Source organism: Eubalaena glacialis, chromosome 16, assembly GCF_028564815.1.
Source record: "Eubalaena glacialis isolate mEubGla1 chromosome 16, mEubGla1.1.hap2.+ XY, whole genome shotgun sequence".
Lineage (NCBI taxonomy): Eukaryota > Metazoa > Chordata > Mammalia > Artiodactyla > Balaenidae > Eubalaena > Eubalaena glacialis.
In genome coordinates, this window is record NC_083731.1 from 11,963,744 (window position 1) to 12,035,832 (window position 72,089).

At 43.5% G+C, this 72,089-nt stretch overlaps 1 protein-coding gene across 1 annotated transcript; it reads left to right on the forward strand.

Moving 5' to 3' along the window:
• The first annotated feature begins 16,053 nt into the window (after positions 1–16,053).
• SLC15A1 (solute carrier family 15 member 1) lies at positions 16,054–55,268 on the forward strand. The gene is made up of 26 exons (XM_061170906.1): positions 16,054–16,226; positions 19,098–19,174; positions 20,970–21,141; positions 21,739–21,920; positions 21,991–22,007; positions 23,257–23,338; positions 23,445–23,586; positions 24,526–24,645; positions 26,937–27,036; positions 27,246–27,336; positions 29,233–29,316; positions 31,821–31,903; positions 34,175–34,261; positions 34,803–34,892; positions 36,619–36,663; positions 36,818–36,850; positions 36,932–37,020; positions 37,543–37,624; positions 39,668–39,787; positions 40,843–40,989; positions 41,808–41,857; positions 51,774–51,881; positions 52,004–52,112; positions 52,663–52,806; positions 54,029–54,136; positions 55,077–55,268. The coding sequence occupies exons 1-26, from the start codon at positions 16,054–16,056 to the stop codon at positions 55,266–55,268; spliced, it is 2,727 nt and encodes a 908-aa protein (XP_061026889.1).
• The last annotated feature ends 16,821 nt before the right edge of the window (positions 55,269–72,089 follow it).

A 72,089-nucleotide genomic window follows, 5' to 3' on the forward strand; every position in this document is an offset into this window, starting at 1 on the left:
AAAGAAGGAGACCCCAAAGACAGTAAGTTAAGCAAAATGAGAAGACAGAGAAATACGCAGCAGATGAAGGAGCAAGGTAAAAACCCACCAGACCAAACAAATGAAGAGGTAATAGACGGTCTACCTGAAAAAGAATTCAGAGTAATGATAGTAAAGATGATCCAAAATCTTGGAAATAGAATGGAGAAAATACAAGAAACGTTTAACAAGGACCTAGAAGAACTAAAGAGCAAACAAACAATGATGAACAACACAATAAATGAAATCAAAAATTCTCTAGAAGGAATCAGTAGAATAACTGAGGAAGAAGAATGCATAAGTGACCTGGAAGATAAAATAGTGGAAATAACTACCGCAGAACAGAATGAAGAGAATTGAGGACAGTCTCAGAGACCTCTGGAACAACATTAAATGCACCAACATTTGAATTATAGGGGTCCCAGAAGAAGAAGAGGAAAAAAAAAAGGGACTGAGAAAGTATTTGAAGAGATTATAGTTGAAAACTTCCCTAACATGGAAAGGAAATAGTCAAGTCCAGGAAGCACAGAGAATCCCATACAGGATAAATCCAAGGAGAAACATGCCAAGACACATATTAATCAAACTATCAAAAATTAAGTACAAAGAAAAAATATTAAAAGCAGCAAGGGAAAAGCAACAAATAACATACAAGGGAATCCCCATAAGGTTAACAGCTGATCTTTCAGCAGAAACTCTGCAAGCCAGAAGGGAGTGGCAGGACCTATTTAAAGTGATGAAAGAGAAAAACCTACGACCAAGATTACTGTACCCAGCAAGGATCTCATTCAGATTCGACAGAGAAATTAAAAACTTTACAGACAAGCAAAAGCTAAGAGAATTCAGCACCACCAAACCAGCTTTACAACAAATGCTAAAGGAACTTCTCTAGGCAGGAAACACAAGAGAAGGAGAAGACCTACAATAAGAAACCCAAAACAATTAAGAAAATGGTAATAGGAACATACATATTGATAATTACCTTAAATGTAAATGGACTAAATGCTCCAACCAAAAGACATAGACTGGCTGAATGGATACAAAAACAAGACCCGTATATATGCTGTCTACAAGAGACCCACTTCAGACCTAGGGACACATACAGACTGAAAGTGAGGGGATAGAAAAAGATATTCCATGCAAATGGAAATCAAAAGAAAGCTGGAGTAGTAATTCTTATATCAGACAAAATAGACTTTAAAATAAAGACTGTTACAAGAGACAAAGAAGGACACTACATAATGATCAAGGGATCAATCCAAGAAGATAGAACAATTGTAAATATTTATGCACCCCAACATAGGAGCACCTCAATACATAAGGCAAATGCTAACAGCCATAAAAGGGGAAACTGACAGTAACACAGTAATCGTAGGGGACTTTAGCACCCCATTTTCACCGATGGACAGATCATCCAAACAGAAAATAAATAAGGAAACACAAGCTTTAAATGACACATTATACCAGATGGGCTTAATTGCTATTTATAGGACATTCCATCCAAAAACAACACAATACACTTTCTTCTCAAGTGCTCATGGAACATTCTCCAGGATAGATCATACCTTGGGTCACAAATCAAGCTTTGTTAAACTTAAGAAAATTGAAATCGTATCAAATATCTTTTCTGACCGCAACACTATGAGACTAGATATCAATTACAGGAAAAAAAAACTGTAAAAAATACAAACACATGGAGGCTAAACAATACACTACTAAATAACCAAGAGATCAATGAAGAAATCAAAGAGGAAATCAAAAAATACCTAGAAACAAATGACAGTGAAAACACGATGACCCAAAACCTATGGGATGCAGCAAAAGCAGTTCTAAGAGGGAAGTTTATAGCAATACAATCCTACCTCAAGAAACAAGAAACATCTCAAATAAACAACCTAACCTTACACCTAAAGCAATTAGAGAAAGAGAACAAAAAAACCCCCAAAGTTAGCAGAAGGAAAGAAATCATAAAGATCAGATCAGAAATAAATGAAAAAGAAATGAAGGAAACGATAGCAAAGATCAGTAAAACTAAAAGCTTGTTCTTTGAGAAGATAAACAAAATTGATAAACCATTAGCCAGACTCATCAAGAAAAAAAGGGAAAAGACTCAAATCAACAGAATTAGAAATGAAAAAGGAGAAGTAACAACTGACACTGCAGAAATACAAAGGATCATGAGAGATTACTACAAGCAACTATATGCCAATAAAATGGACAACCTGGAAGAAATGGGCAAATTCTTAGAAAAGCACAACCTTCCGAGACTGAACCAGAAAGAAATAGAAAATATAAACAGACCAATCACAAGCACTGAAATTGAAACTGTGATTAAAAATCTTCCAACAAACAAAAGTCCAGGACCAGATGGCTTCACAGGTGAATTCTATCAAACATTTAGAGAAGAGCTAACACCTATCCTTCTCAAACTCTTCCAAAATATAGCAGAGGGAGAAACACTCCCAAACTGATTCTACGAGGCCACCATCACCCTGATACCAAAACCAAACAAAGATGTCACAAAAAAAGAAAACTACAGGTCAATATCACTGATGAACATAGATGCAAAATCCTCAACAAAATACTAGCAAACAGAATCTAGCAGCACATTAAAAGGGTCATACACCATGATCAAGTGGGGTTTATCCCAGGAATGCAAGGATTCTTCAATATACACAAATCAATCAATGTGATACACCATATTAACAAATTGAAGGAGAAAAACCATATGATCATCTCAATAGATGCAGAAAAAGCTTTCAACAAAATTCAACACCCATTTATGATAAAAACCCTCCAGAAAGTAGGCATAGAGGGAACTTACCTCAACATAATAAAGGCCATATATGACAAACCCACAGCCAACATCGTTCTCAATGGTGAAAAACTGAAACCATTTCCTCTAAGATCAGGAACAAGACAAGGTTGCCCACTCTCACCACTATTATTCAACATAGTTTGGGAAGTTTTAGCCACAGCAATCAGAGAAGAAAAAGAAATAAAAGGAATCCAAATCGGAAAAGAAGTACAGCTGTCACTGTTTGCAGATGACATGATACTATACGTAGAGAATCCTAAAGAGGCTACCAGAAAACTACTAGAGGTAATCAATGAATTTGGTAAAGTAGCAGAATACAAAATTAATGCACAGAAATCTCTTGCATTCCTATACACTAATGATGAAAAATCTGAAAGAGAAATTAAGGAAACACTCCCATTTACCACTGCAACAAAAAGAATAAAATACCTAGGAATAAACCTACCTAAGGAGACAAAAGACCTGTATGCAGAAAACTATAAGACACTGGTAAAAGAAATTAAAGATGATACAAACAGATGGAGAGATATACCGTGTTTTTGGATTGGAAGAATCAACATTGTGAAAATGACTATACTACCCAAAGCAATCTACAGATTCAATGCAATGCCTATCAAATTACCAATGGTATTTTTCACAGAACTAGAACAAAAAATTTTACAATTTGTATGGAAACACAAAAGACCCCGAATAGTCAAAGCAATCTTGAGAAAGAAAAACAGAGCTGGAGGAATCAGGCTCCCTGACTGCAGACTATACTACAAAGCTACAGTAATCAAGACAGTATGGTACTGGCACAAAAACAGAAATATAGATCAATGGAACAGGATAGAAAGCCCAGAGATAAACCCATGCACAAATGGTCACCTTATTTTTGATAAAGGAGGCAAGAATATACAATGGAGAAAAGACAGCCTCTTCAATAAGTGGTGCTGGGAAAACTGGACAGCTACATGTAAAAGAATGAAATTAGAACACTTCCTAACACCATACACAAAAATAAACTCAGAATGGATTAAAGATCTAAATGTAAGACCAGACATTATAAAACTCATAGAAGAAAACATAGGCAGAACACTCTATGAAATAAATCACAGCAAGATCCTTTTTGACCCACCTCCTAGAGTAATGGAAATAAAAACAAAAATAAACAAATGGGACCTAATAAAACTTAAAAGCTTTTGCATAGCAAAGGAAACCATAAACAAGACAAAAAGACAACCCTCAGAATGGGAGAAAATATTTGCAAACAAAGCAACTGACAAAAGATTAATCTCCAAAATATACAAGCAGCTCTTGCAGCTCAATATCAAAAAGAACAACCCAATCCAAAAATGGGCAGAAGACCTAAATAGACATTTCTCCAAAGAAGATATACAGATTGCCAACAAACACATGAAAGGATGCTCAGCATCACTAATCATTAGAGAAATGCAAATCAAAACCACAGTGAGGTGTCACCTCACGCCGGTCAGAATGGCCATCATCAAAAAATCTACAAACAATAAATGCTGGAGAGGGTGTGGAGAAAAGGGAAACCTCTTGCACTGTTGGTGGGAATGTAAATTGATGCAGCCACTATGGAGAACAGAATGGAGGTTCCTTAAAAAACTAAAAATAGAACTACCATATGACCCAGCAATCCCACTACTGGGCATATACCCTGAGAAAACCGTAATTCAAAAAGAGTCATGTACCAAAATGTTCATTGCAGCTCTATTTACAATATCCTGGACATGGAAGCAACCTAAATGTCCATTGACAGATGAATGGATAAAGAAGATGTGGCACATACATACAATGGAATATTACTCAGCCATAAAAAGGAACGAAATTGAGTTATTTGTAGTGAGTTGGATGGACCTAGAGTCTGTCATACAGAGTGAAGTAAGTCAGAAAGAGAAAAACAAATACCATATGCTAACACATAACACATGGAATCTAAAAAAAAAAAAAAAGGTTCTGAAGAACCTAGGGGCAGGACAGGAATAAAGATGCAGACGTAGAGAATGGACTTGAGGACACAGGTTGGGGGGAAGGGGAAGCTGGGACAAAGCGAGAGAGTAGCACTGACATTTATACACTACCAAATGCAAAATAGATAGCTAGTGGGAAGCAGCTGCATAGCACAGGGAGATCAGCTCGGTGCTGTGTGACCACTTAGAGGGGTGGGACAGGGAGGGTGGGAGGGAGACGCAAGAAGGTGGGGTTATGGGGATATGTGTATACATATAGGTGATTCACTTTGTTATACAGCAGAAACTAACACAACAGTGTAAAGCAATTATACTTCAATAAAGATGTATAAAAACCCCCATAAACTCACCTCTAGACACGTTCTCATGAGAAGAGTGAAAAACTTAGAAGGAAACCTACAGTAAAAAAAATAAATAGACTCTCCAGCTACACTGATGCTGGAAGACAAGAGGCCATGTCTTCGTAATTCTGAGGGAAATTGAATTCCAATGAAGAATTTCATTCAGGTGTAAGAGCAAAATGAAGATGTTTTCAGGCACGTAGAAAATTTGTTTGCCAAGCACCCTTTCTGATGATGTTCTCCAAGGAAGGGAAGGAAGGGGAGAAGGAGGGAGGGAGGAAGTCAGTGAGTCATGGGATCCAACAGCAGAAATCCTAACGGGAAGAGCACTGGAGGGAAGTCCCAGCAGGATTGTGCCCCAAGCCCACAGGGCACTCAGCCCTGATGGGAACCAGATGTACGAGTGAACCCTCTAGAAGAAAGTGGTTTCCATGTAATAGCATGATTAGAGAGTTGGATAATCTTCAGAATAAAGTGAAAGCGTATGCTTATTCTAGCAGTAAGAAAAAAGCTAAATGCAATTATGAAAAAGAAGAAGAAAAGCTATACAACAGTTGTATAAAGCAAACTAAAACGTGCCTCAAATGGAACCAGTGGTGGGGCTTAGAAAAGAAATCCACTTGACACCGACATCTGGAACATTCTGCTTGGCACAGGAGTGAAACACTGGAACCACGGAGTAAATGTAATCAGAAAAGGTACCATGAAAATGTAATCAGATTCTATTGCCTGGCTCTGCAGTGAACATTTACAACTTCAATAGCATAATGGTATTTATTAGATTTAGATTTTGATTGATTTATTTTTTTTTTTAAAACAATTTTATTTATTTTTGGCTGCGTTGGGTCTTTGTTGCAGTGCGTGGGCTTTCTCTAGTTGCAGCGAGCGGGGGCTACTCTTCGTTGCGGTGCGCGGGCTTCTCATTGCGGTGGTTTCTCTTGTTGCGGAGCACGGGCTCTAGGTGCGTGGGCTCGGTAGTTGTGGCTCCCGAGCTCTAGGGCACAAGCTCAGTAGTTGTGGTGCACGAGCTTAGTTGCTCCGCGGCATGTGGGATCTTCCCGGACCAGGGATGGAACCCGTGTCCCCTGCATTGGCAGGCGGATTCTTAACCACTGGGGAAGTCCCCTGTTATTCTTAAAGAAAGGAAGTGCAGAATCCTCCATAAATGCTTTCCACACTCACACTCCACCTAAAGACACACGTCCGGGCACCGCGCACACATTAAACTGAGCAGCCTTCCATCCACTTTTGCTTCCCTGCGCGGACGTAGTGCTTTCCCAGGCAGTGCTTTCCAGAGTGCGGTCCCCTGACCAACAGCGTCAACCTCACCTTAGCGCTTGTTAGAAACGCAGATTCTCGGGCCCCACCCCTACCTACTGAGTCAGCAAATCCAGCTGAGGCCGGGGACCCTGCATTTCATGCTCCTTTCCCGTGGCTCAGATGCGCGCTCAAGCTGGGGCGTCCCCGGCCCAGGTCCCCCCTGTCACCCGCGCTATGCCTCTGGCCGGCCCCCGAGGGCCAGGGGGCTCGGAACAGCGGAGTCCAGGTGCCGGCCACGGACAGGTGTCCACCCGCTGGGGCTCCAGGGTCTCTGACCTCTGCCTCTGCTATTCCACCGCCTCCAAGGGTGGAGCCCTGCTGCCCCGCCCGCGCACCTCCAGCTACACAGGTGCTGGGCAGGGCCTGCACACCAAGTCGCAGGAAGCAACGCCTTAGCAAAAAGGTCCTCCGTCCTGGACTGCTCGCTCGCCAGTCGCAGGGAGCCCTCGGAGCCGCCACCATGGGTAGGCGCGCGGGGCCGGGGTCGCGGGGAGCCCGGCGCAGGGGCTGCGCAGTCGGGGCGCTGCGGAGGGGTCGCCGCGGGGCGGGGCCGGGCTGCCACGCCGGTCCCCGCGGTCGCCGGCGGCTGGCGGACCTGCCGGCGGAGCCGGCAACGCTGGCACCGCGGGAGGGCGGGCGCGCAGCAGGGACACCTCGCCGCGGCGGGAAGCGACCGAGGGTCAGCGGAGCCTGGGGTGGCGGTGGGGTTCGCAGGCTTGGGCGTGTTTGCGGGGCGCGCAGCCTCCACGCCCCGTCCCATCCCCGGGCGCGGAGGCAGAGGGCCCCAGGCGCCCTGTCACAGGTTGGAAGAACGAACGCAGTAACCTTCACCTGCCTACCTGTTGTGAATCCTCGGTCTCTGTGTTCCCACCCTGTGGGCTGACAGCTAGACTGCGTCGTGCTGGTGATGGCAGGGCCAGCAGAGCATCCGTCCAGGAGGCGGGGAGCGTGGCGCTCAGTGGCTGTTCAGGCGCTTCTCTTGCCTCTGGCTAGCCGGGTGACCCAGAGCTGCTGAGGGAGCCCTGGTCCAAGGGGAACTGGGGCTGGCCCGTTGGGGCCCTATTTAACGTTCTGCCGCTGTCTTTGAGCTTCAAAAGAAGGCATAGAGGAGAGTAGCCGGTCCTCCATAGGCAAGGAGTGTCGGCAGAACATCTAGAAAACAACTTAATCCTGCCTCCTTCCGAATAAACAGCTCTGGAATGAACGCAGAAGCAGAACGGAGCTGCAAGGGACCAGAGATCAGCCCAGCCCTCTTCTCCCCGCAAGCCTGTGCATGGATGGGTCCAGGCTGTCACAATGTGGCCACGTGGTTGAGAGAACCGGGTCTGACTTTGGCCAGCCTGCACTTGTATTCCTGCTCTGCCACTTGCTCCCTCTGCGATCTTGCATCAGTAAGCTAAGCTCTGTGGCCCTTGACTCCCTCAGCCATTAGGCAGAAGTGTCCATACCACCCTCAGTGGCAGCACTGAGCTGTGTAGGAGCTCAATGCCGGCTGTGCATGGGCACCTGGCTCTCAGACTCACTGTGCCATGCCGAGTCGTGGTCCTGGAGTAGCGGTATTGAGTGGGTCACCCTTGGGACTTCTAGCGGTGCTAAGTATGCTCGTTCCAGAAAGATGCTGCAGCCTCCTCTCCCGTGCAGGCTGTCAGGGGCCGGTACCCATCAGAGCTCAGCTTTGCAGGCAGCCCGACTCCTGGGCTGGAGCTCTGGGTCCTGCTTCAAACACCATTTGCTTGTCACTCTATGTAACTTTTCTGGGAGGTGCTCTGAAGTATTCATTTTGGTTTTCAGATCCCAAATACCTGAATAGTATCCATGCCGAATTAGAACTTTTCCTAACACAGTTCCAGTCGGGGTAGCTGTTGGCAGCCTGATTGTCAGTGAATGAACACAAGTTAGCTTTTGAAGTATAGTCCCCAGTGAACTGACTTTCTAGTTTACAGATTGGTGCTTAAGGGTTTTGGGGTGGGAGGTTGTTTGTTTTGCAACTGAGATTGGCATAGCAAGTGAGTAGCAACAAAAAGTTTATATTCAGACACCAGTTTTATGTTTACTCAAGTCCTAAATTTTCAATATCTGGGTCTAGTTAGTAAATGAAACAAATAATTAGGAAATGTCTTTTAATTTAAAAAAGTAGCAGTAACATCCCCTCTTAAGAGCAGATCTTTGTGACTTAGATGATGCCAAGATTGTTTCAGATCCCCTCGTGACTGAACGGGGAACACTTGGAAAGCTTGGTGAATCCAGCAGGAGGGAAGGAAGCAAGGAAAGTTCTTAGAGAAGCGTTTGCCTTGAAAAGGGCCAGATAGTAGATATTTTTGGCTCCGGGGGCCACACAGTGTCTGTGGCAACGACTCAAGTCCACCCTTGTAATTTGAAATATGAAACAAATGGGCGAATCTGTGTTTCAGTAAAACTTTATCAATGGGCACGGAAGTGTGAATTTTATATGCTTTGCAGGTGTCACAAAATAGTCTTTAAAAGCGTTTTTTGATTATTTTTAAATGTAGACACCATTTTAGCTTGCGAGCCATACAAAAATGGGCAGGGGGCCGGATTTGGTGCCGCGCCATAGCTGCTGACCTTTGCTTTAAAGGGTGTGTGTGATTATCAGAGTCGGGACCAGAGGAGGCAGGGACCAGCCTGCCTTGTGGAGTTAGGTCTCCGAAGGGCAGCGAACCTCAGTGACTGGAGTGCCGCCTCTGAGACCTTTGGAGGGCTGGGGACACTTTTGTGGAAGATTTGGAATATTCTGTCTCCGTCCTGTTACCCCCACCTGACTCCCTAGCCCAGAGCTTAGCAAAGATATATGCCAAAGTTGTTCTCACCAATTCCTTCCCTCACTTTGGTCCTGGAAAACCATAGATCCTGCCCTGTCGCATGCCACGTATATGACTCTGAAGATGGAGGCTGATGAGGCTTCGGGTTCTAGGAAGAGGCTTCCGGTTTTCCTGCCCCCCATGCCAGGGCCTCCAGGCCGACCTGAGAAGTTCATTCACTTAGTGATGACGCTTTATCACATTCCTCCCCTCCAGCTCTCAGTTTCCTTCTGGCCTTGTATGTAATTCTGAAGAGTTTTTCAAGTCAGTTTCCTGAGTATAAAAGGAGGGACTAGCCTTGAAGGTCCCTCAAACCTGGTCCTTTAAAAGTCCTTCCACATTCTCTCCTCTTTCTAGAAGCTCTTGGGTAGACCTGTGAACAGAGCCAAAGGACCAGGGAGGCTGGCATTCCTGCTGTAGGCTGTAAGTGTGCTGCTGGAAGCTGAGGGTACCCCACACCAAAGGGAGCCTTGGGCATCCCAACCTTGGGAGAACCTCTTCCTCCTGTACAGTAAAAAGAGAGAACTTCTGACATTGGGTCCTTTTAGGCTGACATTACTCTAAGTCAGTGGTTTTTAGGCTTTAGCATGTGTCGGGATCACTTGAGCAAAGGCTCGTTCTAACACGTGCCTGGGCCGCAGCCCTAGCGTCTCTGCTTCGGTGGGTCAGGGCAGGGCTCAAGGATTTGCATCTGCAAGTTCCCAGGTGATGCTCTGCTGCCGGTCCCAGGACCACACTTTGAGAACCACTGCCCTAAGTGACTCTACATGACAACTTTCTTTTTCTCGACCCTTGCCCATGTCCAGACGTTGCTACTGTGCCCCCCAAAATGAGGTCATGGCAAGAAGATCTAGAGTAGTCTGGCCCCTGGCTTGTCCACGTGACCAAATTTGGGGCAAATTAGTAGCTAGAATTTAAAAATTAGCTCACAAAGGCAGTCTTAGGAAAGGGAGCCTTGACTCAGTGTGGTCCAGCTAAGGCTGGCAGGGGGTTGACCTGAATCTCCTATTTATGCAGTTTTTGTTTGCTTGTTTGTTTGTTGTACCACATAAGGGAATAAAACTGTCCTGCCTTGAGGAGACTCATATCCTCAGGGGCAGGAGCACAAGCCCGTAAACAACATTTTCCCACGCTGAGTTACAGGTGAGGTGAGCAAAGTATTAGGAGACCAGTACAAAGTATTATGGAAGCAGCAGCTTACCACATCAAAGCTGGAGGATTTGCCATCTTTTAATAACTTTTTTTTTCCCCTAAATTAATGCTTTTATTTATTATTTATTTATTTTTGGCTGTGTTGGGTCCTCGTTTCTGTGCGAGGGCTTTCTCCAGTTGCGGCGAGCGGGGGCCACTCTTCATCGCGGTGCGCGGGCCTCTCACTGTCGCGGCCTCTCTTGTTGCGGAGCACAGGCTCCAGACGCACAGGCTCGGTAGTTGTGGCTCACGGGCCTAGTTGCTCCGCGGCATGTGGGATCTTCCCAGACCAGGGCTCGAACCCGTGTCCCCTGAATTGGCAGGCGGATTCTCAACCACTGCGCCACCAGGGAAGCCCTCCCGCTGCCCTTTGAGTTACTGAAGGACAGAGGCACATTGAGGGATCATGAGCTACCAGGCTGGTTCGCAGGGAGCCCTCTGTCCTCCAGGGTCGAGCCAGATGAATGGAACCATGGGGCAGGGACTACCAGCCAGCTCTGTTTTCCCACTTCTCTGGGCAGTGGCAGCTCTTGGACACAATTACATCCTGATTCCATCCTTGGCAGGAGAGAAAGTATGTGGGTGTCCCAGGTGAGCTGATAAGGAAATAAAAACAAGGGGGACTCTGAGGACATTCCATGTTCCTCCATGTTGATGGTGAAAGAATAAGGGCAGTATTGTCAGGAGATGAATGAGAACTGTGAACTCATAAAGTCCACGGGATTGCAACATAAAGAACCAGGGAATCGCTGTTTTGTAACTTTGTCCCCAGGTTTCAAAGGTCAGAAATATATCACTGAGGAAACAGCACAGTGGGGTCAACTCATGGGGTCGATGTGAACGGGCTGTCAGGCCTCTGCTTGCCACCCAGATTCAGTCCAGGTGCAGCTACCATGAGCAGGCAGTACAGGGTTACAGGACCATCTCAGCAGCTGGAAGGTGCCACAGCCAAGGGGAAGGGATAGGATCTTCCGCAGACTCTCCTGAAGAAGGAGGAAGGTCTAGTCCTTCCAAGACTGGAAACCAGCCAGGGCCTCCCACTGGGCTGCCGCCAGGAGCCTCTCATCGCACAGAGGGGTCAGAGCCCCTAGGTATGACGTAGAAATGTTGTGAAACTGAACATGTGCCCATCAGGAAAATTTGGTTCAAGGATCAGGCATAAGACCAGAAAACTCACAAAGTATACCACATAAGAAGACCCATTCAGAGTTCTCAAAGTCAGCATTTAAAACTTCTGCTATCTGCAGAGTTTTATCGTAAGCTCGATTAGGACATATCAGGAGGTACACCTGAAATGTTCTCGGAGGAACAAAAGTTTTTCTTATTTAGTCAAAACACAGACGCTCCCATAATGTATTCATTCCCTGTGGCTGCTATAACAAAAGTATCACAAACCAGTTTGTTTAAAACCACAGAAATGTATTCTCTCACATTGCTGGAGGCTGGAAGTCCAAAATCCAGGTGTCAGCAGCGCCACGCTCTCTCCGAAGGCTCTAGGGGAGACTCTGTCCCATGCCTTTCTCTTAGCTTCTGGTGTTGCCAGCATGCCTTGGCTTGTGGACATATCACTCCAGTCTCTGCGTTCATCATCACATGGCCATCATCTTCCCTCTGTGTATGGCTGTCGTCTTATCAGGACACTGGTCATATGGGATTCAGAACCCACCCTACTCCAGGGTGACCTCATCTTCCCTCTTCTCATCTGCAGCAAGCCCATTTCCAGATAAGGTCACCTTCTAGGATTATGGAAAGGACAGTAGTTTTGGGAGAACACTATTTAACCCAGTACACATGGTAATAGAAAATATTCTCTCTGAAATATGTGTGTTATTTGTCCATAACTTTAGTTAGGAAATATTCTTACTGTGCAAAGATGGTTCCATTGTGGCCTGCATCCTCAGCTTAGGTGCTACATTTAGTAACTAGTGTCTTCCCCCCAGCAAGACAGATGGACTTTCAAGTCATAGCTCTAATCAGTTCTGAACAGCAATCTATTAATAACAGAATTGGTCTGTAAACACCCCCCCATGTATAATAGTAGGTGAATCAGAAATGTTCACAGTGATGTCATAGACATGGGTAATTTACCTCAATTAGTTCTAAAAATAATGGTCCGACTCTGTTGATACTGTGTTACCGATCTGTGGATAAAGTTTCCAGGCAGTCTTTAACTATGAATAGTGTTTATTTTTTTTAATAGCTGTCTCTTCTGTGCATGTTCATTCTAAAATTATAAGACTGGAAAAAATAAGTCACCTAACACTTCCGTGGAGAGTTGTTAGGTAATATCTGACAGAATTTAAATACGCATAATATTTTACCAGCATTCTACTTCTAGAAATTTCTTATGGATATTCTCATGTATTCTCAGGATAAGAATAAGGCATGTACAACCTAAATATCAACGGAGGAAAAAATTTGCGTTCTGTACCTAGTTTTGCAGCCTAACTTCACACTTACCATGATCAGAAAGCTGTTTTTCTAGTCGCGATTTAACATCTAAGAGTAAAAAAACTTTGTGTCTAAAATTTTGGATCTCTAACTTAATTGCCTCCAAACAAACTCCCCCAAAGACCAGAAGATTGGTTTTTAGTTGTTGTTTTTTTTTTCAATTTAGTGACACTTGTGTGCCTTTGGCATTGTTTTCTCCTATGAAACACACGACATTATCAGGGCAGATGCTAATATGCTTGTTTCTCTTGCCTGCTTGGAGCGTGTCACTTGCCGTGGTGGGAAGGTGACGGACGTCCAGGAGGCTGAGAGCCGCTTCCCCTCACGTTCTCTCCTATTTCCTTTTAGAGCAGCTCTGAGGAAAGGTCTTTCTTTACCCTGAGAATATGTTTGTTTATTCACTCTCAGCAGTCATAGCATTTAGAGTCAGCCTCATTCTAAGTTCAGAATACAGGGTGTTCTTCTAGAAAACGAGAATGTCCAGGTGTAGATACAGGAAATCCCTGGAGAGCAAGGATTGCCTTCCTTAACCCTGAGTAACTGATCTGCCTACACCTGAGGCAGAACTTAGGCCTGTCCCTGGATCTTTCTGTTTTGCGTAGCAGCTTACTACGTACTAACTCTGTCGCACCCTCTGGCCTGGCTGCCGTTTCCCTGCAATAGAGGAATAAACAACTTCTGAGCATGTACCGAGGGGGTTGGGTCCTGGGGCCCCTAGAGGTGATTTCTTTCTGAAGAAGAACGGGAATGGCGATCAATGATTCACATCTGTGGTTATGGAAACAAGATGCTAAAAGTTGTAGGTGATTTATAAAACCATCAGAAGCGGTCATTACGGGCCTCTTAAGCCTGTGATTTTAGACAGTCATGTGTAGAAACCTTTTTAAAAGGTAGGAGGATATCTGTAACCTACAACAATAGGTCGAGTACTACAAATGCTCTCGACTGTTACGGGTTTAATTATGTCACCCCCGAATTCATATACTGAAGTCGTAACCCCCGGTACCTGAGAATGTGACTTTATGTAGAAATAGGGTCATCACAGATGGAATCAGTTCAGATGAGGTCATGCTGGAGGAGGTGGCCCGAATCCAGTGTGACTGGTGTCCTTGTAAGAGGGGCGATTTGGACCCAGACGCACCTAAGGGGAGAAGACCAAGTGAAGATGAAGGCAGAGATCGGGTGATGCTAATACAAGCCAAAGAACATCAAAGATGGCCAGCAACCCACTGGAAGCTGGGCAATAGGCAGCGAACAGATTCTCCCTCACAGCCTTAGGAGGAACAGCTCTGCCCACACCTGATCTCAGCCTTCCAGCCTCCAGAACTGCGAGACGCTGCATTTCCATCGTTTTAAGCCTCTCTGTTCATGGTACAGTGTTGTGGCAGCCCCAGGAAACGAAGGCACTGACCCAGGGCTGCCTTCCTCGGCCCTGACCAGGGGGCCCCTGGCCGAGAGAAGGAGGTAGTTTCAAGAAAGATGAAGGCCTGGCCGTCGGACACACACAGGACCAGTCCCGGCTGCTGGGCGGCTCAAGATGCCACGAGGCAGCTCACTGCACCCACAGGCAGCGAGGGAAGACTAGCCAAGACGGGCGACACCGAAACAACAGGGGCCGATGACGGCAGCACGGTGGTGAGGGACCCCGTGGCCGAGGAGCCAGTGCCAGGCTGCAGCCAGACGGTTTCACACCCCACATCTGCCTCCTCTGGGGCTGGACAGAGAGCCCCATGCCCCGGCATCTGGGCTCACACCTCGGGCTGTGTGGATACAAGGTCGCCAGCGCCCCAGGCTGAGCCCCTGCCATGGCCTTGTGCCAGGGTCGCGTCATAAAACCTACACTGTCCCATTAGCACTGGCTTCCCCATATTTCTAAAGCAGCTCCATGTTCTTCGGGTTTAGTTGAAATTCTTAGTTCTCAAAGGCCTGATAACTCATTTGCTTTTAGCAGCAGTGCCGGCAGGACAGCCAGGAGCTTGATTAAATGGCTTTAGGAAAACCATACATCAGTATGTTCTGTGTTTATATAGCTATTTGTCAATGTATCAAAGGAAAAATAGATTCTCTCTTAGTGGGGAAGGAGGTAGTTGTGGAAAAGAGGCTATTTCTATAAAAACAAGTGAAGGGTGGGCAGGGCCATTGCCCATCGGTGTGCAGGCTGCGCCCTGCCTGGGGGCCCCAGCAGGAGGGCCCGGGGCTAGAAGGCACCGCCCAGGCCACCAAGCCGCTCTCCACTCACAAGCCTTGCCTCCCGGGCAGGATCCTGCCGGAAAGATCACAATTTTCTAAAGCACACAAAACTGCCATGCGGAGGAGCAGGGACCCTGAGGTGGGAAATGTGGCCAGACATTCCAGGAAGGAAAAAAATCAAGTCAGGCAAGAAACAGCCTCAGGAAGAGCCACTCTGGAAACTAGGGCCTTGGGTGACAGGCGCAGAGCCTGTTCTGTAACTAGCCTGACTCCTGTGGGAAAAGCCCACTGAAGGAAAGAAAAGCCCTTTCACTTCTTGATCAAAGCTGATCAATTTTGGAAAAAACATCAAAACAGGGGTGCAACACCAGGCCCCCCGCCTCTCCCGCCACCAAGACTCAGCTCGGCTGCAGTTACGCCTGGTGCCTGTCCTGCTGGGCTCTTTTTGAAATGGCACACGCTTTATTTTCTGAAAAAAAAAAAAGAAGAAAAGGTGGGGGGGATCATATGATATGTGAGGCTCTGAAACACTTTCCAGAAGTCAGAACAGCTGGCTGTGTCTGGGGTGATTGTAAAGAGGCTAAAGGGATCTAAGCTGGGAGAGAGGAGTGGGGAGACCGAGGGGGGAGTGTGTGTGTGTGGGGCGGCGCTAACTGCCCTAATGCTGCCAGGAGCCATGAAGGAGCCTGGAGGGAGGGAGAAGTAGGAGGCCTGGCTGGACTGCTGGGGTGGAGGATGACAGAAGTCAGGTCCCCAGGGGAGGCCTGGCCTTGCAGGTAGCAGAACCAGCGAGGTTTGAGGGCAGTCCTGAGAGCCTCCACCTGGGACGCTCAGGTCAGTGGGGTGGGCAGGGGACAGGAAGGTGAGGCAAGGCGTCTTGTTTGTCACCGTCGTGCTGGTGAACGGAGGGCAGAGCTCAGAAAGAGGGAATGAAGAGCCGAGGCCAGAATCACATCATAGGAGCTGATCACCCAGACGTGAGCGATGCTCAGCGCCTGCCTGCGCCCCAGCCTCTCCTGTGTGGCTCCCTAGCTCTGCTCCGGGGCAGCGAGTGGCTCGCAAACTATACGCCCGGCACAGACAGCCGGCCCCACCCTCTGAGGTTTTGATTCCATGGGTCTGGGCTGGACCTGAGAGTTTGCATTTCCATGGAGTTCCCAGGAGCTGCTTCTGCTGGTGCAGGGACCACACGTGGAGAACCTGGAGAACCGCTGTGCTGGAGAAGTTTTGAATGTTCCTTTAACCCCTGCAGCCACTCACAGAGTCACGCACTATATGCTGCCGATTTGAAAACAGCTTGACTGAAAGTCAGTGCTTGCCACTGTGGCTTGTATTTGGGAAGTCTGACTTTTCTCTGTCCACAACTTCCTCATCCCATGACCTAATTTCCCCAGGTGACATCATAAGGACCTTCTGATTTTGGTCAATGAGAGCAACCCTGGAGGGGACGGCCTCTTTCTTCAAGGGCCACCTCTCACCCCTGCCAGGGCTCCCCATGGCAAATTCTTGTCCCTATTTTAAAGTCAGTCCATTCCAAACATCCATCCACACTACCCAGATGTCTTCATGGGATGCAGTAAGTGACAAACTTCATCTTATTAATGTAGCTTCGATCTTATTAACCAACCTGCAAAGAAGGTGTTAGCATTTCTAGATGAAGAAATGGAGGGCCAGTGGTTGAGTGTTTTGACCAGAGCCTCATGGCTGGGAAGAATGTCTCCAAGCTGATTCCAAAGTCCCATGTCCTTCCATCTACTAACTGCAGGGGTAATATTGTGAGAGGAGTTCTCACCTTAACTCAGAAACTACTTCTGCTAAGAGTGAGGCTAAGTATATTCTAGCAGGAGCATTGTGTCCCCTGGGGTCTCATGTGACCGACTTTGTGAGGCATATGCACAGCCTAAAAGAGCCATAATCAAGGAAACTCGTTTTACTCCTGGTTTATGAAACCATTTTCAGACCCCCTTATTCCTGGTGGCCACCCTGTAAGGCAGCATCCCCACTTTAGAGATGGGTAATGAAGAGTCAGAAACCAGAAGGCAGCTGAGCAAGTACAGATTCTGCCAAATCCCATCAAAAAGGCAGGTGCCTAGTATGGACTCCTAAGCCCTCAGATAGAAAATGTAGCTCAGGAAAACAAATGATAAAAGGACATGTTGCTGACAAACAAAACTTGCTAGGAGGTTTGAGTCTTATATCTATGTAAATAGTGATGAAACCTACATCTACAGAGCTTGAGGCAAACCCATGTGTATTAGTCTCCCATGGCTGCTGTAACAAATCACCACAAACTTAGTGGCTTAAAACAACACAAAATTATTATCTTAAAGCTCTAGAGGTCAGAAGTCTGACATGGGTTTCACTGGGGCAAAATCAAGGTGTTGGCAGGGCTGGTTCCTTCTGGAGGCTCAAGGGACAGAATCCATTTCCTTGTCCTTTCAGCTTCTAGAGGTCACCACATTCCTTGGCTCGTGGTGGCCTTCCAGCAATTGCTGTCACCCCAACTTCTGCTTCTGTCTTCATATCTCCTCCTTTGACTCTTTTAATGACACTTTTGATTGTGCTGAGGCCACCCAGATAATCCAGGATAAACGCCCCATCTCAAGGTCTTTGAATGAATCACACCTACAAAGTCCCTTTTGCCGTGGAGGGTAACATATCCACAAGCCCTGGGGATTGGGAGGAGGACATCTTCGGGTGACCACTGTTCTGCCACCCACACCATGCGACTTCAGAAATGTCATCCCCAACACATCATACAGTACTTACATCTTTCCCTCAATTTCCCTCCCGGCGATGATAGGGAATACTTTTCTCTCTGCATGCAGGTGCGAGCTTCTCTGTTAGATCCAGCAAAGATGCCTCTTCCTTCCCTTCCCAAGTCTAAATCCTAGAAAAGCACTCCTTATGCCCATCATGTTGCTGAGGGAGTTATCAGTTTCTAGGTAGGTAATAAAACATTAAAGTTAGGGTTTCCATCCCTAAATGGTTCAAAATACGGAATGTGCTTCGTTAAATAGTAGGAAATAGTCACCTTAATGGAGAGATTCTGTCAACTAGTGGGGAGCAATAGTGTGTCTTTCTTGGTTTTTCCTGCTGTCCTCACAAGTCAGTAATCATAGAGGTTTATAATGTACACTTATTTTACTAAATTCTTTAGCCAAAAGAGAGACAAAAGCACTGCTAGGCTTAGAATAACAGTAAGAGCCAGCATTGATTCCACGGTTACTATATGCCGGGACTGGCTAAGCTGTTTTACTCTGATCAGTAGTTAAAACCAAGTGACCCATGAAGGATGCTAGAAACATCGGACCACTCAAGTATTCCGATCAGATTTACTATCAGGATATCAACAATAGACCCAACTCTACCAAAGTAAACAGAATCTTGTGACAGTTGAAATTTGAGTTCAGACTTAAGGCTCAACGTAACCCCCCCTTCCGCACTTAGCTTCCTCAGACAGCAATCCTGAGAGGACACGGGTGTATTAAGAAATGCTGACTGCAGTATTACATCCAGTAAGTAGCTCTGAATTCTATAAAAGAAGAGCTTAGCAACCTCTGCCCCACGGCAATAAAAGTGTTTCTTTGGAACACACAGCTTTCAGAAAAGAAAAAAACTTCCTGAGCGATGAGTGGGTACTAAATCTCAGATTTTCACTTGAGTGAGTTCAGGAATTTCATTTTCCATCATGTAGTTCTGGGTGCCGACGGTTGTTGTAATAAGGTTTAAGATCTCTTTGCTGTAACCCTATTCATGTTTGAGCTAAACAAAACCTTTGCCATTATTATTTAGCAAATAATTGGTGCTAAGTAATATTTAGCCAAAAAATTACAGGTGCTAGCCTGGCCAGGTGAAGTCTTTCCCTGCAAACCAAAATTCTGAGAAACATGTGAAAGAGATGATTGCAGCAAAGCTCCAGGCTGCCTCTGTTGAGTCTGGATTTTCATACCCTCCTCCTGCTTTTCTCTAGAAGGCCCATTGCAAGAACCAACCTGAGCCGTTGTGTGGACGATACTCATTGCTTTGTCTGGTCTTTGGGAGACAGCGGTAAGGCTCCATTATCTGAAGTCTAAGTAGGCAGAGCGTCGTATGGTCCTGCTAGATCCTCAAGAAGACGGAGCAAAGAAACAGGCTTCCAATACTGACAACAGGCTCATCCTGTAGAACTTTGCAAAAGCGCCTTCCTGGCAGGTCCTTTTATTTCACAGCAGAGTGGCCGTCTCCCCACTCTGGTGATGAAACACGGCAACATGTAGGGTCTGGTGATGAAACGTGGCTTGTTTGTCCACGATGGTCCCATCAGGAAACCGATGGCATACTCAAAATAGGGGCGTTTATTCACAGAAAGACATTTAGACGGGTGGGGGGCAGGGCACCGTAAGTGATGGTGCAGGTACCCGGCGTATCGGCCTTACTGTTACCACCTGCAGGAAGTGGTACAAAACCGGGATGGAAACCCGGAAGGAGAGTCGTGTGGAGAGAGAGAGGGCCGACCTCGGAGGCGCAGTGGCTGACACTTGAGGGTTCAGCCATCTGAGGTGGCCTGGGAGCCAGGGCTTAGGGGGAGCAGGCTTCTGGCCCCCACGCCCAGGGAGAGGAACACCCTGACCCTCTGACCTTCTGCCACGGCTCCCCACTGGCCAAACTCTATGGGGATTGGGAAGACATGGGGACACTGATGAAACCCACCAGGTCAGCCTCACCGACAGAAGGAGGCTAGCGGGGCAGATGGAACTGCTAAGTGGCAGAGCCAGGATATGAACACGGTACTTGATGACTGATGTGGCTGGTTCTTTGGAATATGTATTCATTCAACAAACATTTAATTTGCACTCTGGAAAACACCGTGTGAGGGGCTGAGGATTCTGACGTGGTAGCATCTCCCACTGAAGGACCCATCGAGCCCTGGTCTGGGGCTTTCCGCGTGGAACTCTTACAGCCATCCTAGAAGGTGGGTGGCGTTATCTTCATCTGATAGGCAGGCTGTCCACAGGGGAGGTGGGCTTGCCCAGGGTCACGGGGGGTCAGGACTGAGATCCCATTACCCATCTGACCCCATGCCCACATTCTTCACATGTTGCCCCTGAGAGCAGCCCCTTCCCACAAGGAAGTCTAACTGGGGAGAAAACCAGTCTATTAGTGGTGAAGAACCTCCTTCCAGAATTTTAATATTTCCCACCTTAGGACAAGGACTAAAATAGCATCACTGCTCTTAAGTGGGCAAGAGTGGGAGACTGTCTGGTGTGGGGCGTGAGGCCGTGCTGAGCTGGGGAAGTGCGGATACCCACAGCCCAGCGTGAGCGGCTTCAGGAAGGAAGACCCCGGCCCACGGGATGAAGGGGTGCCTGGAGGACCACGTGGTCCAGGCCCAGAAGGGAGTTCCTCAGGCAGAGCTGCAGTGTTGTTTCTTGTGGGATGGGGCCCTGGACTTGCACATGATGAAAACACAAGGTGGCAGGTCCGAGAGGAAAGGCCCAGAACGGGGAAGGTGTAAGAGCTGGCGCTGGGGGCCGTGGTGGAGACGCCAGCGTGCCGTCGGCTTCTGTATCCGGTTCCCTCCCCGCCCCCGCCCCTGACCCCGGGACATAGGGCACAGGAGGGTCTCTCTGGTGCTCGGGGACAGGGCAGGGATAAAACTTACTTACGTAGATCGGTCAGGCAACTCGACCTCGCAGCCTGCGTGTGATTCTCCGAGTGTGGTCCCTGGGCCAGCAGCACTGACATCCCCTTGGAACTTGTTAGAAAAGCAAGCTCGAGGGACCACGCCAGGCCTACAGGGACCGCAGCTCTGGGCGTGGGGGCCAGAAGCCTGCTCCCCCTAAGCCCTGGGGCTGGTTCTGAGGCAGCCTCCAGTCTGAGAACCATTGCTGTGGGATCCATAACTCCGCGGGGGACTCTAAGCTGTGGTCAGTGGGGCTGGAGGAGGAGCTGCAGGAGAGGGGTGGGCGTGTGGAACAGCCTGTGACAGACCCTGATAAATACGGGCCAAAGTGTTGGTATCGGGAGCAGCGCAGGTGAGGCTGCAGTCAGCTCCGGCCAAAATTCAGCGGAGACAGAAAAGCAGGGGCTGCAACAGAGGGGATGAAGGGTACAGCTAGGATTTAGAAGGCGGTCAGGGGCACCCGGTTTGTACCAACTCACTTGGATTCTCACCCATTTTCTTCCTGTTCTCCTAATTCACTTTTCTGATGCAAAGACGCTGGGGACGTGGGGATGGAGACCACGTGGTACTTCCAGCAGAGGAGAGGCGGCCACAGAAACTGCTAGTTATCGCCCTCTGGTAACGAGGGGAGGTCAGAGGCGGCTTCGCGAAGGGAAGGGGCACGTTAAAAGGAGGCTTCCTGGCAAAGCGGTCGCTGTCTTGTTGGGGACTTTAGGCGGGTGCGCGTGGCGTGTCCCGGGAGCCTTGTGTGCCGGGGCCGGGTGGGAGGAAGGGCGGCCCGGGGAACAGGATGGGCGTCGGACCTCACTGTGTAGCAGGCACTCTTAAGCGTTTTCTATTTAACCCCCATCCAAACCCTCTGACCTTGTGGGACGGTGAAGTTTGGATTCTATCCCGTGGGCGTTGGGCAGCCTTTTTAAGTCTTTTAAGGACGAAATGGTTTCGGCAGATTCTCTGAGCCTCTGGCTCTCCATCCTGACCACACACGAGAGTTGCCCGAGCAGGTGATTGAAAGAAAATGCAGCCACCAGCCCAACCCGACTCGGAGAAGCGGCCCAGGCCTGGGACTGGGATGGTGGACAGGGCCGGAGGGTCTGGACAACACACCCGACGGCCTGACCGACACGGAGGGTCTGAGCTTAACTCAGCCAAAAGCACTTTAAGTACTCGACTTTAACGGTGGCATTTTGTTTTCTTTCAGGAATGTCCATACCGCAGGTGAGTATCCTTTCTACTTCTCCACGTAGCTTCATGATGTAAACTTTACAACCTGTTTTGCCCGTAAATGTTCACAGCTGTGCTTTATTCGCTTAACAAATGCACCTCATGCATTTCACACCAATGAGGGGACCATCCTGAGTTCCTGTGTGACATTTCTTCTCTTTAGGAAATGCTGTGTACAGGCATACCTCGTTTTATTGTGCTTCCCAGAGACTGTGTTTCTGTACAGATTGAAGGTTTGTGGCAACCCTGTGTTGTCAGATGATGGTTAGCATTTTTCAGCAACAAAGCATTCTTAAATTAAGGTATGTACCTTATTTTTTTAGACATAATGCTATTGCACACTTAACAGACCACAGTATAGTGTAAACATAACTTTCATATGCACTGGGAAACCCAAAACTTTGTATGACTTGTTTTATTGCAATTATTGCTTTATTGCGATGGTCTGGAACCAAACCCACAATATCTCTGAGGTCTGCCTGTCTAGCTTTTCTCAGACTAACAGTAAAACTATAAAACAAGAAAATCTTCATTTCATTGTTGTCTCTATGTAGAGTGTAAGGGAATAAAACTTTTTTTGTGTGTGTGTGTGTGTTTATCATTTTATTTGTGTTTATTTTCTTTTTTTTTAACATCTTTATTGGAGTATAATTGCTTTACAATGGTGTGTTAGTTTCTGCTTTATAACAAAGTGAATCAGTTATACATATACATATGTTCCCATATCTCTTCCCTCTTGCATGTCCCTCCCTCCAACCCCCCCATCCCACCCCTCTAGGTATTCACAAAGCATCAAGCTGATCTCCCTGTGCTATGCGGCTGCTTCCCACTAGCTAGCTATTTTACGTTTGGTGGTGTATATATGTCCATGCCACTCTCTCACTTTGTCACAGCTTACCCTTCCCCCTCCCCATATCCTCAAGTCCATTCTCTAGTAGGTCTGTGTCTTTATTCCCATCTTGCCACTAGGTTCTTCATGACCTTTTTTTTTTTTTTCCTTAGATTCCATATATATGTGTTAGCATACTGTATTTGTTTTTCTCTTTCTGACTTACTTCACTCTGTATGACAGACTCTAACTCCATCCACCTCACTAAAACTTTTTAATTCTTGATTCTACCTCTGGAGTGCCTCTGATAAGTTACTAAACACGCATCCGCTACTTTCCGTGCCGTTAGCCCTCGTTGGCGAATATGGACCAGCAAGGAGCTTGTTTCAAACGCAGACTGTTTCTCTTTGTCAGAATTGCTTTGGTTATCCCTTGAGCATCTTCTTCATCGTGATCAATGAGTTCTGTGAAAGATTTTCCTACTATGGAATGAGAGGTAACTCTTCAACACTCTCCCCGCCCCCCGTCAGTGAAGAGCCTGAGTTACTGTAGCCACTGCTAACTTTGTTGCCCTCTCCTCCTCCACCACTCTCGGCAAAAAGCGATCCTGATTCTGTACTTTCAACGTTTCCTCGGCTGGAACGACAATCTGGGCACCGCCATCTATCACACGTTTGTGGCTCTGTGCTATGTGACGCCCCTTCTCGGAGCTCTCATTGCCGACTCCTGGCTGGGGAAGTTCAAGTGAGTCGTGGCAGCTTTCTTGTTAACGAGCAAGCCAACAAGTAATGATAAGCTTTGGGGTTTGGGAGGGTGGGCTAGGGGAACGAAGAATCAGGGAACGTAAAACTCTTAGGAGAGAGTCCCAGGCCCTGTTTCCGCTCATCCTCGTATTGCCCGAGCTCAGCACAGTGCCTGGCATTCGGCAGGGTGATTGCAAGTAGCATCGGTAGGATTTTTTTCCCTCCTCTAAACACTGATAACATCTTTGTCGCATCTTGAAATAGTAGTAGGGATAGCATCTGTTGTTAATGATGCGTGAGAAATTAAGGGCTGGGAGAACAAAAAAGCTCCCTCCAAACAACGCAGCTGCTGAAAGGCTCAAACTGCTGGACCACAAGCTCAACCAGTCCTGCAGGAAGAGCTCCAGGAGTGCGCTCGATGCGGGGGCAGGGGGCGGGTCATTGGGACATTTCCTTGGACTTAACACAGAAGGAAGTAAAGGCTCTTCCAGGTCAAATGCATGACATGGGCAGAGGCAGGAATATTCACTATCTCAAAATTACTCAGTATAATTCAAAAGTAACCAATGGACCACTCCTGCCCAAATATTGTTACCAGGTGCAAGATAAATCTCTCTGACTGTTTAAAGATACAGGTCCTCATTTCAGCAGTTAGGTAACAATAGACACTGAGTCTTTCAAATAGTTGAAAGAAAGAACAGATCTTCTGCCTCCCCAGGTTCCCGCAGCCAAAACTTTGCTCAGTGCTTGCATGCTGAGGACCGAATTCTTCAGCAGGCTGCCTTGCAAAGGTTTATCAGGTTATCGTCCCAGTTTGAGAAACAAGGAGAATCGTGACTGGGCTTTTGAAAGTTGGAAGCAGAGGCCTTTTTGCACTGGCGTAGGAAGCGTATGGCTCTTGTACAATTAACTTGGATTCTCTTGACCTCTTTTAACACAGGACAATTGTGTCGCTGTCCATTGTCTACACCATTGGACAAGCAGTCATCGCTGTGAGTTCAATTAATGACCTCACGGACTTCAACCACGATGGAACCCCTGACAACATTTCTGTGCACGTGTGAGTTGATGTTAACTGCGGCCCTACCCCATCCTCTCACTAGTTGCTTGTTTGGTGCTCTAATTTTAAAAAAAAAATTTTTTTTATTGAAGTGTAGTTGATTTACAATGTGTTAGTTTCTGATGCACAGCAAAGTGACTCAGTTATACATATATATATTCTTTTTCATATTCTTTTCCATTATGTTTTATTACAAGATATTGAATATAGTTCTCTGTGCTGTACAATAGGACCTTGTTGTTTATCTATTTTATGTATAGTAGTTGGTATCTGCTGATCCCAAACTCCTAATTTATCCCTCCCCCCTTTGGTGCTCTAATTTTTAATCATTTTCCTTGAACCTTCACCATAAGTGTAAGGAAACCTTTCCTCCCTCATCAGTGTAGAGAAAGGTGTTTAACTGACTCAGAGTTGGGTCCTCAGTATGTCACCATCCTAACAGTTGTCTGGAGTCATTGCTCACTTGAAGGCTTGGTGTCTTGGGTGCATCTCCCATGAGGCATGGTCAGTGCACAGGATGTTTGTATTAATCTCGATCTTCCCTAGAGGGAGATTAACTCCCACAGACCTTGATCCTCAATTGCCCCAGGTTTCCTCAAGACTCTGTACCTTTGATTTTCTGTCTTGTACCACATTTCTGCTCATTTTTCGGTAATTCAGTTTCATAAGTATTTTTTCTAGCCCTATGTTCTGCTTTCTTGATGAACAGTGCTACTGACAACTGCTCCTCTGTGAGATGAATTTCCCTTCATGGCAGTCTGGCCTAGCAGACAAGTTGTAAAGATTTATTTCGTTTCCTGTTCTTTTGCTTCGATTCCTCGATCTATGAGTAAACCACCTAATGGGTTGGGAAAATATTATTGAAATTCAAATTAGTATCTGCAGTATCTGTGTTTCTGGTTTGTTAGTCAGGCAGATTGCCATCCAGGCTAGGTCCCTGGATGTGAACCCGTGGTGTCCCCAGGGAACTGTGTAGGTGGAGGGGAGTGGGTATAAGCAGGGTATAATCCACAGCTCAGATTTCCAGGATCTGAGTCCCACAGAGGAGCTGTAGGACATAGGCCAACTTATCTCCTCCACACCTCAATTTTCTAATCTACAATATCAATTAAGAACATGGACTTCGGAGCCAAGCTGAATGGGTTCAAGTTCTGCCTGTGCCTCTTACTACTATTGATCTTCAACAAGTTTCTTAACCTCTGTGCCCAGGTGTCCTCATTTGTAATAGTACCTGCCTATGCGTTAATCCAGGTAGAACACCTAGAACACTGCCTGGCAAGCAGTAGGTACTCAAGAAAGCTTAGTGACTTATTTTATTTCACGGGGTTAGTATTGAAACCTGCCTACAATCCTCACGAGAGTGCATGGTATATAATATTCAATTGGCCACGTTTTTGTTGTCCTTTAAAATGCTCAGAGTGACACCACCAAACACAAGTTGTTTTAAGAGGCAAGCAAGATGAAAGAGGTGCTTCTGCCAGTTAATCTAGGAAGATGGGCATGATTTTTTAAAGAATTCTTTCTTTGTGCAGTATCTTCCTTGACTTTATCTGTTTCATAAAATATTTTTTTAGCATTTTAAAACAATATTAGCAATCAAGAAGATATGGAATAAACACTTATAAAACCTGAAATTTGTAGTAACCTGTTGTAAATCTAACAAAACTACAAAATGAGGGTTGGTAAATTCTGTGAGTGCTTTTTTTCAATTCAGGAGATAAAACACAGATAACATGGAAAACACAAAAGTAAATTTAAAAAATACTCTTTAATCCCTTTTATTATTATAAATAATCTTTTTTATTCTAAAAAGTTATAATAAAAAACATTTTGCTCTACTTTTTTCAGTCTTCTGTACTTTGTAAACAAGTTAAGATCCTACTACATAACCTGCTATTCTGCTTTGCACTTAAATCATGTTTTCTAATGTCTTTTAATGACTATTATTAGTCTATTATGACTGTACCAGAGACAATGCTTAAAATTTCACTTACCCATTCTTTTGCTAAAAATCATAAGGCTACAAAAGAACTCCATACATAAATCTTTGTTCCGTATTCAAGCCATTTCTTTAAATTTTCTAGATGGTAAATTATTAGATAAAAGTATGAATTTGAAGGCCCTTGAGTTCAAGTTTCATTCAGCTGTCAAGACTGCATTTCTGTGAATTATCTTCTCATACAGGTTGAATCCCTTCTCTGTGTGCCTGGTCCTATTAGGGAAATTAGGGGAAAGGGAGGCCGATGCTTTTAAGGATCTCACATTTCAGCAATACTCACCTCTTTCCCTAGGGCACTGTCCATGGTTGGCCTGGCCCTGATAGCTCTGGGTACCGGAGGGATAAAGCCTTGTGTGTCTGCATTTGGTGGAGATCAGTTTGAAAAGGGCCAGGTGAGAGCATGCATCTCCATGTAAGTGATTATAAACACCCAGGAATCAAATTCCACAGTCAAAGTGTATTCTCCATAGGAGGCTGTTCAAGTACACGTGAAAGTAAGACACTGACCAAAGCTAAGTTCAAAGTCAAGTCAGATCATCGGCTACAGTTGATCCGTTACTGTATAGCCAAAGTCATCCTACCTTATCCTTTTTTATTACAGGAAAAGCAAAGAAACAGATTCTTTTCCATCTTTTATTTGGCCATTAATGCTGGAAGTTTGCTGTCTACTATCATCACTCCCATGCTCAGAGGTAAAAAATATCTGAAGTGGACCTTGGTTTTTCTTTTTTTAATTGTGAAGAGAAGTCAGGTGAAAAGGTTGAGTCCTTGTTGGTTTGTCCTGTCCCTCAATTCTCCCACGATGCCTCGGCTGTCACATACATCCTAGAGGATACAGTGAAATCTGGAATGCCAGCTACTTTTCTTTCAAGATTTAACTCCTAATCTTATATGAATCCCTTATCCCCGTGACCCCTGAAAAATTTAAACCGTCCTTAGCATAACAATCGATTTTTCTAAATTATTGTTAATGCAAAGTCCTTACTCATGGTAAGAGATAAGACAAGAGAGGCTGTTTGGAAACCACACCAGGTGGGCCATAGTTGACATTTTTGCCTTCAAGCTTTGCTCCCCAATGACGTTCAGTGAGTCAGGAAGAATTTAGCAGGCAAGGTTTTATTCTTTGCTTTCCCATCATCTCAGATATTTCTAAAAGAACTGCCCCCAAGGAAGAGAATGGGACAGCATCTATCATCAGCTCATATTTTTGTGCTTGTCAGCACTCCATTGAGGGTTTATGAATTTCCCATGTGGAAGGGAATATTTGGGGACAAATTAGACCAAAACAGGACTATCGTGTCCACACCTCGAGTCAGAATAAACCATGAAAGAAGATAATTTATGGAGTTTATGTACTTCTGCCTGTAGTAGCGCTTTGAAGATGACACTTAAAAACCATTCCAACTTGCTTTGTATGAAAATTTACTAGCTTTTATTCTTATATTATGTTTTCTCACCCCCTAACCTCCCCCGCCTCCAGGTTCTACTAGAATATGTGCTGTGCATGTTTGAATTAGAAAATGTGTAATAGGATAATTTTTAAGGGAAAATCATGGCTCTCATACAGATATAACATCAGCATGACAGAGATTTTATGTAACTTATTAGTTAATGAGGGAACTGGAAAGCATCAGTTCAAATAAGGATTTGACTAACAGAGATTTATGTTCTTTACTGGGTGGGGGGATTATTTTACATTGCTGTGAATAGGAATCATTTGTACAGTAACGAACAGGAAACATGTGCATGACTATAGTTTTCTGCCTAGTTAACTTCTTTCTCTGCAGAACTGTGAAACAGTTGGTCAAAAACAAAGACAAACCCCTTTAGGATCAGATGATTCCTGGAGGCTCCAGAACTCCATTGAAAGGATTTCCAGTAATCTCTGTTGCCCCTTCCAAGAGTCTTAATTTTTTCCCTACCAACCCTAGGATTTCAGAGCTAAAATAGATCTTCAGACAGGAGTTAGGAGACTATGGCCCACAGGCCAAATCCAGAAATCTGGACAAGACCATCCATGTGTGTATTGTCTATGGCTGCTTTCACCTACAAAGGCAGGGCTGAGTAGTTAGGACAGGTCCACAGCCTAAAAGATTTACTCTCTGGCTCTTCACAAAAAAGTTTATTGACCCCTACCCTGGATCATCTAATTGTTTTCTAATTGGCATGAATTCAGGGACATATAATCCTGATTTTCCAGGGCCCTTTGATTTTACTTTCTGAGTCCCACTTTCTTCACATTATTGTGTCTAGGTCATTTTCATCTCTCCCGCTAAGTAAGTCCACAGAACATAAGGGTTCCCACTGATTTTGGCTTAGCTGGTATCAGACATCTATTTAGTGGCTAAGGTTAGAACCCGCCTCCACCTCCTGCTCTTTCTGCTACAAAGCCATTTGCTCAGCCTTGTAGTAGACATCAGTCTACTGCAATGACAGTCTACTTGCAATGACATCAGTAAGATAAATGGATAAGTCTAGAACATTAAGTGAAAACAATATGTAAGAACCAGTTAGGAATTTATAAAACTGGGAAATAGATGAGTATTACCATTGCCATAATGAATTTTAATCTTGTCATTTCTCCCCAGTTCAAGTATGTGGAATTCACAGTAAACAATCTTGTTACCCACTGGCGTTTGGGGTTCCTGCTGCCCTTATGGCTGTATCTCTGAGTAAGTAGAAATCAGTTGAATTAATACAGTCCTATGATCAGGTCAGGCCCTCATATTAATTGTTGTGACCAGTTTTTAAAAGTTCATGTAACAAATTGTAATAGTAAGTAATACAAAGAATTGCCATCCCATGTTAAACATACTCTGAGAATTCAAAGAAAGTAGAGTTGGCATATTGCTTCAGAGAAAGTAGGATCAAAAAAGAGTCTAGAGGAAAAGGGATCAATTGAGTTGGACATTTAAAGGTTTGAAACTATTTAGGCAGATTAAGAAGAAGGTGATAGAATCTGCTAGACTAGGTGAACCCATGGCTGAAAGCTTTTGTTCTTATCAACACGTGCTTATCTACAACTTGCCTGAAGACATGGCAACCTGGTCCAATTGTCACTTAATTATTTCCAGTGAACATCTAGTTTTCCATAACGTATCATCTCTAAATGTTTCTACAAGACTGTCTTCCCTCTGGGAGGAATATATGTGTATAGTCATTTGCACATAAGTTCTTGGCATTGGCTTTTTAGGAGGTCTGAAGAGTTTTCTACAAGGGATAGTCCAGTTTAAAAGATGGTAGGTGTCTTCATTTCCTTGGACTGCCATAACAAAATATCACAGACTGAGTAGCTTAAACAACAGAAATTTATTAATTGTCTTACAGTTCTGGAGGCTGGAAGTCCAAGATCAATATGTCAGCAGGGCCATGCTCCCTCTGAAGGCCCTAGGGAAGAATCTCTTCCAGGCTTCCCTGCTACCTCTAATAGTTCCCTGGCTTGTGGCAGTATAACTTCAGTCTGTCCATGGCCTTCCCCCTGTGCGTGCATCTGTGTCCAAATTTCCCCTTTTGATAAGGACACCAGTCATTTTGGAGTAGGACCCACCCTAATGACTTCTCCTTAACTTGATCATCTGCAAATATTGTATTTCCAAATGAGGTAACGTTCTGAGGTCCTGGGGACAGGGACTTCAACATCTTTTGGGGAGAACACAGTTCAATCTACAACAGAAGCAAAAGAAGGAAACAGAACCCAATAACTGTCTCAAGCCTTCATAGCATCTCCTCCCTCTCAGATGAGGTAGCAGTCAGCACTATCACGTTCTCTGATTTTTTTTTTTTACCAGTTTTTAATAGTATTGAGTATGCCCTTTTTCATCTCTTTTGCTCATGTTGTAGTAATTTAGCTTTATCCTTACACTTAGGCGAAAGCTCAGGATTAGCCCCCTTTTTAACATCCATTTTCTTCTGTAATCATTTAAATATTGCCACTGTCCCCCAGAAGGCTCATATATGCCTTCTCTCCTCTAATTCTGGGTAAAGAGATAGGTTTTCAAAAACTATTGTTTTATGCCAGATGCTGTGTTAAATTGGCATCAGGTAAATTCTCTTTTCGTCTCTATGAGTCATCCTTACATCAAAGATTATGCTTTTTCTTATAATGAATTTGAGAAGAGGCCAAATCCTATGCCTTACCACCATCTCTAGAAGTTCCTATCGGCAACAATGCTATGCTTGAACAAGTTCATTAGGTAATCAGAAGCTTAAAGATTAAAATATTGGTTGGCAAAAAGAGGTAAACTCAAATGGAATACTCAACTGGGTATTCCATGTCTGGATTGAGGGAAATTAGCATTGGGTGAGAATACAAGTAAACTTCTCTTCCTTTAACTATAAAGAACATCTACAATCCAGGCACATACTTGGAGATATGCTTGAGAGTTGGCACTTGTCAAAACTTCAAGCCTTCTTAAATTGAGGAAAACAAGTAGAAGTCAAACAATTCATTGATGTTTTAAAATTATTGAATTGTGGTATTGGATAATCAGAAATCCCAGCATAGGGATTGTGGTTTTCAGAGTCTCTTGCAGAAAGGCTTTTTTTTCCCCTAAGTTATTTTCACAGTATTATGCATTTTCTAAGAAGGTCCATGGAAGAATGGCCTCATTGAAAAAGAACTTTTAACTTTTTGTAAAACTGTAACTGCACATGCAATTAATGGTAACTGTTTCTGTACCATGACCACAGAATAAATTCTGCCATATATGATTAAGTAGAAGTTTCAACAGATTAGTTCCTATTTTTGTCTGAAGATTTAAAAAACAGAAGAAACTTTCTCTTGCTATTGCAGCCAGAAAATTAAAGTTGTGTTCTATGTATTTGTAGAATAATGCATTAATCTGCTTTGTGAAAGCATTTATCCCTGTAAAGAGGGATAGAACTTGTGCTCAAATAGCTCTACCGAGTGTCTGCAAGCTGCCCCAAGTTCTGGGAAGGAGATAGTATTAGGCTTCAATGTTCGTATATGAGAACACAATATAATATTTCTCAGAAGCTGCTGTGATTATTAGAATCAAAAGCACTTTGGAAACCAGGAGAGAGGGAGGTAAACCCACTCTATGAGTAATCCCGGTATTTCCAAAACAAGGTTGTAACTCAAATAAAAACACATATTCTAGTTCACAGATAGTTCTGTCAAACTCCCTGTTGACTTATCTTCTTTTGCCCTCCCCAGTTGTATTTGTCATTGGCAGTGGAATGTACAAGAACGTCCAGCCCCAGGGTAATGTCATGGCTAAAGTCGCCAGCTGTGTTGGGGTAAGTATTTCAGTAGTCCTCTCTCTCAATCACATTTAGTCACCCCAGAGCCTTCTACCTCCTTTAAATTAAAATTCAATGAACCTTTGACTTTCCTTTAGACATTTTATTCGTGTTCTTTCCTTTTTTGATAAATTGAAGTTTCTTATAAAACTCACCAAATGGAAAAGGACACAAACAGAATTCAAAAAGGGAGGAATGGAAATGGCTATCGAACTTATAAAATAAGATCAGTGGTGAAAGAAAAACAAATCAAAGGGACTCTTTACCTCTCAAAATGACAGACAACATCTGATGTTTGTCAGGGAGCAGTGAAACAAAAATGGAGAGGTCTGGTTTCATAGTGTATATCCAGAGTCTGAAGTGTGGAAAGTGTCAGTAATCCTACTTGCAGGAACTAAGGCCAAGAAAATAACTTTTAAAAATGAACACAGCTTCACATTAAAAGATTATCAATGTATGTAATACTTAGAAAAAAATTTATGACAAAAATTGAAGTCCAGCAAGTTGCTAAAAATAGAACAGTGTTTAACTTATAGTACATCTATGTCATACTATGCAGCCATCAGAAGTCTTGTTTCCAAGACTACTTCACCAAATAGGAACATGAGGAATATGGTTTCTTCCATGTGCATCTACATGGTATGTGTCCACACAGGCACATTTTAAGGCAGGAAATAAATATTGAGTGTAGGAATTTTTAAATAATGGAGTCAAATAACTTTATTCTCAAATGTGCTACCCATTTTTCTTTTTTTAGGAATATCTACATTGTATAATCAGGGAGTAATGTGTCACTCATTTTTTTTTTTTAAGTGTGGGTAATCTTTTGGATGTAAAGGCAGCCTTAAGATAACTTTAGTCACTTACTTTCCCCTTTTCCTGGTGCTACTGTGTTAAACTATACATGTATGCTTTATCAAAGTCAAAATTTCTCCCGCCTCGCTGCTATTCCCTTTTCCTCCTATACTTTCCTCTAACATTGGAGCTATTCCCACCAAAAAGCTTTTTCCAGTCTAATAGGAATGATCCAATTCCAGTGATCTCTAAGTTCTTTCTTCCTAAGTAATTGATGACTTAGTCCCAATGCCAAAAGAACAACTTCAAGCTATTTAGTCATGAGAATGATATTGTTATTTCCCAGCATCCTAAGTCATCTCGTAGCTTTGAGTTATTGCTTTTAAGTCACAAAGTCACATGCATGTCCCCAGCTGGCATCACCATCGCCTTCTCCTGCTGTTACATCACTGTGAATGCACTTTGCTTTCCTAAAGGCATCTTACAAAAAAGGAATCTTGGAAGCCTCTAATTTTGTAATGGGTAGTGGTAGGTAGGTATGTTTTTTGGATCAGTGTTACCATGTTTTAAAATATGTTCAACTATAATCTTTATTTTCTTCTAATTCTGTTTCTATGTAGTGAGTTCTCCCTCTCCTTCGTGTGACTGTAATACATTATAATAGGCCTTCACCATCCAGTATGGTAGCCACTAGCCACGTGTGGCTATGGAACATTTGAAATGTGGCAAGTGCAACTGGGGAACAGAATTTTAAATTGGATTTCACTTAAATTAATTTAAATTATGTAATTTCTTATACACGTATTTCTATGTAGTGGGTTCTCTTAAATTTCAAAACCAGTACTCAATTCAGTTATTGGACAGCTTTTAAATATGTTTGAAGCAACTTAGGTGTGTAAGTCTAGTTTTTCAAGCATAAATTTTAGGCAATGTAAATACACATCAAACATTTCTGATAAAAATTTAGCATCCAAATTGAAATGTGGCGTAAGCGTGAAGTATACCCTAGATTTTGAAGACTTGGTATGAAAAGAGAATGTAAATTTTTTCATTAATTTTTTTAACATTGAGTACATGTTAAGATCATATTTGGGGTTTGTTGGGTTAAATAAAATATACTTAAAATGAATTTCACCTGTTTCCCTTTTACTTGTTAACATGGCTACCAGAAAACTCAAATGGCAAATGTGTCATGTGTTGTATTTCTACTGAACGCTCCTCTCTAGAGAACCCGGAGAGTAAAGTAGTAAGTAACAGCGTGACTTTGTTTACCCCGGCTCAAATGCTCTCAGTTAGTGAGAGGTTTGAAATAAATGCATGTTATGCCTTTAGCATCGTCATTATACTAACGTCTACAATTCTATATTTTGCTTCTCTCGTAAGTCTTCCATTAAAGGGAGTTTCATTGAAATGTGTTGCACTGATAAAGGAATCAGTTCTGTTTTGAAACTTGATTGTTCTTCCTTCCTTCAGTTTGCCATCAAAAATAGGGTTAGGCATCGGAGTAAGAGATTTCCCAAGAGGGAACACTGGCTGGACTGGGCTACCGAGAAATACGACGTAAGTGATGATTATTGCTACAGCGGCCCCAGTGATCGTAACGCGTATTATTAAATAGGCTACATGGACAGAATTATCAGTCGTATCTTCATAAACTTTGTTAGCATTTTAGATAAGACTCTGTGTGAGAGTGCTTATTTATATTGAAAAGAACTTGAGAAACAATGAATATAATTTATCTGGACACAATATTACCTCTTCACAGATGTTCCTGTGGAATAGTCTGCCATTAGTGATATGTCATTATGACCACATAACTTTAGTTTGAATATGGAAGAGTTAAGTGATGGTGGTGGGATTTACATTTAGTGAATTTACATTTAAATTTGAATAATTTACCTCCTAAAGATGTTTTCACTCTGATTTTCAACACCTTAGGAATTTGGGGTTTTCTAAAGAAACCTGTGATAGGGTTCTTGGACCAATTACTCACCTCCCAGCTTGTCTCTAGATGCAAATATGTCTACGCTGAAAATAGCACTGGCTGAGCGCTCTGGCACAGGTCATGTCTGATTTGTCCCCGCCCTCACTCCAACTGCAGGAGCGGCTGATATCGCAAATTAAGATGGTTACAAGAGTGATGTTCCTGTATATTCCTCTCCCCATGTTCTGGGCCTTGTTTGATCAGCAGGTAATATGAAACTGTGTTTCTGTACATCTTCATTAACAAAACATTCTTCGGGCATTACCGCATAGCAAGCTGTACTTACTTAGTGTTTAGCTCCTGAAAATGTTCTCTTCCAGTTCCTTTTTTATATTTCATTTATTTGGTAACTGTTAGATCACCTTGGGTTTCTTTCTTTTTTTTTTTTAAATGATCTAGATGGTTCTATCCACATGTCTGTGACAAAACAATGAAGAAAAGTAGGTGGGGTCGAGTAAAGGAGCCTTGGGAAAGACAAGTATCCAGGACTGCTGCCAGTCAAAGTGAGGATACAGAGCTTTTCTCCTGATACAGCATGTAAAAGCTGTATTGTCTTTTATGGGATCCACAGAATATTTAGACTGAGAGGGACTTGATATCTTCCACACTGAAATGGGATTCTTGGGCTAGAAGCACCATCCAGAAATGTGAAATGCCTGCCAAAGTCATTCTTATCAGAGCAGGAACTAGAACACATCACTGACTTGTCACCCTGCTCCTTCTCCCACAGCTGGAAGATGCGTGCCTAGGAATTTTTCTAAATAGGGTTAGAAAACCCAATGCATGATGCTCAGTAGCCAAAGTAATAAGCTATCCTTTCTTTTAAAAACTGGGGTTTAAGAAGAAATTTACACACATGTATGGTTTTATTGTGCAGGAAGGATTATTAAAAGGGTAAACCATCTCTTGGAAAAAACTGAGTATAGACATTAATCTCCTTATTTGTAAGTATGGAATTTAGACCAACATCTTAACAAGTTTTGCATGTTGGGCGGGAACTGGTTATTAGAATCAGGCTTGCACTAGAAATGCACTGAACACCTTTTATCTGTGTGACTTGGTGTAACCCTTTAACCCTTCTGAAAGGGTAATAACCCAGGACAAGGCTGTGAGGATCAAAAGAGAGAATGTATAGTAAGTAATCAGTGACTGGCTTATATTAAGAACTCAGCCGGTAGCATGTTTCCTGACTTTCTATGATGTTCTCCTAGTAGAGATGATAGATTATGTTGAAAAATTCACATATCCAGTTCTCCATGGAATATATAACATATACTTGTACAGTCCTGCCTCATCTTTTACTACAAAATAGGTTGAATATAACTAGGCTGCCCAGGTTTAAATCCATCACTCTCTTGATGGAATTACATTTTAGGACAACCTAGGCTGTCAACAATAGGCTCTTTTTTTTTTTTTTTTCACATTTGCATTATATCACCATTTTACTTCTTAAAATTTACTTTAATGACAATGATACTCCCTTCTTGTTTTTTTGTTTTTTGTGTTTTTTTTTTTAACATAACAGTAGGCTCTTAACAGTAATAATGTTCCTGAAACTTTGATCCCAGTGAACATAAAATATCCTCAGGGTGTGAAGATGCTTTCACCTTGCAGGTGATGTCAGCTTCCCAGCAAACCTCAGAAATGCATTTTTGTCTTTATGAAGGAGAGCTTATCTCAAAGTGGTACTCTGTAGGCTCTTCGTGAGTGGTTGGAGTGCTATATGTTGTTAGCTGAACAGCAGAAATGCAAGTTGTTTCTTCTTACCTACAATCACCATGGAGCTGGGAGAGGAGCCTCATATTGAAAAACATCTTTAAACCCCATAGCAATTCAGACCTCATTCCTGATTTGGAAAAGACTCTGCACTGACTTATAAAATGTTTAAAACCCACATTCCCAAATGACGCAGTAAACTTACTTTGTTTTTAAGGGCTCCAGGTGGACACTGCAAGCAACAACTATGAGTGGGAAAATTGTAAGTCTGGGACCTGGAGCTGTTTTACAGCCCCTGGTCCCTATTCCTTTGCTTTAGCCCCTTTGCCCCCTTTTTGCTTCCCTCTCATAACATTCCAACCCCCCAACTGATCCTCTGTGCGAACTTATCCATGAGATTTTCCACCTCTTTTTAGGGAATTATGGAAATTCAGCCGGATCAGATGCAGGTAAGAGAAGATATCTAAGTGGCTTTCAGAGCTCAGAGCCGCCACAGAGGCAGTAACAGCTTCTCTCCGCTTCCCCTGCAGACCGTGAACGCCATCCTGATCGTCATCCTGGTTCCCATCATGGACGCCGTGGTGTATCCTCTGATCGCAAAATGCGGCTTCAATTTCACGTAGGTGACCCTCGGGTTGGGGTTCGGACTCCATCTGTCCCGGGGCTTTGCGGATGGGCTGCGCTCCCTCAGCTCCCAGAGCCTCAGGAGAAAGAATGTCTGGCTCCTCTCCCATGACACCACCTATGTGAGGGAGTTTTCAAAGAAATATTTTTGAATCAGATGCCTATGTGCTGACGTTTCTGAAAATTTGCCCTTAAAATAAAAGTGCTATTAATGGCACCCTGAAAAAGCCTCTTATTAAGGCTCCCTTGTATGTGTAGATGATAGAAATAGTAACTGTGGTCCAAAGTAGTTTCTAGAAATTAAATGTCCAAATGCAAATGAGAAGCTGTAACATTTATCCTCCTTAGTCCTGGTCATGAATAAGAGACAGAGAGACGCTTGGAATCCACGTGTTTTGGGGGGGAGTTGGTTTTGTCTGGGGGAGGCGGGCGGGAGAGGGGTGCTTCCCGTGTGGGTTTACCATCAGCTTGCTCACCTGCGGCTGGCTGAGAGTCACCCTCTTGCTTGTCCCGCCAGCTCCTTGAAGAAGATGATAGTTGGGATGTTCCTGGCTTCCATGGCTTTTGTGGCAGCTGCAATTGTGCAGGTGGAAATCGAGGTGAGTTGCTTTCTGATTCTCCAGTGGCCTTTCTTGGTGGGTCTGGTGGAGCGGCCTTCTCCAGGACCGAGAGGATGAGGGAGGCCAGGGACTTGCTGATAAACTAAGTCCTGGGGCTGTGGATGATGTGCTGCAGGGCAAAACAGTCCCTTTCAGTCAGCGTGCCCTGTGGGTTCTTGTCACTGCAAAGGACGCAGCCAGGAATAGGGCCGAAAGGGTGCACTCAATTAGGAGAAAACTTAGATGGCAGTTACACAGGGGCTTCCATTTATAATACAGTTTTTTTTTTTTAAAGATATAATGTTCTCTTTAAATTTTTATTTATTTATTTATTTATGGCTGTGTTGGGTCTTCGTTTCTGTGTGAGGGCTTTCTCTAGTTGTGGCAAGCGGGGGCCACTCTTCATCGTGGTGCGCGGGCCTCTCACTATCGCATCGCGGCCTCTCTTGTTGTGGAGCACAGGCTCCAGACGTGCAGGCTCAGTAGTTGTGGCTCACGGGCCCAGCTGCTCCGCGGCGTGTGGGATCTTCCCAGACCAGGGCTCGAACCCGTGTCCCCTGCATTGGCAGGCAGATTCTCAACCACTGCGCCACCAGGGAAGCCCAATAATACAGTTTTTATAAGGGGAGGGAAGTTTGTGGAACTTGTTCTTTTGCTATTTAAACTCCTAGGAGATCTGGTTAAAAGAGGTTCGTCACTCACAAAGTCCTTCAAAAATGTGTAAATTGTAATGGGAAATTGTTCATGGGAAGATGCCTTTTGTATTCTAACATTCCTGATGATGGTTGGTTCCCAAGCTAACCCACACAGGGTGTTATGTAGTATGTAAGATGAGAGGTAAAATCTCTCTCTCTCTCTCTCTCTCTCTCTCTCTCTGTCTCTCTCTCTCTCCCCCCCATCCCCTCCCCTCCTTTTCCCACCCCTCCACCTCCACGTCTCTCTTTTACTCTGTCTCTCTATTTCTGTCTCTGTCCCTCTCCCTCCCTCCCTCCCTCCCTTCTCTCTCTCTTTTTAAAGTTTTAAGTGTGGTAAAATATGTATAACATAAAATTTGCCGTCTTACCCGTTTCTACGTGTACGGTTTGGTAGCACTAGGTACATGCGTACTGTTGTGACCTCAATCTCTAGAACACTTCTCATCTTGTAAAACTGAAACCCTGTACCCATTAAACAACAACTCCCCATTTCCCATCCCCCCAGACCCCCAGCCATGACCATTCTATTTCGTCTCATTGAATTTGACTGTTCTCTGTACCTCAGATAAGGGGAGTCATACAGTATTTGTCCTTTTGTGTCTGACTTATTTCACTGAGCACGGTGTCATCAAGTTTCATCCATGTTGTAGCACATGTCGGAATTTCCTTCCTTCTTCAGGCGGAATAATAGTCTGTCATATGGATATACCACATTTTGTTTATCCATTTATCTGTGGATGGACATTTGGGTCATTCCACCTCTTGGCTGTGGTCACTTTCTCTTGGACATCACTAGCTTTATGGGAAATGAATTGTGGGGCTAAAGTAGACGTGGATTACTTCAGTGACACTGGGACTTGGGAGAAGGCATTGTAAGGAAAAGGCAGAAACCCTGAGCAGGGTGAGAGGCAGGATGCTCCCAAGCATTGTGAGGGGATATTTAGAGCACCATGTCCAGGGCTGAGGTCTGAGCTTCTAGAGTTACGAGGGAGAGCAGACCTCAGGTGCTACAACAAGATCAACCTTCATTTAGGCGATGGTTACTCGGACCCCTCAGGTATTAGGCTTCATAACCTGGCATCCTTTGACCAGGTCTGACCCGGAGGTGGCTAGGTAGGACCCAGAGCAGCCTCTTGCTGACTGCTTCCATGTTCTGTACGAGCATCACTTTCTATGGGCGCCATGAAGTGCAGGATTAGAGGCCTCCTGGGCTTCGTGGTGGGTGCGTCGTGTGCCTGAGCCAGCCCACCTTCCTCGGCCAGGGGGAAAGTGACTCCAGTGCCACGGTTAAGGTCATCTTCAGTATGCACTGAAGACCTCACTGCCAATTCTCTTTTATTTTGCTCAGAAAACTCTTCCCGTCTTCCCCAAAGGAAATGAAGTTCAAATTAAAGTATTGAATATAGGAAATGATAACATGACTGTATCTTTTCCTGGAACAACAGTGACAGTTGGCCAGATGTCTCCAGTAAGTAGAAGGAAATGCAACTTTCTCCTTCCTCTTCTGACCTGAGTTATCACAATAGGATTTGGAGAAGCCGATCTTCTTGGTTCTTGTGTAAATCCAAAGATGAGCCCAGAAGTGAAATGTCTTCATCTCTGATCTCATCTTGGCTTCACTCTGGACCAGTGTGCTCTTTAATGTGTCTGTGAATCACCTGGGGAGCTTGTTAAAATGCAGATTTGTGACCAGTGGGTCTGAAATGCTGCATTTTTACAAGCTCTTGGGTGACACTGCTGCTGCTGGTATGTGGAACCAGACTTTAAATAACAAGATTCTGGGTCAGTGGTTCTCCACCGGGGCTATCAAAATAGCCCCCACAGGGAACACTTGGCAATCTCTGGAGACATTTTTAATGGTCACAACTGGGAGTGTGCTTTTGGCATCTCCTATGTAGGAGCTAGGGATGCTGACATGCAGCCCCCTCAACAAAGAATTATCTGCCCCAAATGCCAACAGTGCTGAGACTGGAAAACCCTACTGTGGATGGATGGTCATTGGTCTCGATTAGAACTTCTCAACCTTAAGTCTGGAGAGCTTTGACAATTCTGACGCCTGCAACCCAACTCCAGAAATTTTGATTTAACTGGTCACATTCCTGGTCAGCCGCCATTGAGAACCACTCCCTTAGATCTTGCCAAACTAATAATCGTGAAGGAAGAAAGAACGTTTGACTCCCGATGCTTGGGAAGGCCCAGTATTGATTTTCACCCAGGCTGTTGCTTTTCCTCAATGCTGTTCTTTGCCCGATGGTAGAAATAATTTCCATAGCATTTATCTTCATAAAATGAAAGTAAAATGCTGGATGAAAATCATAGTTCTTGTGGTAATGCTAAACAACTTCAGGATACAGTCCACAGGGGTGGGCTAGGGCGGGGGCTGAGACAAACCAATGCCAGCCCCCATCAAGGCATTTTTGGATGTGTATGAACATGACCTGGGAATGCCAAATAATATGCACGACAGTGTCAGTGCAGAACAAGGCTCTGGTATTAACTGTGATTCCTTTCTCCCCATTATAGACAAGTGAATTTATGACTTTCAGTGCAGACAAACTGTCAAGCATAAACATTTCTTCTACTGGATCACCAGTCACTCTAGTAACTCATAACTTTGAGCAGGGCCATCGCCATACCCTTCTAGTCTGGGCCCCAAACCATTACCAAGTGGTAAGTAGCTGGACGCCTGCAGCTGACTCTTGACTGTGCTATTGGAGACACGGCCTTTTAGTGGTGTGACTTTTTTTCCTCCCCATGTAGTATTATATTAGATAATCCTCAACTCTTCCTTCTTCAAGGACACAGTCATTTGACTTCCAGTAAAGGTTTGACTGGCGGATGGGAAGGGTTAATAGTAATTTTACAAACTTTAAAAAGACCTTCTGGGCACGGTATGGTGTATGTGTACACAGGTCACACAGAGTACCTGTGTGCATTCTCAGAGACTTTTTGAGATAAAGTTTTAAATATATCTTTAATGGCATTCATTTAAAAATTTTTCACGGAGTAATTGGGAAATTAGAGCCGTCTCTAAAAAAAATAGAGTGAATACATCAGGTAAAAGCAATAGAAATGCATAAAAATGATTTCATGACAAAATATAAGCATCTGGATATTCCATTCAGCATATAAAGAAGCTATGAAGGTGTAGTTGACCTAATGAAGGGGTTGTGGGTATTCTGTAAGGTGAGTTTAAGTGAGCTTCTACAGAACTGCGTCATGGACTTAAGACTTCTTGGTAATGTGTTTAATTAGGGGACTGTTGAGTGGCTTGCCCTAAATTCTTGGAGAGCAGTGTTCTGTGGAACCACTAGAAAGCAAGCATGAAAAGTTGTAGAGGCTCATCTTAACTTCAGGTGAACCAGGGCTGAAGGGTGGAGCCCAGCAAACGTAATCATGGTGCCCTTAGCTCCTAGGATAAATGCCAGTATCACTCTCCTTCTGAACTTATTCTGATGAGTTAGATTTGAAAATGTTTTCTTTCTCAGGTAAAGGATGGCCTTAACCAGAAGCCAGAAGAAGGAAAAAATGGAATCAGGTATGTGTATTTCTTTAAAACTTAAGTTATATCAGCTTCTTACATAACTAATGTATACCCATAGTAAAATTCAACTATAACAAGGATATAAAATGAGAGTATGTGGTTTACCTCAAGAATGTAAGGCTGGTTCAATGTTTTTTAAATCATAAATAAAATCCATCATCTTAATAAACTGAAGAGGAAAATCCACATCATCATATCAATTGATGCAGAAAAAACATTTGATGAAATTCAGCATCCATTCATTTAACAACTCTCAGCAAACTAGGAACTGAAGGGAACTTCCTTACTCTGAAAATGTACATCTAAAAAAATCCAAGCTAACGTTGTACTTAAAGGCAAAAGTCTAAATGCTCTCCCCCTAAGATCAGGAACCGGGTTAGATTGTCCACTCCACTCCTATTCACAATCCTTCTGGATGCTAGTGCCATGAGGCAAGAAAAATAAGTAAAAGCATCTAGATTGGAAAGGAAGAAATAAAACTATCCCAGCTCACAGAAGGCATGATTGCATAAACAAGTCCCAAGGACTCTACAGAAAAAACTCATAGAATCAATAAGTGAGTTTAGAAAGGTTACAGGATACAAGGCCAACAACAAAACAAACATATTTCTATATACTAGCAATAAATGATTGGAAACTGAAAATTTTAAACTATACCTTTTACCATAGCTCAAAAAAAGTGATGAAATACTAATTATAAATCTTATAAGACATATACAGGATTTGAGAGCTGAAACTACAAAAGGCTGATGAAAAATCAATGAAGAGCTAAATAAATGGAGAGATATGTTGGTTTCATTGGTTAGAGAACTTAATATAGAAAAGATGTCAATCCTCCCCAAATTGATCTATAGATTTAGTGCATTTCCTATCTCAATTGTAGCATTGGTTTTTTGGTTTATGATTTTTCCAGTTTTATTGAGGTATAATTGACAAAATCGTATATATTTAAAGTATACAACGTGATGATTTGATATACGTATACACTATAAAATATTTACCACAATCAAGTTAATTAACATATTCATCACCTCAAAGTTACCCTTTTTAAATTATGAGAATTTTAAGATCCAATCTCTTAGCAAATTTCAAGTATACAATATAGTATTAATTAGTCACCATGCTGTACTTTAGATCCTTATAACTTATTCATCTTAAAACTGAAAGTTTATACCCTTTGACCAACATCTCCCCTCACCATTCCCTCCTTCCTTGGCAGCTACCACTCTATTCTCTGTTTCTGTGGATTCAACTTTTTCTTTTTAGGTTCCCCATATAAGTGACACCATACAGTATTTGTCTTTCTCTGTCTAGCAGATTTCACTTAGCATAATTGGTCAGTGTAATGGTCCAGAAATAGACCCACCCAAGTACGGTCAACTGACTTTTGACAGAAGTACAAAGACAATTCAATGGGCTAATAAGTTTAGTCTTTTAAAAAAATAGTGTTAAAACATTTGGACACTCATATGTAAAAAATTAATTTGTCCTAAACTTCACATTTTATACAAAATTATATAAAAAATCTTATACATCATGTAGGAAAAGTAACTCAAAATTGATTACAGACCTACATGTAAAATGTACAACTATTAAATTTTTATAGGGAAACAGAAAATCTTTGTGACTTGAGTTCTTAGATATGACACCAAAAGCATAATCCATAAAAGAAAAAAAATAAATTTTCTCAAAACTAAAAACATCTGTTCTATAAATCTCACTGTTAAGAGAATGAAAAGGTAAGCTACAAACAGGGAGAAAATATTTACAAATCACATACATATCTGACAAAGAATTTGTACCCAGAATATATAAAGTACTCTCAAAACTCAATAATAAAATAATCCAGTTAAAAAATAGAGCAGAAGATTTTAACAGACATTTCACCAAAGAAGATACACAAATAAGCACATGAAAAAATGTTCAACATCATTGGTTATTAAGGAAATATAAATTAAAAGCACAGTGAGTTTTCATGACACACCTATTGGATGGCTATAATTTTTTAAACTGACAATATCAAGTGCTGGTGAGGATACAGAGCAAGTAGACCTCCCATGCATTGGTAATGGAAGTGCAAAATGGTACAGCCATTCTGAAAAACAGTTTGGCAATTTCTTATAAAATTAAATGTACACTTACCATGTGAGCCAGCCATCTCACTCCTAGATATTTATCCTAGAGAAATGCAAATTTATGCTCACATAAAACCTATACTCAAATGTTTATAGAAGCTCTGTTTATAATCACCAAAGATTGGAAGTCACCCAAATATCCTTCCGTGGGTGATGGATAAACAGACATCTGACTTTACTGCATCCATACAGTGGAATATTACTCAAGAAAAAAAGGAACGAACTATTGATACATGCAACAATATAAAAGAAATTCAAGTGCATTATGCCATCAAAGAAGCCAATCTCAAAAAGTTTTACATACTATATAATTCCATTTATATGACATTCTGGAAGTGGCAAAAAAACCCCTAAGAATGAAGAACAGATTAGTGGTTGACGTGGGTAGGAGTGGAGGAAAGGTTTAACTACGCGGTAGCATGAGGGAGATTTGGGGGCAGTGGAACTGGTCTGTATCCTGATTGTGATGATGTTTATATAAATCTAGACATGTGTTAAAACTCATAGAACTATATAGCAAAAAAGCCAATTTACTATAAATACACTTTTTTAATAAGAATAAATTGGGGAAAAATGAGAGTAGGTCTCCTATTTGCCTTAACCCTTACCACAATTCCCATTTCTTTGTGGCTACAACTGAATTTCTGATTTTAGCTTTTACTAGCTACCACTAGAACACATTAATAGAGAAATAAGTATATTATTATGGTGGTATCTACTAACTTAATGGTATAAAAAAATTAATGTACTCTTCATCTCTCTTTACTGCCCATGTTTCACATTGTTAATACTTACATTTATTTTTCCGTGTATTTCATGTGCTAGGTGGAGTCTAAAAAATAGGTCAATACACAGAATTTACAATTTGACTGTATAAATATTAGTCGTAGTGTAATAAGAGTGATCAGTCTGAAAGAGAAGAGAATGTAACTTTATGAACTTGAAAATGTATCCTCAAAGGGAAATGTTCTGAATGTCAAGATTCATTGACATTCCATGAATTGTTCAGTGGTACTGCATCTTGATTGCCTTAATTGAACCAAGGCTTTCTCGCATAGCTTTTGTTTTTTCCTGTAACTTCTTGGCCTCTCCCTGACAAAAGCATAAGCCTTTATCCCCAAGGTGAGCAGATCCAGGGATCCATGTCTCTGGAAACCTTCAGCATGTGCTTTGATCTCACTGGAACCTTTGCTCTGTAATCTTGTGATGACACTATCATCATAGAAGTTTCATCGTATGCCCAGGTTTCTGCCTTTCTTTCTTGGATCTCATGTCCTCTTTCTGGGATACCTTTCTTGTTTTGCTGCGGGATATGCTCAGTTATCTTGTCAAGAGAAGCTGTGAGGTAAATTGCAAGCCCTTGCGTGCCTGAAAATGCCTTTTTCTGTTAGTACACTTCATCATAGGTTGGATGCTATTTTCTCCCAGAACCTTGGAGGTTTTTTTTTTCTACTGGCATCTAGTACCTAGTTGTGCAGACAAAAAAAAACAACAACAAAAAGCATCTGCCAGTCTTTGTAGTTGATTTCATTTTCTTCTCTCCACGCTTTTGTTATCTCCTTTCTCCTTGGTGTTCTCACATTTCTCTGCAGTGAAACTAAGTCTGGATGTGGTTTTATTCATCTTGCCTGCACTAGGCCCTTTGAATTTTTGGTTCCTTCCCTCGTTTTCTTTGTTCCCTTCTGTATTCGTTTGCTAGGGCTGCCATAACAAAGTACCACAGACTGGGAGGCTTAAACAAAAAGAGAATGACTTCCTCACCATTCTGGAGGCTGGACGTCTGAGATCAAGGTGTCGGCAGGGCTGGTTTCCTCTGAGGCCTCTCTCCTTGGCTTGTAGATGCTGTCTTCTCCCTTTGTCTTCACATGGTCATCCCTCTGTGTGTGCTTGTGTCTTAATCTCCTCTTCTTATAAGGACACCAGTCATCTTGGATTAAGGCCCACCCTAATGACCTCATTTTACCTCTTTAAAGACCTTGTCTCCAAATACAGTCAGTCCCATTCCAAGATATTGGGGGGTTAGGACTTCCACATATGAATTGGGAAGTGGGGAACACAATTCAGCCCCTAATACCTTTTCTGTCTTCTGGATTGTTGTTCTGTCCCTCACACACTCACATACACACAACTGCCTTAGCAGACCTGGAAGGAAGTACACTAATAATGGTCACCTGGCCCTTTCCTGACCTTTGTATTTGATTCTGAGCTGGAAGCACCTCTGGGATTTCCTTTGTGCCTCAGAGTATTGTTTTGTGCCTCAGAATCCATTGCTTTGATTTTGTCAAAAATGTCTCCTAACTTTAGAAACTTTGGACAATTTAGATTGTGGTATCCTTTCTTGTTCTGGTGCTGTTAGAGCTTCCTTCTTCTTCTCCTCTTCTTGTTCTTCTCCTCCTCTTCCTCTCCTCCCCCTCTTCCTTCCCCTCCCCCTCTTCCTTCCCCTCCCCCCTTCCTTCCCCTCCCCCTTCTTCCCCTCCCCCTTCCTTCCCCTCCCCTTCCTTCCCCTCCTCCCTTCCTTCCCCTCCCCCTTCCTTCCCCTCCCCCTCTTCCTTCCCCTCCCCCTTTTCCTTCCCCTCCCCTTTCCCCCCTTCCTCACTCCTCTCCCTCTCCTCCTTCATTGTCTTTGATGAGATCTTAGAAAAGGAGAAGGATATATGAGGTCACCAACACTTAACTCCACCAATCCATCCATGTGGTAAAAGCTAAACCAGAAACTTTTTTCTTTTTATTGGCAACAACAAATTCTTAATGGATCAAAGGTTTTATTATTTATTATTTCAGTAATGCCCAGGAGACACATTTTTTAAAAAAAGGGAAGTTCTGAAAAACTAGCGTCAGAAACAAACTGATAATTAGAACAACTTCAAAAATTTCAGGAAGTCAGACTTCTGAGTAATATATGAAATAAAGGAATAGTGTATAGAATCTTAAGCAAAATGGAATCCTCTTAATTATGTGGTATCAGGAAGCTGCAGGACTTAATAGACTACAGTCTTTTAAATCAATGGCAATACTTCAGTCAAAAAGTGGTCGAGAGTTTGATACTGATCTTTCTCATGAATTTTTTTAACATTACATATTGCTACATATATATGTATCTATAAACAATATGTTTTTGGCATGTTTTTTTTTTTTTTTTTAATTTATTTATTTATTTATTTTTGGCTGTGTTGGGTCTTCGTTTCTGTGCGAGGGCTTTCCCCAGTTGCGGCAAGCGGGGGCCACTCTTCATCGCGGTGCGCGGGCCTCTCACTATCGCGGCCTTTCTTGTTGCGGAGCACAGGCTCCAGACGCGCAGGCTCAGTAATCATGGCTCACGGGCCCAGCTGCTCCGCGGCATGTGGGATCCTCCGGGACCAGGGCTCGAACCCGTGTCCCCTGCATTGGCAGGCAGACTCTCAACCCCTGCGCCACCAGGGAAGCCCTTTGGCATGTTTTTAAACTTAAAATGTTATTGTCCTGTGTATATGTCATTCTGCAATCATATTATAAAATATATCACATTAAAAATATTATTTTAATATTTAGTCATATTCATATATGTGTCCCTTATCCATTCACTTAAACCATTGCATAATATTCCATTGCATGGATACACCACAATTTTTTTTGTCCATTCCTCTGTACAGGAAATTTAGGTTATTTTCACTTTTCCAAACAATGTCATGGTCCACATTCACATATGTTTCTTTGTCCACATGTGGGAAGTTTCTCGAGGGCAGTGATCTTTAAACCTTTTATCACATTCAATAAAAATATTTTGAGCATGTACCCACAATGTATGAATATGGTATCCTTTATAAATTATAAATATATATAAACTACTGTACCAAATTCATATGTTCATCATAAGTAATACAAAAAAGAAATATAAAAAGGATGAAGAAAGTTTTAAAAGACAATATTTTACAAATATTTTTATTCAGTAGTGGTACAGAAATCATTCATGTAGGTAATGTGATTATATGCTTCATGGTTGCGAAAAATCTCAATTTAAGATTTACTGTCAGTTCAGTTTATTTCAGTCCTGGTCTTCATGACTGCCATACTGAAAAAAGATGCTTTAAGGAGGGAGTGTAGCTGGGACATGATTGGCCATAAGTAGATTCAGAAAGATATCTTCATTTTAAAAATTGTGGAGTTTTCCACAAATGGTACTGGAAATCCACATACAAAAGACTGACGTTGAACACCCCCTTCACTGATCCCATATATAAAAATTAACTCGATGGATCGTAGACCTAAATATAACTAAAGCAATACAATTTCTAGAAGGAAAATAGGAGTGAATCTTTGTGACCTTGGGTTAGGCAGTGGTTTCTTATATATGAAACTAAAAGCACAAACAACAACAACAAAAATAGTAATAGGCTTCATCAAACTTGAAAACATTTGTGCTACAAATGATGCCATCAAGAAAGTGAAAGACAACCCACAGGATGAGAGAAAATATTTGCAAATCATATATAAGAGACTTATATTCCAAATATATAAAAATTATTACTACTCAATAATAAAGGGACAGATAACCCAATATTTTAAATGGGCAAAGTATTTGAATAGACATTTATCCAAAAAAAATACTATTGGCCAAAAAGTACATGAAAAGAGGCTCAGCATCATTATTCATTAGGGAAATGTGAATCAAAACAACAAGATACCACTTCACATTCACCAGGCTCTAATAAATAAATTAAAAAAAAAAAAAAACAGGTAATAACAAGTGTTGGTGGGGAGGCAGATAAATTGGAATCCTTATACACAGCTGGTGCAAATGTAAACTGATGCAACCACTTTGAAAAACTGTTTCTCAAAATGTTAAACATAGAGTTACCATATGACCCAGCAATTTTTCACCTAGGTATACACCCACAAGAAATGGAAATATATGTCCACTCGAAAACTTGTAGATGAATGTTCATAGCAGCATTATTCACAGTAGACAAAATGTAGAAACAATTCAAATGCCCATCAACTGATAAACAAAATGTGGTCTGTCCATACAATGGAATATTATTCAGCCATGAAAAGAGATGGAGTACTGCTGTATGCTGTCACATGAATACACCTTAAAAACATTATGCTAAGTGAAAGAAGCCAGGCACAAAGACCTCCTGCTGTATGATTCCATTTACATGAAACGGCAGGCAAATCCACAGAGGCAGAAAGGAGATTCGTGGTTGCCAAGGACTGTGGGGAGGGGGCATGGAGAGTGCCTACTCACGGGTATTGAGTTTCTTTTTGGAGTGATGAGAACTGGACTCTTGTGACGGTTGCACAACCATGTGGCTATAGTGAAATCACTGAATTGCACACTTTAAAGGGGTGAATTTTGCAGCATGTGAACTATAGCTCATAAAGCCTTTTTTAAAAAAATTTTTTATTGAAGAGGAACAAATATCTCTGTCCCCTCGTTATTCTTTAAGGAACTGGTCCCTTCTTGTTGTTTTCTCAGCTGGTTCCCACTCTCCATCCCTCCTCCCATGATCACTTTGTAGCTTAGATCCTGGTGCTGCTAAGACGTCAAGCCAGCTTGAAGCCTAGTGGACCCTAGGATTTGCCTGATCAGAGCTCTTCGAGCACAATTGATCTGGAACCTCCGCTTTCCATGCCTTTCGAAGCACTCAGAATGTGTTTGCTGTTTATCCTCTCCTATTTTCTATGTGTATATGAAAACACATCTGATATGTGTGATGTTGCTTTTTTTTTTTTTCAGATTATTTCCATTCTTATTGGTTTCTAGTACCAGCCCTGAGACATATGTCAGGCGGGCAGTAGTACTCAAGCCTTAGGATAGGATTTATTCAGCCTTCTGGCTTATAATATATAAAGCCAGGCCCCAGGCCCAAGGGTCTACTTCCTAATTTCATACTGTTTCCACTGTCTCTCTTTTGAATGGTTCATCTTAATCTTTTATAAAAGTGGCATTTACAGTTTGGAGCAGTATTCACTCTATTAGGCTCCTGTGACCTACATCAGGTTCAGTTTTCTATTTTAATCACCTGTTAAATGACACCAAGTCAAATGTTTCATTCATAAAAATGTTCTCTCAGTCCCTGGAATTTGACCATTATTACTCATTGCCACACAGTAGATGAAACTTGGCCACTGTTGACAAAAAAATTAATCAATAGTCCATCTAAAGGAGAAGTAGAGAATTTTATTCGAGCTGATCTAAAAGATTATAACCCAGGAGACAGTCTTTCAAAAAACTCTCAGGACTGTTCCACTTGTTAGAAGTCAAAGGTACTTCATTTATACAAAGGTACCTCAAGGGAATTCTCTGGTGGTCCAGTGGTTAGGACTCCACGCTTTCACTGCCGAGGGCCTGGGTTCAATCCCTGGTTAGGGAACTAAGATCCCACAAGCTGCCTGGCGTGGCCAAAAAAAAACCAAAACCACAAACGTACTTCAAAATATACATTTTTGAGAGAAAAGATTGTACATCAAAATGACACACTGACATTTTTACATAAGGTTCACCAAAAACACATAGTCTAAGTCTGCACACACAAAGCAAGCAGTAGGTCACCACGACCCCTTACAGAATTAGGAAAGAATGTTATCTTCCAAGGAGTTACATTGCTGACGACAGAAGAAAGGAAAAAAAATCGATCTTTACGGTGGAGCCAGCATTCCCACCTTTGGGGAGGTCAAGTTAATGTATAATGCAGATGCACGCTGCATATTAGGGAGTGCGCAATACAGGGCAGGGAATGTTATGCTTACATATTCTTGTCCTGCCTTAAAACGTAAATTTTATTCCATCACCATGTATTTTAGGGATGTGGAAGTTAAATGGTTCTTTATGGTACTTAGGTGTATACTGTTATTACTTCTCGTTCTCTGAACTGGATGATCTTCTGCATGCCTTCAATCACCTATCTGGTAGGAAAGATCCGCTGGTCTTATTTGGGGTAGCCCCCTTCTCCCTGGGGCAGTACAAGAGTATCAGAGTCTTCTCTAGCCTGGAACACTTGAGGAAGGGATCTCTAATCATCTGTCCACCCAGTCACCACCTATATGGTCCTTTGGAGGCAAACAACTGAAATGGTCCCATTGAAGCTTGGGCACGGGGAATGTTTCAGAGACTGGAAACCTTGGGACCCAGCACCCAGTCCTCCTGGGTGTTCCATTCCCAGCCGTATTCCCATGGGGTGCTGATCTCTGTTACTCCACGACCTGCAGACACAGGTCTCTGCCATCGGAAGGGAATTCCTCAAAACTCTCTCTGACTGCTGGGCTGACCCACGTCTTCCTGCCCACTCCTTGGAGCCCCTCCCTGCCTGAAGCGGCTCTTTAAAGTGAAGGAAATAAATGGGCTTCCCTGGCGCTGTAAAAGAAGCCGCAGTTGGAGGCTGTCTTTTAGGTACTCGGCAACTACTGCTTTTGGTCCTTCACCACTTTGGCTGTCAAGCTTCTGAAATAAGAAGCACAAAGACATGGCTGCCTTCTGGAGGGGGAGGAGATCAGCAGCTATTTCAATCTGTACTTAATATCCCAAAATACCACTGAAATAGTTCCTAGTCACAGAGTACTTAGAACAGTTCCCGGCATTTACCTGTGTGAAATAAATTCTTTTAGGTGTGTTCTCATGAGGTGAGCAAAGGCAAACCTAGAGTAAGTTACTTTCTGCCTTTATACTCCAGAAATCTTCTGCAGACATCTTAAATTCCTTCCAAAAAGGAACAGAGCCCAACTTCAGATGCACATACTGTGACCTGGAGCAAATCATTCCATAGTCCACTCACAAGACAGATGGTTTTCTGTTTCAGATTTGTAAATACTCTTGCTGAGAGCTTCAGTGTCACAATGGATGGGCAACTTTATGAAAACGTTACCAGTCACAATGCCAGCGAATATCATTTTTTCTCTTCTGGCAAGTAAGTACCTACAATGGACACTTTGCTCCCAAGTTCAAGGGTTTCAAATCTTTTTCTTTAAATAATACATTGAAACTTTCAATAGCAAGAATATTAATTTATATTAATCTTTCTTTTCATAGAAAGAGCTTCACAATAAACTCATCAGAAATTTTACAACACTGTGAAAATGAGTTCAAAACATCCTACCTTGAATTTGGTAGTGCGTATACCTATGTAATCACAAGGAAGGTTAGTAACTCATTGCACTGAATCAGAAGTTCCACGCAAAGTTTATTGATATGAGTGCTTGAAAACAGGACATAGTAATGATTTAACAGAGTGATATTAGGATCTGTATTTTAAACGAATTTAGAATTGATTCAGTTCACCACTAATTCTGTGGTTTATCATTGCCTTAAGTTCACCGTTAGAATAAAATTAAACAGACTGACTTGCTCTAAACGTTCACATTGACCAGTGTCCTCATAGACTATTAACGTGGACCTTGGAAGCTTTTAGTTCAGAGAGCTGGCAATGTTTTCAACAAACCTGACTTCCAATCTGCTCTCTTATTTAAGAAGAAAAAGCTAGTGAACATATTTTCAAATCCTACCAAGGCCATCCCATCCCAAGGATAAAATGCAGTGTTACATATTTACTTTTAAAATGTGTACTTTCTGGATAGATCCTATGGTGTAACCCTGAAGGTCCAAATTCAGTTTGCCTGTCTGAGCAATTTTTATTCTGGAAGCAGTCTCGATTTTCATTTCTTCTTCTTGCTTTTGCCTTACTGGTTTAGAATAACAGCTGCCCCGAACCGATGAAATTTGAAGATATTGCCCCGAACACAGTCAGCATGGCCCTGCAAATCCCCCAGTACTTCCTCCTCACCTGCGGCGAGGTGGTTTTCTCCGTCACGGGATTGGAATTCTCATATTCTCAGGTTTCTTGTCTATCATTTTGTACACCCCTCTCCTACAGCCCTGCCTTCAAAAAATGCTGCTGGGACTTAATTAAAAGCTGGGGTAGCCATGTATTTGCAGTGTAAAAGAAAATTCTAGAAAGCATTATGGTAGGTTCTACCAAACAAGGTTTTAGAAATTACCAAGTCTTATTTACTGAATAAGAATATTACTGTTTAGGGAATTCCCTGGTGGTCCAGTGGTTAGGACTCCATGCTTTCACTGCCGAGAGCACAGGTTCAATCCCTGGTCGGGGAACTAAGATCCTGCAAGCCACACGGCGTGGCCAAAAAAAATAAAAAAGAATATTACTATTTAGTATCATGAGTGTCCATATATAGGTATCTGAATTCCCAGTCACATGCTAGAGATTTGGGGTCCTAAGTAGGAAAAACTATATTAACGACCATTACCAGGGTCGTGATGGTCAGTGGATCCCACGTTCTGAAACAACCCTGTTCATAACAGGCTCATGCATAGGTCTGTGTCCTCATTATTTTTAAGGTTCACTTGAGGTTAAGGTTCATACTGATTAAGGCCTAGCTTTTAAAAGTTAAAAAATAGTATTGCTTTTGTGAATATTAGACTAATGAGGCACATTTTGCTGATACCTAAATTAGAGCTTAGGTTCTGAACTATTTTATCAAAATACAGTTACAGTCGTCCTAACCCCAGCATGCCTAATACCTTCAAGTTTTGCAGTGAAGATTGTAAATATGAGCTGGGTAATCCCTTCCTGCGATGACCTCACAGTCTAGTTAAGGAGATGACTATAACACAGGTGACAAGAGTTCTAAGAGAAGTTTTGGTGACATAGCGGGGAAGCTCCCCAAAGAGCAAGATGACAGCGCAGAGAGCAGCCTCCATTTGGGGGGAAGGAGAGGTCGGACTGGATGGCTTTGTTTGAAAATTCTTCTGTAGAAGCAGAATCGGTTCATCTGTAGATTCATCCATTTCATTAGGATGACAACTTTGCAAGCATGTGGAGAGTGAAAAACAAAGGATTCTTGTATGTTCATACCACAGGAGCATTTGGGATGTCTTGTTATCCAAGTGATAATCCTTTTTACACTTAAACCAGCCTGACTCTTAATGTGCATTTTGGGGGTAGATGGCCTAATTAAGGGAATCAGTGAGTTACTTGTGTTCTCCTGCTCTGCGGTTGACGTCTAGATTGGGACTCACTCTGTTTCGTTTCCTCAGGCTCCTTCCAACATGAAGTCAGTGCTTCAAGCAGGGTGGCTGTTGACAGTGGCAGTTGGCAACTTCATTGTTCTTATTGTAGCAGGAGCAGGCTCGTTCAGTGAACAGGTACTGATGCAGACAGAGATCGCGCGTACCTCTGTCTTCTTGCCTGTTAATCGTCATCGCGACGACCCTCCCTAGCTGTCTGTATATACACGTGGTCATCTTGGCCAATGGCTGAATAACACTGCCAGACGAGCCAGATAGGGCAGATACAAAAAGGTCTTATGGCCAAGTGTGTGCTGATTCTTCTTATTTCTACTTGGAAAATAACAAGATGTAACCAGATGGGGTTAACATACCTACACCCTCATACGGTTTACTATCAAAGGAGACATCTTTCCTGGCTTCAGTGAATGCAGCTCAATGGCCCCAAAGCAGGCATGTTATCCAGAAAGTTTCGTAATACCTAAAGTTAAAGCCATTCTAAAGGTTGTTGTAATTTTTTCCCCTTAAAATAAAATGAGGGCTTTTCTGGTTCTGGAACTCTCCGTCAGCACTCAGAATCTCTGCCTCATAAGGGAGCTGTCCCTTTACCCCATCAGACTCATTACTTCCCCCACCAGGTCCCATCAGAGCCTGTGCTAATCCTGCATGCTCATGACCTCAACGTTTTGCCAAAAGATAACATGCGGGTCTTAACTTAGAACATTTCAGCACATTCTTTTTCTCTCAAGAGTACTGCCTGGTGTGCTCTTGGTCCCCATCCTTCCAGGGGCCAGCTATTTGTCTTAAGACTTGGGTCTTTCAGAAATTTTGTCTCATCTTCTTAAAGTCCTGGGTGTCTGCACTCCAGAGCTGTTCGAAGAATGTTACTGTTACATTGGGCATTCAAGAAAAGCTGGCCATTCTGTATCTGTGGCAGTAGCTACCAGTTTCCCCTAACAACTGCATTTCCAACACCTTCCATCTGGATGCGGCAAGAAAAAATACCCGCGATATATACATTCCCATAACCTGTATTGTTTTTGTTTTTCTCCTTGCTCCAACTTCAATTCCTTCAAAGTGGGCCGAGTATGTTCTGTTTGCGGCGTTGCTTCTGGTTGTCTGCATAATATTTGCCATCATGGCCCGATTCTATACGTACGTCAATCCAGCAGAGATTGAAGCTCAGTTTGATACGGATGAAAAGAAAAAGTACCTGGAACAGAGTAACCCACATCCCAAGTTGGACCCCATCTTACAGACACAGATGTGAATATCAAGAAGCAAGTGGAGGACGGATTGGGCCCGGGATGTGCCCAGGTGTCTGTCCCCTGGGGGCAGGACACTCTGTTGTATGGCCACTGATGGGGAAGACTTCAGAACTGTGAACCAAACCAAGAAAGCTGTTTTCTAAGCAGCCAGCAATGACCCTAACACTCTAAAAGAAGTCCTTTTGTTTGTTTGTTTTTCAGAGAAGTCTTATTTAAAGCATACACACACACATACACATACTTTTACAACACTGAGTCCATACCCTGCACTTAACTCCTTTCCTAACACACAAAGTTATTTTGGACTAACTTAAATTTTTGAAATGGTGGTAAAGTTCCATATTGTTTGCATTCGAACACTCTATGGAATCAATGTTAAATGAGGCAAAAAGTGAGTGTTTAGGCTTTAGAATGGTACACAATAAGGACCGGCTAGTAGGAACTGGTAACTTTACCTTCTGTTTTTAGTTTTGTTTTTCCAGTCCCTACCTCTTTTTAAATTATGTATGACTCAAAAAACTACTCAGGTAAAAGCAAGTCATGATTTGTAGAGTTTCAATGGTATGAAATAAATTCTCATTCTTAAGAGTAAGTGTCTGTGTATTTGGGGGCAGAGTAAGAAATCCTTAACATTTCCTTTCCTGATTATAAAAGCTGTGCCCGCTCATTAAAATTTCATCAGAAGGTGATAAAAGCATGAACAGAGCAAGGCCCATGTACAGTAAATTCCAGGAACATGAAATATCAAAGTTTGTTTCCTGCTTTTCTCAGGGTTATCTGTGGCTACACTTCTCTTTTATTACTAGGAGCTTCCTGTGTGCATATTTTTGTGCCATCTCAAAGTGTTTTTCTCAATACTCGTGAGCATTTTTCTACTTGAATAAAAATGGTTCCAAAATATTATAAACACTTCCTGCCTAATTCATCCTATAGATATTTATCATATAACCATCCCCAGGTGTCAGACTCACAACGAGTCTGCTTTGGCACTCTTGTAAAAACGAGCAACAGTTCTTAGATAGACGTGTGCACAGTTCTCAATGTGGGAACTGGGTCCTGGGTTAGGAGCTTTGATCTCTAAGATGCTTCATGCACAAGCTCGTCATTGCAGTGTGGAGACGGAATGAAACAGAGAGACAAAGTCCAGAGTGAGAAACGCCAGTGTAATGATCAAAGCTTGCTGACGACCTTTTCTGCCCTTTGGATCAAGTCCTCATTCCTTAACTGAGAAGGCTCGTTCTTCTGTGGATACGTCACCTTTCTCTCTGCTCACTCTCACCCACCAACTTCTTCTAGTTCCTGGAATGCAAGGGGTTCTCACTTCTAGTCAAAGACAAAAGAAAAATCAGGTCTTGAGACACTTATTTTCTACCCACCCCTCGCCCACGCACTCCTCCTGGCAAAATCCTCTTCATCTTCAGGATCCAGGCCACTTCCTCCAACGGTTTTCCTGTTCCCCAGTTTCGTTACCAAATTAAGTTGCATGGTCCCTGTTTGAGCCCTAGCCCAGCTGGGTTCAAGTAGGCAAATAATGAAACTGAAGCTGAGGTGGACACAGCACAAGCTTTATTCATGGGCGAAAGAATGGAGAAACAGGAGGTAAGTTCACAGATCAACTTCTCACCCACCTGGCGAGAGGGATTTAATTTTAGAGTCAAGACAAAGGAGGAGTGAGGCTAATGATGGGGAGGCATATGCATAAGTCTACTGGGGAAGGGGCAGGGCTTTTTCCGAGGGAGTGGAGTGCCACCGCTTTTATCCTTTTTTGGTCCTTGATGTCCGGCCATGGCCGTTGGTAGGTGTGTCATTTAATATGCTAATGTAGTAAAATCCGTGTATAATGAGACTCAGGGTCTGTTGGAGGTCAGATTCGATTCGGGCCACCATCTTGGTCCCAGCTGGTTCCATCTGGGTTTGTTTTTTTAATTAATTTATTTATTTATGGCTGCGTTGGGTCTTCATTGCGGTGCCCGGACTTCTCATTGCGGTGGCTTCTCTTGCTGCGGAGCACAGGCTCTAGGTGTGCGGGCTTCAGGAGTTGTGGCACGCTGGCTCAGTAGTTGTGGCTCGTGGGCTCTAGAGCACAGGCTCAGTAGTTGTGGCGCATGGGCTTAGCTGCTCCGCAGCATGTGGGATCTTCCCGGACCAGGGCTCAAACCCGTGTCCCCTGCATTGGCAGGCGGATTCTTAACCACTGCGCCACCAGGGAAGTCCCCATCTGGGTTTTTTTGTTTGTAGCTTCCTTTCTTATCTCTGGACCCTTTAACTTAAAGATTTATGTTCACTCCTGCCAAAGGTAGGGGTTGGCAGGTTTTGAGCAAAGACCTGGAGCAGCTCTGGCAACAGTTTGGCTGTCTCTCCTCTGCACTCCTGTCACACACCCCTCGGTGTGTTGTGACTATCCAGCTTTCCGTGGGCCGGAAGGTCTCTGCATGTATCCTGTGATCCATTTAATTTCCAGAAGGTGGTTGGCCTCTTTGTGTTAAATAACAATTTTAAATCTCTTGGACCATGAGGAGTGAGATGGAAGAGGCTGAGAACTGAACACTGAGCAGTGATTTGAATGCGCCTCGTTGACAAGGTCTAGTGTGAAGGACTAGCTATAAGAGACTACGAATTTTGCCTCTCTGGTCATTTCTACCCTCTAACTTACAAAGTATGCCTTTGATGGAGGAAAACAACAGTCACGATGATGAGCTCTCAGCTCCATTACCCCACTCTTGTCAATAATCCAAAGAGAACTCATCCTAAATCCTCAAAAGATATTCTGGTCCTAACACTTCTTACAGCCGTTGGGTAACATGGGGCAACTCTTCACCTTTCAAATCTCATTTTCCTCTCCTACAAAACAAAGAGAACACGAGACAATGTGAAGTCTCTAAAATCCTTTGTCTGAGGGTACCTGGCACACACCAGGCTTCCAAATGTTGAATGAAGACCTGCCCCTCGGTCGACTATGACATTAGCATTGAGTGTGCTTTGCAGTTGGACGGAAACATTAACTCAGTGTTAACGTGACTTCCATTGGCCTTTAAAGGATAAGAGGGGGGACGGGGGGCATCGGGGCACTTTGATCATCAGGGGTGAGTTTTCAGAGTGATCTTCCCTCTAATCTTCCCATTTCTTCCAAACGTAATCAAGACCGACGGGTGCGACCATGGGGGTTCTAGACAAAAGACTTTGGACAATGGCAAGTGTCATGGGGCAGGAGTGGCCGAAGGGGACACATGGGGCCAGATCCACAACCTCTGGTCTTCTGCCTTTTCCTTGGCCCCCATTTTTTTGTGCTTTACACCTTTCTCTAAGTTGCTGATCAGTGTTTAATCAAAATAATTCACTGACTTGAACATTGGCTAAGTGTTGAAGTATGATCCTACATGGGTTGGGGAGAGTATCTGGAATGGAAATGCTTTCGTTGTACATAGCAGGATTTCATTGCTTATACCTAAAAGCCAGAATATTTTGTGGGGTTTTTGTTTTGTTGTTTTTTTAATTTTTATTTTATGTTGGAGTATAGGTGATTTACAATATTGTGTTAGTTTCAAGTGTACAGCAAATTAATTCAGTTATACATATACATATATCTATTCTTTTTCAGATTCTTTTCCCATTTAGGTTATTACAGAATACTGAATAGAGTTCCCTGTGCTGTACAATAAGTCCCTGTTGAATATCTATTGTATATATACTAGTGTGTATGTTAATCCCAAACACCTAATTTATCCCTCCTCCCCTTTCCCCTTTGGTAACCATAAGTTTGTTTTCTATGCCTGTGAGTCTGTTTCTGTTTTGTAAATAAGTTCATTTGTATCATTTTTTTAGATTCCACATATAAGGGATATCGTATGATATTTGTCTTTCTTTGTCTGACTTAACTTCACTTAGTATGATAATCTCCAGGTCCATCCATGTTGCTGCGCATGGCATTATTTCATTCTTTTATGGCTGAGTAATATTCCATTGTACCATCTTCTTTATCCATTCTTCTGTCAGTGGGCATTTAGGTTGCTTCCTTGTCTTGGCTTTTGTAAATAGTGCTGCAGTGAACATAGGAGTGCATGTATCTTTTTGAATTATGGTTTTCTCCGGATATATGCGCACGAGTAGGATTGCTGGACCACCTGCTAGCTGTATTTTTAGTTGTTTAAGGAACCTCCATACTGTTCTCCATAGTGGCTGCACCAATTTACATTTGCACCAACAGTGTAGGAGGGTTCCCTTCTCTCCACACCCTCTCCAGCATTTATTGTTTGTAGACTTTTTGATGGAGAATATTTTGAACAGTGGTTATAATGTCCACATGAATCTTACTGGCCTATTCTTGTTTTGTTTCCACATGTCTCCATAATTTTTTTTCATTTTGTGGATGTTCTTTATTTCTTTCAGGGTACTAACATATTTATTTTGCAGTCTATTTTAGACTTTATAAAGTTACTTTATTAAATGCACCTTCCAGTTTAATTTTTGTTGACCATTTTAGCCATAGATTTTTGTCATGCATTCTGGACTTTTTTTGCAGCTTCATTTTTTTTTTTTATAAATTTATTTATTGATTTTTGACTGTGTTGGGTCTTCATTGCTGCACGCAGGCTTTCTCTAGTTGCGGCAAACAGGGGCTACTCTTCGTTGCGGTGCGCGGGCTTCTCATTGCGGTGGCTTCTCTTGTTGGAGAGCGTGGGCTCTAGATGCGCAGGCTTCAGTAGTTGTAGCACATGGGCTCAGTAGTTGTGGTGCAAGGGCTTCGTTGCTCCGCGGCATGTGGGATCTTCCTGGGCCAGGGCTCGAACCCGTGCTCCTGCATTAGCAGGCGGATTCTTAACCACTGCGCCACCAGGGAAGTCCTGCAGCTTCATTTTTTTTATGACAAATAGTAGTAGTTAACATTTCTTGGACACTGAATATGGGCAGACAGCATGTGAAGCACTTTACTGTGTCACGTTTACAAGCATGTGGTCCTTGCAACAGCCCTAATTTAGATTCCTGTTATTATTCCCATTCCACAGAGCAGAAAACAGGCACAGAGAAACCAAGTAATCTGCCCAAGGTCACATCTACTGTCTGGCTCGAGAGCCCAGGCTACCAGCCACTACACCAGACTGCCTCTCACTACCAATGGTTACTGGACAGTATGGATTAACTGAATTTAATCCTTATAACGATACTAAAGAAGGTCTTATTACCCCCATTTTAGAGATGAGAAAACTGAGGAATAACCAGCTTAAGAAACTTGCCCACGGCCATATACCCAACAGTTGGCCAAGCCAGGATGTGAACCCAAGCATGTCTGAGCGGGGAGAAGTACCTCTCTCCTAATCACCAGGCTGTACTGTCTTCTTTCACGTAGTCAAATGCAGACATGTGATGGCAGGAGCGATGTACCAGGGACAAGGGCAAAGGGGGCACTGGGAGGCCTCAGAGAAACATGATCCACCCGAAATCCAGGTGGACACCCCAGGGCTGGCCTAGATGGGCAAGAGGGGCCATGTGTAGGGAGGAGAGGCTGGTAAACCCTGCTCTCAAAGGATGAAACAGAACAGATTAAACACAGTTACCATCTTAGAGGGATCCAGGACCTCCTGTAAAGACCTTGTGACGTTCTGGAAACACTGGAACCCCCTCCCCCATGGATCTGGGTTTTGCACGTCCCCATGGCCAGTGGGAGTCCTGGCGTTGGCTCCTCCGAGGTCATGGTGACCAGCTCTGAAGCTCACCATGCGGGGGCCAGGGTCTCACGTGAGGGGCAGCCGGCTTGGGAGGCAGGGGTCGGTGTGGGCTACAAAGGAGGAGTGGCCAGCAAGTCACAGCAAGGGCCACAGAGAGCGGGCAGGCTGTTTGGTTTCCTTTCTCACTGTGGTAAAACATACATGACAAAGTTCACCGCGAACCATTTTGAAGTCTACGGAGTCCAGAGGCATTAAGAGCATCCACTCCGCTGTGCAGCCGTCACCACCGGCCCGCTCCAGAACTTTTATCATCTTGCAAAACTGAAACTTCGTCCTCATTAAACACTAACTCCCCACTCCCCGCTCCTCCCAGAGGCCTCCAGCAGGTCCCCTTCCGCTCACCTCCATCCTGTGATGTCGGAGGCCTTTCAGGCTTCCTGGAGAAGCCCTGAGTGTCTGGGGCCTCCGGCTCACACCTGATCAAAAGCGATAAACAGGAGAGAGCCTGGGCCGCCCGGGGCTCCGAGGTGTGTCCGCAGGGACACAGCGCACCTCCAGCCCCTGCAGCCTGACCACGGAGCGTCTGTCCCCCCTTCCCAAATCCTGCTGACCTCTGACCACTCAGAGCCTCCAGGGTTTTTATTTACTGGAATGTCTGGCTTGTTCTAATGAGACTTGGAGGCTCCATAGATGTGTTTAAAGGCTCATAAGGAACAGGAGCCGGATCTGTAAGGTTGCTATTCTGGTGCCCTTGAAACAGAGACCCTTGCACGTTTTTGGTTTTCTTAAAAAATATTTTCCAGTTGTTTTTTTTCTTTTAATTTAAAAAATATTTTTTGGCCACACCGCGTGGCCTGTGGGATTTTAGTTCCCTGACTAGGAATCGAACCCTGGCCCTCGGCAGTGAGAGCGCAGAGCCCTAACCACTGGACCACCAGGGAATTCCCGAGAACCTTGCACTTCTTAAGGCGGCAGGTCCCGGAGGCCAGTGAGGGTCCCTAAGAGCTTTTGCTGTGTGGGAGTCCTGCCCTAAGTGCTGAATGAAGAAAGTGCTTCCCTTAACAGTTTCTGTTTCATACGTGGCTCCTAAAGCAGTCTCTGCCCCCATCACCACCGGGAAGAGGAGGGAGGTGCAGGCCGTCTCTCACAGAACTCGCTGTGTAAGGCTTCCCAGCTCTGCAATTACCAGCACAAGGTGCCGAGAGCCCCTCCCGAAACTGTACCTTTGGGCAGAGATGACATTCTCAGCTGCCCCATGCTGTTCAACGGATTTCAGTCTTGGTAAGACTAACCTTCAATGAGAGTCATCAGTCTTACTTGGATCCTTGGTTTGGCTTACAAACCTGCAAAGAATTCTTAATATATCCCACTCAGCTACTAACAGTCACAACCCACGTGTGTCCAATAAGTATTAAGGCCCTACAGCAGGCAGCCCAGGCAGGAGGGAGGGAGCCCTTAGAAGAAATGAGAGCTCTCTCCCTCTCCCCACTGCTGCCCCCTCTTTCCCTCCCCCCCCCCAACCCCCAGGCAGCCGTCTGCAAGCCAGGAAGAGAGGCCTCACCAGAAACCAACCCTGATAGCATCTTAATCTTGGACCTCCAGCCTCCAGAACTGTAAGAAAATTAATTCCTGTTGTTTAAGCCGCCGAGTCTGTGGCATTTTGTTAAGGCAGCCCAAGCTGGCTAATACAGGGTCCAACCGTCCCTGTTTGTCAGGGACTGAGGGAGTTCGCAGGGCAGTCCCGGGCGAACGGGGACGAGTTGGGCAGCCCAATTTAGGAGACAATGTATGTGCAGTGCTTGGGCTTCCTACAGTGCGAGGCAAGTAGTAAGTGCTCTATAAACACTCACAATGATTATTTCATTCCTTCAACAACAATTATTTAGTAAGCACCTGCTCTGTGCTCAATGCAGTTTATTTTATTTTTTATAAATTTATTTTATTTTTGGCTGTGTTGGGTCTTCGTTGCTGTGCATGGGCTTTCTCTAGTTGCGGCGAGCAGGGGCTGCTCCTTGTTGCGGTGCACGGGCTTCTCATTGTGGTGGCTTCTCTTGTTGTGGAGCATGGGCTCTAGGCGCGCAGGCTTCAGTAGTTGTGGCATGTGGGCTCAGTAGTTGTGGCTCTCAGGCTCAGTAGTTGTGGCACACGGGCTTAGTTGCTCCACGGCATGTGGGATCTTCCCGGACCAGGGCTCGAACCTGTGTCCCCTGCATGGACAGGCGGATTCTTAACCACTGCGCCACCAGGGAAGCCCTCAATGCAGTTTAATACACTAGGGGTACAAAATAGATAAAGCCTGCCCTTGTGGAGTTGGCAAGCATTTATTGAGTACCCAGACCAGATCGCCAGGGTCTAGCTGTGAAGAGTTTATGTAGGGATGTGTCAGAATGGGAGGACAAAGTTCGGGCAGGGAATGGCCCTCGATTGCTGCTCTCTGCTGTTCCCCAGCAGAAACCACCAATCGAGGCAGTCACCTCGGTTGCTTCCTGTTTCTAAAAAACAGAATCCCGAGAAGCTGGGTAGCACCAGGGCCTGGTTAAATGACCACAGGTGTTTTGCCCAATGGCCCTGGGCAAGCCCAGCCCCCAACTTTCCTTTTGACTAAGCAAGGGCATCGCAAACTGCTCCCCTGGAAGTTCCCCAGTTTGGCCACAAGATGGCAGAAGAGAACATCCTTGGGAAAACTTGCGACAACATGCCAACAAAAGGCTTTTGTAAATGTCATAATTACCTTATTCGGAATTTTTCATGAATGCACATCAGAAGGCCTCATCATACACTGCGTATTTTTTTCTGGAAGTTCCATTCTTGGGACTGGCATTAGTGGACTCTATTCTATCTGGGACTCAAGTATAAATTCCAGCAGGGGTCGCTGTTCCTTGGGATGACACCAGGCAGCAGGGGGAAGCAACAGGCTTTGTGTGAATTGGGAAAGAAACACATTTATCAAGCACTTCCTACAAGCCAGAGTTTTCATTGTCTAATACACATCCTCATCCACTCATTTAATTGTGCAATAAATATTTATTAAGCTTCTCCTGGTTTCCAGGCACTGATACAGGCCAGGTAAACTAATAAATATATAATAGTGTCAGGTGTTGATAAGTGCTATGAAACAAAAAATAAACAGAGTAAGGGGTGAAGGCTGGTATTTTAGAAGGAGTGGCTCAGGAGGGCCTCTCTGAAGAGGTGACATTTTAGCAGAGACATGCATGGAGTAAGGGAGCAAGATGGGGAAGAACATTCTGGAAGGGGTCCTAACAAGGGCGGATGCCTGAGATGGGAATATGGTTCGTGTGTCTAAGAACAGCAAAGAGGCTCCCGTGTCTGGAGTGTGGTGAGCAAGGAGCGAGGGAGAGGTGACCCGGATTGATCGTGTAGGGCCTTGGGGGCCATGATAAGACGTTGGGTTCTTTCCTATGCATGTTGAGGAGCTGTCAGACGGTGGTTCTCAATGCGGGCTGCTCCTCAGAATCATCTGAGGGGCTCTAATCCCAGTGCCTGGGCCTCCCTAGACCTAGAATCAGAACTCTGGGGTTGCAGCCTGGGCATCTGTTTTTTTCTGAACGCGCCAGGGATTATTAGCAACCAAGGTTGAAGCCACAGCATTCGATATCGTGTGAGAGCACAATAGAAACTGTAAAAGCACGGTGCAAACACTGTGGTTAGCGATAATGTGTGCCTTTCGGGAACAACTTTGAATCTAGTAAGTGCACGGAAGCATGACGTGGGTCACTGGGCACAGCTATTTAAAACTACGAACTTTAAGTTGGAACCCCTATCTCCCATCAACACCAGTGAATCTTTCCTGGCGAAAATGAAATTCCTAAAGCATCGTGAGTCATTAGAAGCTATGATGACCAGCGTAAGAAATAGGATGATACAGGTAAAATACAGGCATGTCTCTGTTTCTATAAATTTGTCAGGTATGTTTAGATGTAAACTATCCAAGGCAAGGTTTGGATTTCCTCGGTGCTGTTGTTCAGAGCAAGCATAATGAGATGCTGGCGGTCAGGTCTCTGGAAACAGCAAAACTCCTCTCACATCCTCTCCCTTCCTCTGGGTCCTTTGTTCTCTTGTTCTGTTCACATCTGCATGTGCCCTGCTGAAGGCCTCTGTGGAAATGAGAATGCTCATTTTATTGAGCAAACATGTGTTGACTTTGATTTGAGAAAAAAATGTGTTGGGAGTTTCTTAAGAACATCCCCAGTGGTGCCTGGAATGCCTGGCTGAAGCATGTATAATTTTTAGATCATTTTCTCAAGCAAGGTGTGCCAGCCAAGGCCTCTGTGCCTTGCCTTCGACGTATCAGCACCTCCACACAGAGGAACTTTGAATATTACAAACAAATGCCCTGCTTGGACCCCATTTTGTTGCAAAATTAAGTATGATGGGGTTCCTTCCTGGCCTGAGTTGGGGTCCCCATCTCTGCCCTGAGAAGATTACCAGCAGTTTGGAACATTGCCTCCATTTGCTGGAACTCTTTCCAGGAGTTCCACGGAACCCTGCCAGCCTCTCTTCTGGACCATCCTCCTTCCTGACCCCACTCCTCCAATCACTGGGCAGCAAAATCCACCCTGGGGCCAAGAAGCCATAGACATAGATGTTGAAACTGACGTTTCCCACCTTCAGCTTGAAGGATAAAAATCAAATATCAGTTAGGTGTGGCATTTAGCAGTGATTAAGTGCATGTGAAGCCTTTTGACTGGTCTTTGAAATTTCTGACTACAATTTAAAAATAAATCAAAGAATGGTAGACCCTAAACAATGTGGTTTTGGCAGCAGAGTTAGGAAACAGCACTGCACTAACCCTTCCTTTGTTCTTCTCCAATGAGTGGTGGTGTGAAGCTTTCAGATTATGCTTCCCTTAGTCAATAGCTTGGCAAGATTGTGTGCAGAGTGGCTGGTCACCTCCTACCTCAAGTTTATTTTTACAAGGTTGAGGTAAGGCACCCAGTAAGCTTCTCACTAAAGATTTGATTGCATGAAATCTACCCACACCCACCTGAGTCAAAATAATTGTCCGAACCCAATCCATCTTGAATACTCTGTATTAATGTAGTATATTTTTTTAATTAGTCTTTTAAAAATCAAATCAGTACATGCAAAGTCTAAAAAGGCAAAGATCTCTACAAGACTTGTTTTGAGAAATAGCAATCTGCCATTTTCCCTCCCCTGGCCAATTCCCACTCCTTAGAGGCACCACTTTGAACTGCTGCAAACAATCTGATGGTTTATCTCCAAATGGCATGCTTATATAACTACTTGTTGGTTTCTCAGTTCTCAACTTTATATACTAACTTCCTACTGTAGACAATGAGAATTTAGCTCTTCCTCACACCCCCCCTGCCATTCACACCAGCTGCAAATGCACACTTGTACTGGGGGAAGGGTGTTCCCCATCCACCCAGGACAGCTTTACAGTGACTCTAGTTAGATTAATATTCACTGTTAGATTAATATTCACTGAATTAATATTCATTGTTATGCTCATGTAAGTACTGTTTTCACATAAGCTACGTAGTGTACTAAGATTAGCTTTTCCTTCTCTGCAGATACTGTACTTTGGTTTCCCTGGAGTTACTTACTCTTTTAAAAATTTGCTTACTCTTCTATATATTTTTACTAATTCAGCCTCCAAATCTTCCTTGGTTTAGTAAATCTCCTCTCAATATGATCAAATACACTAAATGTTCTATTGATTTCATCATCTTAAAGAGGTTTCTTCTGGAGCCTTCTGAAGGACTCCAATCTGGAAGCCAGAAAGAGCCTTTTAAAAGTATCTTGGGGTCCCCTTCACCTCTCTGCTTTGTCACCTCCTGTCACCTTCTGTATCCCATGTCATCTTTTTTCTTGATTCTTTCCTTTTTTCTTCTTCTTCTTTTTTTTTTTTCTCTCCGGTGGGGCATTTTTCTGTAGTAGCTTGCTGAGAAACGAAACATGGGAGGTAAATTTTTTCTAGGGTCTGAAAACGTTTTTATTCTACTTTCAGACTTTCTACATTATATTTGAATGTCTGAAAACGTTTTTATTCTACTTTCGCATTTGATCGACACTTAGCTGGGTGTAGAATTCCAGCTGGAAGCCATTTTCCTTGGGAACTTTGAAAGCATCCCTCCACTGACTTTGAGCTTTCAATGTTGCTATTGAAAAGCCCAAGGCATTCTGGTTATTGATCTTTTGTATGAAAACGTTTTCCTCCCTAGAAGCTTGTAGAGTCATCTCTTGGCTTCTAGTAATTTGAAATTTCATGGTGAAGTATGTTGGTGTGGATCCATTTTTATCCATTATGCTGGCTGCTCAGTGGGCCCTTTTTATCTGGAAACTCATGTCCTGGGATTTTGGGCCATTGTCATGAATTTTATTTTAATCCTCTCCCCTCCATTTCCCCTGCTCCCTTCTAGAACTCCTATTATTTAGATGTTATTCCTTCTTGAGCCTCTAATTTTCTTATCCTTTCTCTCCTACATTTTTTCTTTTTGTTTTACTTCTGAGAAATCCTCAACTTATTTTCCAAATTCCCTAATTTATTTTTCTTAATTCCTACCAGCTTTAATCCAAAGAGTCTTTTTAATTATCTGAATTGTTATTTTTGATGGTATCCAGCTTGTATTTCATGATGACGGTGTCTTCTCTCCTTTTAGACTATGCCCGTGGGTATTTTAAGCATTCTTCCCCTATTTAGTCTCTGTTCCCTCCAAGTTGTTTTTCCCCAAATGTCTTATGATTCTTGGCTGTCTGCTCATGTTTAAGAGGAGGGGTCTGAAAAGCTGCTGGGAAGTTCTGTGCACAGACCCATGGTCTTCACTCTAAGGAAATATGGATAAGCCATTTTATTGCGGAAACCCAGAAGGTGGCATTTTTAGATTTTTTTTTTTAGCTGATCCAGACCAGAGGGTGAAAGCATGACTGTCCTGAGCTCTGAATGGGGTGGAGGGGGAGGAGGAACTTAGCATTCAGTGTGTAAGACTTCATTTACGTCCTGTGTGTGCCCGCTGTCCCCAAGCCCTTGATGCTTGGTTTTACCCTCTCCAGAGACTAAACCACCAGGGAGGTCGTGGGGCGGGAGATGTACCCCGCTGTGCAGGAACGGGATGGGGGAGCCTAACAATCAGATTCCATGTGTTGCCCCACCTTCACACCTGCTTCCTAAGGTGCTGATGCTGCTGATTCCTGAGATGGGTGTGAGTGTGTGCATGTGTGTGTGTGCGTGCATGGGTGTGTGTGCAATTTGAGTTATTTTATAGCTTCCTTACTATAAAACTTTGAATCCAGCTCTCTGAATTGGCTAAATCACTCACCAATCTTCTATCTGCTTTTCAGCTTCCAAAATTGTCAATATTGTTGTCTTCTCTCCAGTTCTTGTGAGTTGATACATTTAAAAAAATATATTTCACTATCCTTACTGTCATTTAGTCAGTTTAAGGAGGGAGTAGGTGTAAATATTTCTATTCAGTCCACATCTCTATCCAGAAGTCCGCCACCGCCATGACCCGGGTGTATAATTGCAGCCTTCTTCTGATTGAACAGACTTTCCGTCTCTACTCTTTCCAACAACTTATTCAAGATGCCTGGAAAAGCTACCTTCTCCCCAGGTCTAGTTTGCTGACCTGTTCTTCCCAAACCCAAAGCAGTCTGCCGGGTCCTGCAGAGGTTAGCTCGCTCCCACTCTCCTTCCGTTGGACTTCAAGCCATAAGCCGATTTGCAGCATCCACTCAGGACAGACTTGGTGGGGCTGAAAATCCGAGGACCCAGGGAGAGTAGAAGTTATTTATCCCCACTGACATCCTGACGTTAAGAACCAGGCAGCCTCAAAAAAAAAAAAAAGAACCAGGCAGCCTCAAATTCTGATCTGGCCACCTGGCGTCCAGGGAAGTTGGTTTCTGGTTTGTTTTTAATTTTTTTTGCTTAGACTTAGAAACAGGGAAAAACCCTAGTGGTGTACTTGCCTTTGGCTGCAAGTAACAGAAACCGCAAGCCACACAGATGTAGGTAACGTGGACATTTTTTGGCTACATGATTGAAAGTCCAAAGATAGGACAGGCTGCAGGGTTGGTTGACCCAGCTGCTCTACGATGTCATCAGTGACTCCATTCTTTCAGTCTCTATTTTCTTTCAGTTTTTCTCCATCCACATCATTCTCATTTCATTTTCCCCTCGTGGTTATAAGAGGGCTATGCCGGTAGCAGTGCTTCCTTAGTCATGGTCAATTTCAGTACACACGTGAGAGAGAAGAGACTTTCAACTCACAACTGGGTGTATGTGCATAGCATGCGACCCACGTCTGCGCTCATCACTGTTAGCAGAGCACATGCACAGCCAGCTCAGGTCCGGGCAGTGGGGAGGTTGTCAGGAGAGCAGGACAGGGCAAAAGAGGTGAATGCCTTAAAACTAGGGTGGTGGCAATGGGACCAGGAAAGAAAGAAGAGTTTTCAGGGGGACATCGTTTGAGGTGATTGGGAAATCAAGTAGGAGAGCAACTTGAAGAAGGCTGGGGAGGACGAAGGACCAGTGGAGGAGATTTGGGGGCATGAGAATTTGGAGGGAGAGAAAAGCCCCCTTGGGGCACTACATCGGTCAGGCCCTGTTGTGGGCTGAACTGTGTCCCCCCAAAAAGATACGTTGAAGCCCTAACCCCTGTTTCCTGTGAATGTGACCTTATTTGGAAATAGGGTCTTTGTAGATGTCAACAAGTTAGAGTAGGGTGGGCCCTTAATCCAATATGACCAGTGTCTTTACAGGAAGAGAAGAGCTACAGAGACACAGAGGGGAGAGTGCCGTGTCATGAGGAAGGCAGAGACTGGGGTGATGCAGCCACAAACCAAGGATGCCCAAGCTTGCTGGCAACACCGGAAGCTAGGAGAAATACCTAGAACAGAGTCTCCCCTAGAGCCTTCGGAGGGAACATGGCCCTGCTGACAGCTGGCACTTTGATTTTGGACTCCCGGACTCTAGAACTGTAAGAGAATTAAGTTCTGCTCTTTTAAGCCACCCAGTTTGTGGTAATTTGTTATGGCAGCCCTAGGAAACTCATACAGACCCCCAACAGAAAACAGATGGCACCCTCGAAGTGGGGAAGTGAGAAGAGTCTGTAGGAACCATAAGCAAGATAGATTGTGGGTGAAGCTGGTGGGACCAGCACGATGATTAAGCCCCTGGATCTGGTAAAAACCTTACTAGTACGAGACAGAGGCAAAGGGAGGGAGCAGGTACTGGAACCCAGAGAAGGCAGCTCAGCCGTGGGAGAGGGTGATGGTCCTTGAAGGAGGGATGCAGCCAACCCAAGGCAGCCTGGGAGGAGAGATACCCTGACCTCCCTCTCCTCCCGCCTCCCACTGGCTGAACCCAACCAGAAGCCCGTGCAAGGGAGCCCGGTGGGCAGTTCACGTAGACAGCCTCCCAGGGCAGAGAGCAGAGTGGAGGTGGGCAGAGAATGGACCTGGAGGGGCCCCTGGAAAATATTCCTGGGAAAAAACTGGGGAATGTGGTTTTAGCTAGAACCTTCTGAGAGAAACTGTCAATAGGCTGGATGCCTAACCAGCTGATGTGAACTAGCTTCTTGGTTCCCCAGCTGAAATGGGTCTTGGGGCAAGGGGCATGGTTTGGGGCTGGGAGGCCACACCTCTAATCCCAGCTGGCTGCTCCAGATGGCCCACACGGGCCTTGCCTCAGTTTTGTTCCTGCCTCTGCAAAAGGTTACTGTGCCCAGGGACCTGTTCCTAACAACTCAGGACTCCCCTCACATTTCAGATTTAGGCTTTAAAAAAAAAAAGCCTAGCACATTATCGTGGAAATCACTCAGACCCTTTATTATGGCATAAAAATTAGGATTTTTAATAGCCAAATGAAATAATGAGAATGAAAACTATACCTTGGAATGAAGCAAATAACCAAATTCCAGTTAAAAACTCTGAAGCCTGCTGTGCCCTCTCTCAGTTGTGGGATTTTTTGTTTGTGTTTTTGTTTTACTTCAAAATTGAACTTTTTACAAAGTTTTGCATTAAGTTTGTCATATTTTGCATCAATTTGTCGTTAAGGGAGAATAAAGTTATTTGGATTATACATCTCCAGAAAATGAAAACCAAATGAAATTTTTTTTCTATTTAATTCTGAACTGCCTCAATGGCCGGTTTTTACAGAGGTATCTTATACAACAGCTGAACTCAACATTAATCTATGAACCAAACATTTCCAAGGGCAGAGGACTCAGAATAATAGTTCTGATACAGAACAAAACCATCCATTACTATACCTTTCTGCATAAGCACAAGTCTTTCATTCTCATTAAATTGTAAAAATGATGAAGTAGTGGCCTCCATGAGACATGTAAAATGTTTTTCAATGAAAAAATACATTTGAGGGAGAGGATTTTATTTATAGACAATCATAACCAATGTAGTCAAATTAATGTAGCCATGTTGGAGAGGTGTCCAATAAATCATTTCCATTTTGTAAAAGTTATCCTGAGCTTCCTCACCAACAGATTTGCACATATTAAAATGGCTAGAGCTGGGATTTTTTTTGTCCAAATGAGATGAAAGATCACTGTTACAAAAAAAGAAATAATTATAATAGCACTTGCTGCCATTTATTGAGCCCTTACCGTGCCTGATCCACATGCATGAATTCATTTACTTTTCACGACAGCCCTGTGGAGTGGCCTCTGCTATTACCCATTTTACAGATGGGGCCCAGGCCCTGTTCAATGACAGGCCATGTTTTTTGGTTTGTTTTTTTTTAATTTTATTTATTTATTTATTTATTTTTGGCTGCGTTGGGTCTTTGTTGCTGCGCATGGGCTTTCCCTAGTTGCGGCGAGCGGGGGCTTCTCTTCGTTGCGTCGCGCGGGCTTCTCATTGCGGTGGCTTCTCTTGTTGTGGAGCACGGGCTCTAGGCACACGGCTTCAGTAGTTGTGGCGTGCAGACTTCAGTACTTGTGGCTCGCGGGCTCTAGAGCGCAGGCTCAGTAGTTGTGGCTCACGGGCTTAGTTGCTCTGCAGCATGTGGGATCTTCCCGGACCAGGGCTCAAACCCGTGTCCCCTGCATTGGCAGGCGGATTCTTAACGACTGCGCCACCAGGGAAGCCCCACAGGCCATGTTTTGACTGCGACGCTTTTCATCCTGCGATTTAGAAGGGGTTTTCTCCCCTCTTGTGTAA

Excerpts from the sequence above, each read along its gene's own strand:
- SLC15A1 (XM_061170906.1), top strand. The coding sequence starts at position 16,054 with ATGAAGAGCCGAGGCCAGAATCACATCATAGGAGCTGATCACCCAGAC. Across the intron at positions 21,142-21,738 it reads TGGTATCGGGAGCAGCGCAG|ATTCTCTGAGCCTCTGGCTC; the intron begins GTGAGGCTGCAG and ends TGGTTTCGGCAG. Across the intron at positions 34,893-36,618 it reads GGGCCTTGTTTGATCAGCAG|GGCTCCAGGTGGACACTGCA; the intron begins GTAATATGAAAC and ends TTTGTTTTTAAG.